Source organism: Magnolia sinica, chromosome 14, assembly GCF_029962835.1.
Source record: "Magnolia sinica isolate HGM2019 chromosome 14, MsV1, whole genome shotgun sequence".
Lineage (NCBI taxonomy): Eukaryota > Viridiplantae > Streptophyta > Magnoliopsida > Magnoliales > Magnoliaceae > Magnolia > Magnolia sinica.
This window is the reverse complement of record NC_080586.1, coordinates 17,562,266-17,634,354: the sequence shown is the minus strand read 5'-3', so window position 1 is coordinate 17,634,354 and position 72,089 is coordinate 17,562,266. Positions and strand designations below refer to the sequence as shown.

Here is a 72,089-nt window from a genome sequence, read left to right as displayed (position 1 = left end):
CGATTATATGTCACTACAAAGGGCTCGTCACCTTATTAGTGCGGGCCTAGTATGTACTCTTGTTGTTACGTAAGGCCTCGTCGCCTCTACGCGGTCTTAGAGTACGCTCGAGGTCAATACAAAGGGCTCGTCACCTTATCGGTGTAGGCTAACAGCTTGAATACGTGTCCCATACCACCGTATTCGGCTCACGAGGCTATGTTGCTCACTTTGGACACTACGGAGAGGCTCGTCACCCCTGCGTAGGCGACGGCTCGACCACGGTGTCCCATACCACCATGTCGGCTCATGAGTCTTAGCGGATCGAGGTACCAAGGTTAAAGGGCTTTCACCGGTGAGTTTGGTACCTTAGATTCAAGCGATGGCGTCCATACATGATGAACATACATTAGGTCAATCGGGTTGCTTGACGAGCTCGACTAGTACGAGCGCACCTTGAGTTGATCGACATGAAGGATGTAAGCACTCCGTGTGGCCTAACCACCGCCGACAACCAAAGTACGACTCGTGTTCATCGAATGCGTCTTGTGTGGTGAAAACAACCTCAGCCACCTAATCGAGATCTGTTGCCGATTACCTGGACTAAGTCATAGTCCCAATCACACTCAGTTGCAGTTTATATATCACATATGATATGCATAGCAGCATTACATAACAGTTCAACCATTTCAAGCATTTAAAATTTCATGAAACACATAGTACACATGTTATCTTACCTAGGCATTACTTCCATAAATCACATAGTAGGAAGATAGGTTACATAAAGAAAACTATAGTTATAGAGAAGGGGATTGAGAATCCTATCTCAACACTCTCATTTCAAACATTTAAATAAGCATTTTCTCATACATGCATTTTATCAAATACTTACGCTACACATATCACATACATAGATTAATTTACTTAAAACGTATATTATAGCAAATCCTTTCACATAGGAGTTGCAACACATAAAACGATCATGTATTACCAAACATCCATCATAACAGGTACTAATCATAATTCCATATTCATTCAGACATTTCAACAAACACTTAGTCTACACACTTCAACATACATGACGTATGTTGGTTATAACAGGTGTTAGGGCAAACCCTTTCACCACGGAGTTGTCACATATACAACAACCATATATCCACGACGGATAATCATGGCAAGCGTGAATCCAAATTCCATACTCATTCAATCATATCAACAAACACAAGAATACACTATATTCAACATAGTTCATATATATGTGTAAAGTGCGGAAAACATCGTGTCTAAGTATGTGATAGCTATTCAAGTCAGTCATAAATCATTAACCGACATTGAAAGCCTTGAAAACCATAACCTAAATATTTATAGTCCGCACCTTACGCCGGTAAACGCGGATTCGTTTTAGAAACTTAGCCTTTGTCAACGGCGGATGGCAACCTAACGTATGAAATAGGTTAGCTATTCCATTACTTATAATGTTTGAAACCCTATAACAGTTAGGGTTAGATTTTCTTACCTAATAATGGAATCGGAATCGCCGGAATAGCGATGTAGAAGCGGTAGTTAAACCCGAGGAGCAATGGGATAGAATCCCAGGAGGAATCTCCAACTCACTTTCTCACTTTCTCTCTCTTTCCTTTCCTTTTCCTCTACTCTCTTTCTTAGGGTTTTAAAATTTGTATGGAATATGAGAGAGAGAGTTTAAGGCCCTTACATAGGCCTAGAACTGATGGGAATGGGGCCAAGGTATACTTAGGTTATATCCAAAGGGCGTATGTTTCAGCCCGACAGAGCACTTCTGGTGGCCCCATTTCTGTGTGCGGTCGAACTTAAACTCCCTAACATTAGATCTAGGTCAGGCTCAGTTTTCGCTCCGATCGGATTTGCAGATCGGCCGTGGCGGACCAGTTTCAGTTCAACGGTCATGGTCACTCGATCAGGGCCACAAGAACATTATCATGTATGAGACATTTCCCTTGATCCAGGGTGTATTTGAGTCGATTCGAGGTCAATCCTTATATTTGGCCATGTGACACGACTCGATTACTTAAATTCGGATTTTACTTCTAAAGATATTCACGTTTCTCACACATTTTGTTAGGGCTCAAGTTGTGCATTTCTAAACGCAATTTAAACTTGATTTTTGAGGAGTTGTCAAGTCTAGAAGTCGGTCATAATCGTATAGTTTTGCGGTTATCGGACTTTCGACGTGCGTCCAGTCCGATACGGAGTTTCGGTGTGCTCACGAAGCAACCGAGTTTAGGGATAGATTCTAGATTTTAGGGTAATGTAGCGTCAATGATCTTGCATGTTTTGCAATCTTGGAGATCATATTTAAAGTAATTAGTGCTAATTTCACCAGATAAACTAGTTTAGCACTAGTTAATTCACTTTAATTTATAAAGGATTTGGTCTTGAGTGTTTCTGACTGAGGTAGTACTCGGGTCTTTGTGCGGATTTTTCGAGACGTTAGAATTCTTGTCGCTTTGTGCCATGGTTTTTTTCTGCAAGGGTTTTCCATGTTAAATCTTTGTTTCTCTTGTGATTGCTTATTGCTCTTGGATTGCTATCCTAGATCTAGATATATGTAATTATGCAGCATAAATCCCCAACATAGCCACCTCCTTCTAGCATCATGAATGGGTAATTTGCGTCCCACCTAGATGAAAGAAAAACACAAATATAAGCTTGATCAAGAGCTTCAGTGATTCTTAAAGAAGTTTTTAATGATGGTATACAATTCCAACTATTTATTGTAGTGTGGTCTGCCTAAGCTTTATATGGCTCTGGAAAAGCAAATGAACGACATAAATAAAGTATATACATTATGGTTGCCCCACAAAACCTGCCACCATTGTGACAGCTTACTGAATTAGGCCAGCAATGGGGCCCACCTTAATGTATCTGTTGTATATCCACACTACCATCTATTATTCAAGCTCTTTTTAGGGCATGAGCTCAAAAATGGAGCATATCAAAATACTAGGTGGACTACATTGTAGGAAACAATAGTGATTGAATGACCACCATTAAAATCTTCTCAAGGCCCATCGTCATGTTTATTTGATATCCGAATATATCAGCTTGATCCAAAACCTCTGCAACCCATAAAAAGCTTTAAAAACTCCATACATGATATAAAGTAAGTCAAATTAAAATGTCCAAAATATGATTCCCAATTTAGATATATCATTATCGAAAGATTAAACTTATTTGATTTTCTGACTCTCGCGATTGATAGACATTTATTGGACGGTTAAAATTAAAAATATTAAACAGTCCTGTAAATTAACAAGTGTCCAGGAGTCAGATGTTTGGATTGGCTTAAAGTCAAAGGTTTAGATTGTGTCCTGCCCCCCTGCAGGGAATCGATCCAAGCAGAGCTATGTGTGACTATGGCGATGTATGGTTTTTATCCACACCATTCACCCATTTTTCTACATCATTTTGAGGCATGATTAAAAAGAGAGAGAGAGAGTAGATCTAAGGTTCGATTGGTTGATAAAATTAGGATTGAACGTCCACAATAAAAAACATCTTGAGAGAAAAGTTTTGGATGCAAGATAAACATCACAATAGCCATCGCTATCATTGCTACATCTTGTGGTGTGGTCCATTGATCCTTGGAAAGCCTCGTATTTTTTGTCATAAATTGTAACGTCCTAGATTTTCCGCCATTTTGAATTTTCAAAAATTCTTTATATATATATATATATATATATATATATATATATATATATATATATATATATATAGCCTATGGAAGAATTCCAAACAAAATTAAAAACAAATCTCGTAAAATCGCAACTCTGTGAAAATCTGCCTGATTCGTTGTCATCGAAACTTATCCTTCGATGCCATCGAACACCTAAACAATCCAGAGACAATGCATGATTTTCCATAAATTCTCGATTGTATTGTGCTATATTCGATGGCATCGAACATTTCCTTCAACGTCATCGAATGCCCTGATAGTCTAGGGTCAGATCTTAATTAACAAACCAAAGTGTGCCAATTATCCGTTTAGCCTAAGAATCGATGGTGTTAAAGTGATTATAACCGAATTACCATTTTTGTTAATTACGAATAGGCCATACTATGGACTTAACAAATTCAGACCCTAACCATTGCACACAAAAAATCTCCCCACCCAATTCATTCCAGAAATGTCCCGTTTATCTAAACAAGCTGTAGATCGCTTGTTAGTGAGCCATTAGTTTTGAAACTATAGAATAATGTTTGTCTCACTTGGCTTGAAGCCCATCGTGGGTGACAAATGAAGAAAGTACCTAGAACTGTTCAACTTGGGCTAGAAGCCAAGTGCTTGAAATACGTGAATCTCCTATATTGAAATCTAAAAACTTAAGTGAAATAGACCTTCCACTATTTCACAAAGTTGTGACTTTTCGACCGTTAGATCGCAACAAAATTCGAGGCATGAGTTAAGGATATTTTCCTGCTCATATTCATATAACTATAGCCCCGATCGATCACCGATGACCGTCCATCATAAGTGGGGCCCCCATGGTTAATCGAAGTGTCCGATTGCCACCCGATTCTGACAAACCCTAGATCCTATAGTGGAGCACCTTTCCCCTGATGCGGATGAGCTAGTGGGCCCTTGAAAGGATACTATAAATCGAAATCAGCCCCCTTATGAGCAAGTATAATGGAAAAGAGGCCCCTAGGGCCATTTAGGCATAAAATCTAATACTATAAAGGCCCATAAATTCTCTCCCATACTCTCATACGAAAATTCAGTTGCAAAAGGGAGAGAGAGAGAGTGGAGAGTGGAGAAAAGAGAGATTTTGATGAAGCTTGTGCAAGAGATTTTCCCACCATCATTGGCCACAACGGAGCTCACGACAGCGCCATGCTATAAGGGACAACCCGGCGGTCGAAAAGAGGTAACTATCAGGTCCTCTTTATGATTTGAGCCTTATAGGCCGATTGCATTCGCCCCGTACAAGCAAGTTTCACTAGCGCGGGGCACCGGCACGCTACCCTACGGATCCCAACCTTTAGAGCGACACCAAAAATTGACAAATCGCTTTTAGGTATGAACCATTATCCCTAGGTTGCCATTTATCGAACCCTATGTCATGGTTAATGATTTGTATAATGAATAGATGATTTCATGTTAACCAGTGCATGCTCGTATGACTCTTCGCCTCCCATAAATTGTTAATCATGTGTAATGTAGCTTTAATGTTCAATTGGATGCTAGAATAAGTTGAAATTACAAAATTTGTTGCTCATACTTTACATTACTCACATGCTATGCACTAAATATACTTTACCTCACATGAATTGCTATGTTAGTTATAATGCAGCCTGCATGTTCGATAAAATGTCCAATAGATTATAAATTCCTGATTTGTTGCTTGTATCTGTTCCTATAGATGCATAGTTGATTTATTAGTGTTATTGGTTTATTGTGGCTATTTAGTTAATCATGTTGGTCGACAAATCATAAATTTACGAGGGCAACACTATCTGAGTTGGTCGCCCTAGACTAATCCGATTGATCCGGGCCGAACACGGATAACCAGCAGTTATCGGACTACATGGGATGCTTGCACCCAATGTCGGTTATGTTAAAGTTTGTCCGAGTCAACTGAATTAGCCTAACAACCGACCAACCGTGTGTGTTCATCATGTATGATCATGACTGCCTGAATCTGAAGCACTCCATACCTTTGAAAGACTTACTATTAACCGTTATTGATACGATCCCCAAGTCTATTAACCGTTAGTGATACGATCCCCAAGTCTCGGGAGCTGGGCATGGTAGTATGAGACACTGTGTTTGTGTCGTCGGCCTATACCATGGTGACGAGCCTCACTGTAGTGACCATCGAGCACAAGATGTGATAGATCCTTGTTCGAACGACCCCCGTCAAATTACCCTGCAGATGGTTCCGCGCTAGAGTACCGTTCGAACGACCTGGGCATGAATAAAATTGGGTGACGAGCCCTTTTTCTTGTGGTGATTTGGTTATGTGACAAGCTCACACCTTGGAACCGAGTGATCATACTCAATGTTTGGGTGACGACCCTGTCACGCCCCGAAATTTGTTGCCCGAGTTGGCCAGACCCGACTCCGAATTCCAGGTTATGATTAAAAATTTTAAACATTCTTAACCATAAATCTAATAAAAACTACATCACAATAAATCAAATATTCATCCAATACAATGTTTAAACTCACTTCTGATTTTTTTCACTCTACATTTTTTTTCTAACATTAAAATAATAATAAAAAGATCGCTACGACCAGACGGACAATTAGACCGTCGCTTTGCTTCGCACTTGACTAATCTTTAAACCCTGAAACATGGTTAATGTGGGGGTGAGCATAATAGCTCGTAGGATTCTACCCAACCCAAATATGAAATTTGTATAATTATACAAAATGTACAAATAATGAAATAATTTGTTTAAAGATTAAAACATGAATTAAATTATCAAATCTCAAAAAATGAGATGGATGCAATACTTGAATTGTAAAGATACTCTGTGGATGGCCACATTGCATTAACGCCCACACACTAGTACCTCGAGGTGAGGGACCTATTTATATGTTAGCTGGTCAGACTACTGCTCCAGTTATACCTCTAACGTATATCCGTGCACATAATTGTACTCATACATCATACACAAAGGAGACTCTAAAGGATCCAGTGAGTTATAGGGTCTTTCACCTAAGAGACACAATTGCCTTACTTGCTGGCTTTAGGGTCTTCCACCTAATGCAAGATATGGGGCGTCGGATTTACGATTGTATGTGTAGATATGTGAATGGTTTTATTCTTTTTTAAAATTATAAGTTTACCACCAAAATATACGGCTTATGGACCTCTAAAATTTATTAAATCACTTCTCAATGTAAGAAATACTCCATTAAATTTGACGAGATAAATGTGAGAATATTCACGGTGATTTTTATTTGATTTTTGGATGGCCCAATTGGTGGATCCAGGTATAATATGTGGTTGGATGATAATATGTGTGTGAAATAACCAAATGATTAAGAAGTTAATCCTTTATATAAGTTAATGTACGGTTACTTTCATATTTAGATAGGTGCAAGATGGATTTTTAGTTGATCAAATAGGTGGATCATCGGATAAACGGCTTAGATGATTAAACTATAATCCTAAAAATGGATGGATGAGTGGGTGGCCGCATACCCTATACGGTGTATTAATGATTGAATTTAGTGTATGTTTTACGGTTAAATTTGAGCTACTTAATGAATGAACGATTAATCTTAGGGGTATGAGTAAATAGAGTGTATATATACACATATATACATATATATACACTAAAACTATACAAATTATCAATCACAATAAATTAATCAATTACACATCACAACTAGCATATATTTATATAGAGCTGTACATGAGCAGAGTTAGCTCGGTAACTCGCTCGACTTGGCTCGAAAAAGCTCGACTCGACTCAGATCGAAACTCTATTTGAACCAAGTCGAGCCTTTTTTTGGGAGCTCAGAATATTTCGAGTCGAGTCCGTGCTGGACCTAGCTGGACTCGGCTCGACTCAGTATTGAGCTCCACTCGGCTCGGACTCGACTTGGATCGAGTTTTAAGTGAATATATAAGGGTTTTTTTTAAAAAAAAAAAACCCCTCATTCGCCCAACCCTACTCGCCCAACCCAGCAACCCTAACCCATTTCTCCCTCCCTTTCGCCCAAATTGGCTGTCTGTTCGCCTAATATGCTCGTCGTTCTCCACTACCTGACGACATTCTTTCTTCCAACGTCTGTCCGGATGATCTCCTCTTCCAAAGCAAGTCATCTCCTCCACTCTCTATTTTTTTCTAGCGAGTAGCGTCTATCTGAGTAGCGGAACACATCTAAAAACTCAGCTTGAACTCGACTCGGACTAGACTAATCTATTGGCCGAGCCAAGCACGAGTTGCTGTTTCAAGCTCGAAGGCTGAGCCAAGCTAAGCACGAGCTGGGCAAAGCTCGGCTCGGCTCAACTCGTGTGCACCTTTAATTTTATGTACACATGCATGCATAATGCATGAATAAATGGAAGGATTATGCATAAATGTTTAGATTAATACAAGTGTGCATGTATGCAGATGCATGCGTGCACACTAAAATCTTGGGTCTTTACAGACTCATACCGAGTTGATCCTTATACATTTGAGTATTATGCCTTATCTTTGGAATTATTGATTTGTGAGATAAATGAGTGATACCTAAATTTGGATCATGGATCGCAGGCTTAGAGCCGCTACGGGCGCCCTAGGCCAAGTGATCTGGATAATGCCATTGATTAAATGGAGGTGTTTCAGCTTCCCCAATATTGCTGGATGAACGGACTTAATTAAATACTCGGTTAACATGAACATTCATCGCATTGCATTAACATAGGTTGGCGACTCGACGGTCGAGGTTACATTTAGGGAGTGTTGGTCATATGCGAACGCATAGATGGAATCGCTTGAAGGAGTGTTGGATGGTGAGGGTATGTATCATATCATTATACTATGCATGTGCATTAATAGGAGAATCCGTAAATCGTATGCTTAGTCGCTTTTCATTAATTGCGCCTGTGAAATTGATAACTTGTTTAACTTAATGTTAATGGAACCACTAAGTTGATCACTCACTCCCACTCTGGGACGGTGTTTTAAAATACCAACCAAACCCTATCTTAAATGCAGACACCTTGAAGTCCAACGCGTTGGACGAGGCATCCATGGACTCAGAGGAGTCCTCGTATATCGAGTTGTTCAGTGGGCCGATGTAGGATGCCTGTGGGTCGTCAATGAGGTCTTAGAGTTGGCACGTTTATAAATTTTGGATTGTATATTTTGCTCAACGGTAGTCCCATACTCTGGATGGGCATGTTTTACTGATAGCTGATTTACTTGCATTAAAATTTCGTTTATTCCAGAGTACATCACATAATCTATTCTAATTCTATGAAATGCTCAAATGCCAGGTGAAACGAACTATGAAATCCTGCTTCTTCAAAGCATAAGTGACACTTAGGATATTGAGAGTTTAGTATTTACTCGGCCCTCGAAATCCGGGGCGTTACATAAATAAAATAATAAAAAATTGGATCATGATATAGATATATTCCATACATCACGATGGCCATACAAGAGGCCCCGCTTGGACTAATTTCAATCTGAATCAGTCCATGAGGGACTTTGTGGGGCCCACTGTGATGTATGGGTTTTATCTACACGGTTTTTCCATTTTTCTAGATCATTTAAAGATACTATCTAAAAAATGATGTAGATTAAGGCTCAAGTGGACCACACATTAAGGTTTAAGTACCTACTATTAAGATTTTCTTGGGAGCTACAAAAGGTTTAGATTCAGCTAACATTTGTGTTTTTCCTTCATTTAGGTTTTTATAGCTTTATGAAAAGATCATATGGTAATAAACGCAATGATGGGCCCTTAAAAGGTTTCCCAGGCCAGTGTCATTTAGTGGCATGAGCCTGCCTTATTTTTGGAAGAATATCCAAAATTGATTTGAAAATAATGAATTCACAGTATGAATAAAACACATACATCACGGTGAGCCCCACAAAAGCCCCTTCTCGGACCCATTTGGTCCAAGTGAGGTTGGACACAAACCGCCTCCCTTCTAATATGGTTGTCAATGGGCAGGCTGGGGTTGGTCTTGGCCGGATTTTGAACTCTTTTAGGCCTTTATGGGTTAGCATTATATATGGGTTTTATCCATGCTTTTCATATATTTTCTTTTTCCAGCTTATTTTATGATATGGGTAAGCGAGTGCTCAAGTTAACCACATGACAAGAGACAACACAATCAAATTCAAGGAGCTATCATGATATTTATTTGTCATCCAAGCTATTCATGCTAATAAGGTGATGCGGACTTGGATGGTGAGAAAATACAAATATCAGATTGACCGATAACTTTGGCAGCTCACAGTAAATTTTTAATGGTGGAAATTCAATCCTCACTGCGTGATCCATTTAAGCCTATCCTACACCACCTCCAAACATCTGAAAAGGGACATGAAGATCAGTGGATTTGATAAGTCTTCCTTGATGATCATAAGTCTTCCACCCAAGGAGAGATGCTGACTCTTCCATCTAGATTATTTCCTCTTCACCCCACAAATGGTTTGCAGCCTTATCAATACACAGGCAGTCATAGGTGCCGATATGGCCCATATGTGCTGGATCCAGCCGTCCCTCAATTAACCTCAATGACTATTAGCCGTTTCACTTCTCAGAAGGACCACAACATGCAAAAAAGGTTTGGAGGGCCGATAAATCATTTCAGCAGTCCATTTACATTGTGGCCCACCGAGAGTGAAATGGCCTATCTTTTCATCCAGATGATCCAATCACTGCAATCCACTTGATGAAAAGCTTGGATCCAACACACGTGGTCCATAAGTCCAGCATGTGCATGGACAGAGCTCTACACGCGTGTGGCCTTAACAACAATCTCAAAAAACAACGATAAAGCACACCCACCAAAAGCAGCCGTTTATGGTAGATATATCTCAGAATCACTATGGCTGCTCTCGCAGCATTCTAACCCTGCCAATTTCTCAGAATCGCTATGGAACTCTTAAAAATAACCAATGTTAAATCCCGAATCTAAATAAATTAATTTATGATTTAGATTTTAATAATTTTAATTTAATTAACTTAGTAATGTATTAATACAATCTGACTATTTTTTATTTTTTATTTTTTACTTCTTTCTAATTGATTATAGGAAAGATTTATTTTAAACATATTAATTGGATTTTTTTTTTTAATTTTAAGACTTGAATTTCTATTTTATTAAAGTTCATCCTGTTAAAGTCGGGTAACTAAAAAAATCTACGTAAATATCTAATTTCTAATATTTAAAATTTAATTTATCAAATATCAAAATTTTGAATTAATTAATTATTATTATCTTTTATTTATTTAGAATTTAAATTTAGCCAATCAAAATCAATTCTATAAATCCTAAAATTCATAACCTAATTAAATTATTAATAAACAAATGAGTTAATCAATGTTAATTTAAATTTAAATTTAGATTAGTTACTTGTACATTAGTATTCCCAAACTAAAATTGTACCCAATTTATATTTAATTACAATAAGTTATGTTAATTTATTAAATTTGAACTTTAGCTATTATTAAAATTCATCTTATATTATACATCTCATTATTTTAATTAGTATGAATTATTTTGGTATCTTATTTCTTTTTTAAAAAAATTGAAATTAATAACTGGAATCAACTTACAGATTAATGTCAAATGAATTAAATTAAAATGTAACTTAGATTCAAAAAAAGAATTTAAATTTAATTCTTACATAATTCAAATACTTTAAAATTATTTTATATTAAATTCAATAATTTAAAATTATAGTTTAGATTATTATTATTACTATTTTTACTCTAATCTTATTGATTTTTTTTTCAAATATTTCATGAATAAAAATACCAACAATAAACAATAATTTCCTACAAAATTCAATTAATAAGCAATTAACTATAATGAAAAAAATTAAATAACAACAATTATAAAATTTTCATATTAAAGATAGATCACCCACCTTGACGAGATCCTACAACGTTTTTTTTTTTCTTTCTCATTTTTATTTATTCTTTTTATTTTCTGTTTCTATTTTTTTTCATGTTGTACTCAACCTACACCTGCGACCCTATTTATAACAAATGGGCCCCACATTACCCACATGTTTAAAATGACCAAAATACATATTAAATGCACACATTTTAAAAGCACTTACATGCATACTTAAATGTCATTTCTCATAACAAAATATATTTCTTAATGGACTCATGTGTGTGTATGATGTATAGATTGCAGTGTTCAATAACGTATATATATGGCAGTGTATACATAGGTGTACACATAAAATCACTGATGTATAATGGTCGATTGATCAGATGGATGGTTGATGCATCAAATAGATGGATAGATTTTGAAGTTTTATAGACAGTGATGGTTTTAACGGTTGTATGCTTTTGATATAAGTTATTGAATGAATGGTCAACTCATCTTGTAACTTGGACATTTTATAATAGTTAGATTGTTATGTATGATAGACGGTCTAAATTATTGATCACCGATCTTGATTATGTGCCTTGTACTTTTAGAAATCCACACACCCACGTGACTAATGCATGCATGTGTTTCATTTATATAAAAATATATTTATAACTTACATTTTAATTAAAAATGAATCGTTGAATGCATGCTCTTAATATCTATTTATGTTACATGCATGCAAACAGGTGAGTTATATCATAAATGGACGGTTGTGATATATTGAAAATAAGATTTAAGTGGACCACGTGGTACCTCAATGAGCAGAGAGGTCGATGTACGGTTAATTTTATGAATGGGTTACTCGTTTGTAAAATATGGGGCGTCGGATTTATGATTATATGTGTGGATACGTGGATGGTTTTCTTTTCTTTTAAAATTATGAGTTTACCACTAAAATATATGACTTATGAACCTCTACAACTTATTAAATCATTTCCCAATATAAGAAATACTCCATTAAATTTGACGAGATAAATGTGAGAATATTCACGGTGATTTTTGTTTAATTTTTGGGTGGTCATATTGGCGGATCCATGTATAATGTACGGTTGAATGATAAGATAAATATAAAATAACCAAATGATTAAGAAGTTAATCCTTTATACAAGTTAATGTATGATTACTTTCATATTTAGATAGGTGCAAGATGGATTTTTAGTTGATCAGGTAGGTGAATCATTGGATAAACGGCTTAGATGATTAAACTATAATCCTGAAAATGGATAGATGAGTGGGTGGCCGTATATCCTATACGGTGCATGAATGATTGGATTTAGTGTATGTTTCACGGTTAGATTTGAGCTACTTAATGAATGAATGGTTGATCTTAGGGGTATGAGTAAATAGAGTGTATGTATACACATACATATATATACACTAAAACCATACAAATTATCAATCATAATAAATTAATCAATCACACATATCATAACTTTACATATTTTATGTATGCATGAATGCATGAATAAATGGAAGGATTATGCCTAAATGTTTAGATTAATACAAGTGTGCATGTCTGCAGATGCATGCATGCACACCAAAATCTCGAGTCTTTACAGACCCATACCATGTTGATCCTCATACATTTGGGTATCACGTCTTACCTTTGGAATTATTGATTTATGAGATAAATGAGTAATACATAAATTTGGATCATGGATCGCAGGATCAGAACTGTTACGACCGCCCTAGGCCAAGTGATCTAGATAATGTCATTGATTAAATGGAGGTGTTTCAGATTCTCCAATATTGCTAGATGAACGGACTTAATTAAATACTCAGCTAACATGAATATTCATAGCATGCATTAGCATAAGTCAACGACTTAGCAGTCGAGGTCACATTGAGGGAGTGTTAGTCATACATGAACGTATAAATGGAGTCGCTTGAGGGAGTATTGGATGACGATGACATGCATCATACCATAATACCATTTATGTGTATTAATAAGAGTATTTAGAAATTGTATGCTTAATTGCTTTTCATTAATTGCGCCTGTGGAATTGATAACTTATTTAACTTGATATTAATGGAACCATTGAGTTGATCGCTCACTCCCATTCTGGTACTGTGTTTTAAAATACCAACTAGACCCTATCTTAGATGTAAATACCCTGAAGTCCGACACGTTGGACTAGGCATCCATAGACTCAGAGGAGGAGTCCTTGTACATCCAGTTGCTCAGTGGGCCGATGTAGGACGCTTGTGGGTCGTCGATGAGGTCTTAGAGTTGGCACGTTTATAAATTTTGGAGTGTTTATTTTGCTTAGCAGTAGTCCCGTACTCTGGATGGGCATGTTTTACTGATAGTTGATTTAATTGCATTAAAATTTTGTTTATTCCATGGTACATCACATGGTTTATTTTAATTCAATGAATTGCTCAAATGCTGGGTGAAACAAACTATAAAATCTCGTTTCCGCAAAGCATAAGTGACAATTGGGATATTGGGAGTCGAGTATTTACTCAGCCCCCGAAATCCAGGGCATTACATAAATAAATAATGAAAAATTCGATCATGATATAGATAAATTCCATACATCACGATGGCCATACGAGAGGCCTCACTTGGACTGATTTCAGTTCGAATTAGTCCATGAGGGGCTTTGTGGGGCCCATTGTGATGTATGGGTTTTATCTACACAGTTTCTCCATTTTTCTAGATCATTTCAAGACATGATCTAAAAAATAACGCCGATTAAGGCTCAAGTGAACCACACAGTAAGGATTAAGTACCTACTATTAAGATCTTCTTGGGAGCCACAAAAGGTTTAGATTCAACTAACATTTGTGTTTTTCCTTCATCTAGGTTCTTATAACTTTATAAAAAGATAGAGGGTAATAAACACAATGGTGGGCCCTTGGAAGGTTTCACAGGCCGGTGTCATTCGGTGGCATGATCCACCAAAGCCTGCCTTAATTTTGGAAGAATATCCAAAAATGATTTGAAAGAAATGAATTCATAGTATGAATAAAACACATACATCACGGTAAGCCCTATAAAAGCCCTTTCATGGACCTATTTGGTCCAAGTGGGGTAGGACACAAACCGCTTCCCTTCTAATAGAGTTGTCAATGGACGGGCTAGGGTTGGTCTTGGTCGGATTTTGAACTCTTTCGGCCCTTTATGGGCCAACATTATATATGGGTTTTATACATGCTTTTCTTATATATTTTTTTTCCAGCTTATTTTATGGTATGGGTAAGCTAGTGCTCAAATTAACTACATGACAGGAGACAACATAATAAAATTCAAGGAACTATCATGATATTTATTTGCCATCCAAGCTATTCATGCTAATAAGGTGATGTGAGCTTGGATGGTGCGAAAATACAAATATCAGATTGATTCATAACTTTGGCGGCTCACAATAAATTTTTAATGGTGGAAATTCAATCCTCACCGCATGGTCCATTTAAGCCTTGGATCTACCTCATTTTTTGGGTTCCTATCCTAAAATAATTTAGAAAAATAACGCAAATTAAGGCTCAAGTAGACCACCCAGTAGGGATTAAGTACCCACTATTAAGATCTTCTTAGGAGCCACAAAAGGTTTAGATTCTGCTAACATTTGTGTTTTTCCTTCATCTAGGTTTTTATAGCTTTATGAAAAGATGTAATAAATGCAATGGTGGGCCCTTGGAGGGTTTCACAGGCCGGTGTCATTTAGTGGCATGATCCACTAAAGCCTGCCTTATTTTTAGAAGAATATCCAAAAATGATTTCAAAAAAAACAATTCACAGTATGAATAAAACACATACATCACGGTGAGCCCTACAAAAGCCCCTTCTTGGACCCATTTGGTCCAAGTGGGGTAGGACACAAACTACTTACCATGACTAGAAGTGGGCATGTTGGACCCGATCCGGTGGGTCCGACCCGATCTAACTCGACTCGGTATCGTTCCGAACAGAACCGACGGCTTAGATCGGCCTGGTCGATTCTATAAATCTATATCCGATCTTTTTTCGGGTTAGGTTTGGATAGTGGTGTATCCGGACAGAACCGATCCGAAAACCCGGACCGAAAGGGTCCGAACCGACCCGACCCGACTCGACCCGGGATATAAACATCTCTTTATTTTCGCAAAATTCTCTCTCTGTAAAGATTTACCGCCCACGCATATTTCGAAAAACAAAAGTTTTGCCGCCTGGCCTTTTCATTCGGCGCCAAAAAACCCAACTCTCTCTTTATATCTGTTTATCTGTCTATATATACGTCTCTCCCTTTCTGTTGAAGAAGAAGGCTAGCTGGATGTCTTCTGGTAGATCAAATCCGTCATTTTCTGCCGTTGGGTTCAGAGGCTTGAAATGGTGTGTAGCTGTGTACAGGAGAGAGAGTCGCAGCAGCGTTGATTGAAGAAGGGAAGCGGACAGTGTACTGCGTAACTCAGCACCCTAAGCTTACTGAGTAAATTCTGTGGGGTCCACCATGATTTATGTATTTTATCCACACCATTCATCTATTTTATCAGATAATTTTAAGGCTTGACCAAAACAATGAAGCATATATAGACCTCAAATGGGCCACACCACAGGAAACTGTGTGAATTGAATATTTACCGTTGAAAATTTCTTGGGGGCCACGGAAGTGTTGGATCAATCTTGTATTTGTTTTTTTCCCTTCATCCGTGCCTGTGTGATCGTATGAACAGGTTTGATGAGAAATAAACATCACCGTGGCCCTAAAAAGGTTTCAACGGTGGAAATCATTATTCCAACTTTTTCCTTTGATATGGTCCATTTGATCTTTGGGTATGATTAAATTTTGGTCTCAACTATTAAAATAAGATGGAAAAACGGATGGATGGCGTGGATAGATCATATACATTCACGGTGGGCCCGCCAAAGTTTACTCAGTACGCAATCCGAATCGTTGAAGGATGGTTGGCGGAAGGAGGTGCTTACAGGCTATCGTCTTGTCAGTCAGACCCAAACTGACGGAAGCGGATCGGGTGGTATACGAAGCAGATTAGCTGGTGTAACGTCAGTGAGATTTGTGGGTCTGATCACGAGGTATGTGTTATATCCAAACCGTCCATTCATTTGGCAATATCTTATTAATGCTTGAGGAAAAAAAGAAAGTCAGATCTAACTATTAAGTGGACCACACTACGGACGACAGTGGGGATTGAACGTCCACCATTGAAGCTCTTTTTGGGTTAACAGAAGTTTTGAATCAATATAATTTTCTTTTCCTCTTCATTCAGGTCTTTGTGACCTTATGGACAGATTGGATGGAAAAGAAACGTTATGTGGATCTACATATTGTTTAATGGTGAAAATCATTATCTCCGCTGCTTTGTAATGGTGTGGTCCAAATGATCTTTGGACATAAATTTTTTTTTGGATAATACTCTAAAATGATCTCTACAAATAGATGAACGATGTAGATATAAAAATACATCACTGTGGGGCCCATAAAACTTTGATCTCCTTTGAACCGTTCGTACAACTCGGAGCTCGAGGAGCGTCAGTGCTCGTCCTCACACGCCACGTACCTAGAGCAGGTACGTATAGCTGGTTTAGCTACATAGCCTATATTAGGCTATATTTCTTGGACGCTCTCATCATTCTGAGTAAACTCAGTTGGGCCCACCGCAAATGCATGTAGTTCATCCACGCCGTCCATTCGTTTTGCCGGATCATTTTATGGGTTCAACCCAAAATTGATGCATATACAAAACTTAGGTGGACCATACCACTGAAAAAGGTGGAAGTATTGATTTCAACCGTTGAAAATTTTCTAAGCCCTCAGTGATGTTTATTTGTCATCCAACCTATTCATAAGATCAGAACACATGGATGAAGGGAAAACACAAATATCAGCTTGATCTAAACCCTCTGTTGTCACCAAGAATTTTTCAACGGTAGATGTTCAATTCACACTGTTTCCGGTGGTGTGGTCCTTCTGAAGTTTGGATGTACTCCATTTTTGGGATAATGCTCTAAAATTATGTTTCAAAAGAGATGGACGGAGTTGATAAAATGCATGAATGCCACTGGGGCCCACGGAGTTTACTCAGTACGCTTACCATACTCCGCTGCCCTTCGTACAAAGCTTCTTCGAGAAGCTGATTTCGCGATGGGATATTGTATCCATTGAGTAAACTATGTGGGGGCCATCTTAATTTTTTTGATTTATCCACACCGTCCATCAGTTTTTTCCGATCATTTGAGGGATTGATGCTAAATTTTAAGTATATCTAATAATCAAGTAGATCTCACCATAAGAAACAGTGAGAATAATGATTTCCACACCATTGACAAAAATGAACGGTCTGAACTTTGCCCAACTCGCTCCGACTCGGTTTTCCTGACCGAGTCGAACTCGGATCGGTTCAGGTCAGCAGGATTTAGGATCGGATTGGGTCTGAGGACCTGGACTCGGTCCCGGATCTGACCGAGTTCGGGTCAGGCGATGTAGAACTCGGACCTGGTCGAGTTGGGTCCAAGTGGGGTAGGACACAAACTACTTCCCTTCTAATAGGGCTGTCAATGGGCGTGCTGGGGTTGGTCTTGGCCGGATGGGCCTTCATGGGCCAGCATTATGTATGGGTTTTTTCCGATGCTTTTCATATATTTCTTTTTTCCAGCTTATTTTATGATATGGGTAAAGGAGTGCTCAAATTAACTACATGACAGGAGACAACATGATAAAATTCGAGGAGATATCATGATACTTATTTGCCATCCAAGCTATTCATGCCGCTAATAAGGTGATGTGAACTTGGATGGTGCAAAAATACAAACATCAGATTGATCCATAACTTTGGCAGCTCATAATAAATTTTTAATGGTGGAAATTCAATCCTCACTGCGTGGTCCATTTAAGCCTAGGATCTGCCTCATTTTTTGGGTTCCTATCCTATAATAATTTGGAAAGAATGGACGGACGGCCTGCACAAAAACCATACCTCACGGTGGGCCCACGGAGCCCTGCCCAGACAAATTATTAGGGAGGCAGGGGCGTCCACCAAATTTGCCAAACACGCGTGTAGAGCCCTATCAATACACAGGCAGTCATAGGTGCCGATATGGTCCATATGTGCTGGATCCGATCCGTCCCTCAATTAACCTCAATGACTATTAGCCGTTTCACTTCTGAGAAGGACCACACCGTACAAAAAAAAGGTCTGGAGGGCCTATAAATCATTTCAGCAGTCCATTTACATCATGGCCCACCGAGAGTGAAATGGCCTATCTTTTCATCCAGATGATCCAATCACCGCAGTCCACCTAATAAAAAGATCGGATCCAGCACATGTGGTCCATAAGCCCAGCATGTGCATGGACAGAGCTCTACACGCGTGTGGCCTTACCAACAATCTCGAAAAACAAGGACAAAACACACCCACCAAAAGCAGCTGTTTACGGTGGATATATCATATATCTCAGAATCGCTATGGCTGCTCTCGCAGCATTCCAACCCCGCCAATTTCTCTGCTCTCACCACCACCCAAGAACATGGATTCCCGCCAAAACCCATTTGAAATCTCAAAATCCTCGTCGCATTTTCTTCATTTCTTCTTCATCCTCAACACCATCATCAGAAACAAACACCGAAACTGCGGAATCATGCGTCAATTTGGGACTCTCCCTCTTCTCCAAAGGACGGGTAATCGCGCTCTTTCTTTGGTGTACGGTTTTCATTTCTCCGCTGAATTTTCCATCCAAGCCATGTATTATGGATTGGGTGTCCTTTATTTCGTTATTTGTTCTAATTTTGATCCGGTTTCTCAAAAAGGAAAAAGAAAAAAGAAAAAGAAAAAAAAAGAAACCTACATTTCTGCGAAACGGGCTGATTGGAATTAATGAAATCTTCACATTGTTAAGTCATTGCAAAATAACGGATGGGCAATTCGTCTTGTTTGGATGTATTGTTGAATTTAATTGCGATAATTTGTTCAACGTGGAGGAAATGACCAAATTGTTGTGGCCTCCCCTTAGTTTTCACACTTAGGAAGTGGCACTCTGACCATGGTTTTAAGACTTGGCGACTGGGTCGAACTTGTTCCTTGCTGAGTTGAGTCGTGGCTCGGCCAAGTCATGGGGTGACTTGCTTGAGTTGGGCTGAATCACCACATATTTTCAGTGCTTGCTCGTGGTGCCGAACTGGATAGGACTCGATGAGTTGCGTCCGATTCAAACGAGTCATCAATCCTTACCTCAATCTGTGGTTGCAGTCCTTCCAACTTGAAGAGATTGAGATTTTGGAGCATAGCTGCTCATTTGAAAACTTGGGCTTTGGAGTATGCTCACATTTTGCCTAGGAATGTGCTAGATCGGGACATGTGGGCCTTGCATACTGAAAGATGGCCCGGATGAGTGTGCCTGCAGGATTCAATGGTCTACGCGATCTTGGGACCTTCCAATTACGATCAATTTCTTGGATTGTATAAGAGATGGGCCAGATGGATAGATTGGATATTGAACTCTCTTTCTCCCTATTTTCTCTTTGGACTCAGAACTACTCATCTTATGAGGATCTCATCCCTATTTGAAGGGGTGGAGGAGTTTGGATGAGGCTGGGAGTTATCCTGTTTAATGTTGTCGAATAGCATATGCGATCGTGTGCGATTGCATATGCGTGTGCACAATTTTGAATTCATTTCTAAATTCAAAATTTAGAATTAAACTAAAACATATGAGAGAAATTGGAAAGAGGACTTGCGTGGGACAACAACTCAACTTTTGGGTGTCATTTAGCTCTCACACTTTCAGTTCTTAAGTGCAGTAAGTCTTATGAAAAGGGAACATACATATGCCTTACCAAACTTGAAGGAATTCTCTTGCAAGACAACAAGGAAGGACTGAGTTTGTGTCTGGGCTGCCCATGTGTATCCCGAGCTTGCATGCTTCTGAATGAAATGACAACACCCCCCACACCCCACAACAGGGCCTAAGGAAGTTAGTTGCAACTTGCAACTTGCTTATTTTCACTCTAGTGGTGATTCAATTAATTATTTCATTCAAAATTCAAACACGGCCTTAATATGTGTCTTAGGAAATGGGCAATTTATTTACTTTAGCATTTATTTGATTCTACACTCGAATTCTTCTAAAATTAATGCTTCACGAAATGCCATGGGGAATTTACTTCCAATATCCAACATTCAATACATTCCTTATGGAATGGGTAGCTGTTACTTTCTCTATTCAAAACCTTTATTTCTTCGAAGCCAATGCTTCACAAATTACCATTCTGATATTTTTATTCACTTTAATGTGTAATATATTTTTTTATCAACATTTTAATCATGTCAACATTTTGATCATGCCCATGTATTGGGTGGCCATTACTGTTTCCAATTTGTTATAGTTTCAATCCATTCTCTTTATAGAAAAGGCTTCACAAAACTGGTGGTTACAAATATTATAGTGTTTTGATTTGAACATTTACCATGTGAAGTGCAAGTTTGATCTCCAACATTTGATCCAAGCATTGAGAAATGGGTAGCTATTATTTTACCACTTATTTGATTTTATGTGTCACGAGTGGGAAGAAAGCTCCTTCTCAACAATCAAAAGAAGGAGATGGTTGGCTGAAGGAAGGTAAATCCTTTAAGGATGCAATTGGTGGCATCCCTAGCAAAGGGAAAGAAGAAGAGGAAGATCTGGAGAAGAAAGAGGATGAGGAAAACATACAACAAAAGGAATGGGTATGGAAAGAGATACAAAAGGATGGATCGATAGTGCAAGTTCATCCGATGGTCGTGTAGAAGGCATGGGAGTTCTTGAAATGGAGTTTCTCAATCTCCATTAGGCCTAGAGCGTTGAAGAGGGGGGATAGGAGAATGGTTTTTGTAGAATTGCAGTGTGGAAGAAGATGATAGCGTGGTAAAGCTTTTGACCGATTCAAAGGTGTGGGTCTCGCCGCGTCCACAGGTGAATATGGACTTCCTTATGGCTTGCTATTTGTTCAAAGACGATATAATCCGAGAGGTGTCGAGATGGGAGGATTAATTTGTGTGGTTGGGAAGAATCCCGGTTTCAGATTTGGGAACTCCCTTTGGAGTTTTGGATATGTGAAGTATTTAAGGTAGTGGGTTCTTGTCTAGGAAAGGTGGTGGGGATTAATCCATTGCTTTAAGGCTACAAGATGCTACGTTTTGCTCGTATCTGCGTAAAACAGAAGAAGCAAGGTCTAGTGCCACAAAACAATCGTAGTAGTTGTCGGAGAAGATCGGGCCTCGATTAGAGTAGTGAAGGAGTTGAAAATCAGTCCCGGGAAGGTGCATGTGGAAATTAACCACGATCAACCGTACTATGGAAGGAAGGGAAGCTTTCTCAATGTGTCACCAATGGTGGACCCAATTGCAGAGGATGACGAATCACAAGATGGGTGCTTCGATGGAACATTTACCTAAAGTAGGAGTCGTGGAAGGCGCTAATTGGCCAGGAGGAGGTTGGCGGGGTGAAATCAAATGTAGAGGCGACATATATACAGGAGGTCGGTGATGGCGGGAGAGAGGGGTCAATAGTAGGGGGTATGTGTTGAAATAAGAAGAGAGAGAGGGTGTCTCGAAATGTAGATGATGTTAGCATCATTAGTGATCTTTATGCGAAATGCAGTAGGGGTTGGTGATGAATGTGGGAAAGAGAGCGCGTGTGGCGATACGGTTTTTGAAGATAGAGGAGAGCTTCTTGCACATGTTGAGGACAACTCACGTGTGGAGACTTTATTTCTTTCTTCACGTGTGAAGGAAATAGAAATCCTTCACACGTGTGCAGAGGCCTCTCAATTAAATACAATTTCCGTAATTAGATTTCAAATGGAAATTCCGTAGTAGGTGGGGCTAGCGAAGATGCAAGATGCATGCTAGAAGACAACGGAGGAGTCGATGCAATACCTTTTGCAAGCTCGATCAAGGTCTATCACCAGATCCTCTACCCCTTTGGTCGATCACATCCTCGGGGTGTGGTCTACACCATCTATCCATGGGCCTATGCCCTCAGACTCTTTTCGAGACTGTTGGTTGTACTTGTGGTCTAGACCGGCCTGTCGAAGTACGGGGAGTGAGACTAGCTTCATCTACATTAATTACATTTATATCTTCATATGCATCTTGTTCCAGATATTCTTCCGGACGTAGGGTACTATCGCATCTCTTTTTTGATTGTTTTTTCATATACTCTATGATCTCCATTCGGATTTGTGGAGTAATTTTGTCACATGCTTTTGCATTTGACCCCGGTAAATGTGCAAGGTGTTGCTTGTGCCTTGCAATGCCACCGGAACTCACATACCTACATAAATCACATATTATGTGAGTTTTTTCCGTAATACTACGGTAGTGCCCATACTTCCAACCTGGGTCATTCGACTTGGGTTTCAAAGAGGAAGATTGGGAAGAAGACATTATGATGGTGGTGTGTGTAAACTAAAGTAAATGGAAAGTAAATTAAAAAGTAATTAGAAATTAGAAAAAAAACTAAAAAGTAAACTAAAGTAAAGTAAGAGACTAAGATCTAAGAGTAAAGAGACTAGAGAGAGAGAGAGAGAGAGAGAGAGAGAGAGAGTTACACACACACTTACACACTCTACACTAGTAGTGGACTAGTAGTAGTCTAGTAGAAAAGGAGATAGAGGGAGAGAGAGAGAGTTGAGTTACACTTGTAGAAAGGGGGAAGAAGAGGGAAAAGAAAATGAGAAAGAGAGAGAGAGAGAGAGAGAGAGAGAGAGAGAGAGAGAGAGAGAGAGATTGACACAAACAAAATTAAAATTACAAATTTAAAAGAGGTTCCAACTTCCAAATTCTTCAATCTTCACTTCTTGTCTAAGTTGTCTTCTCTTCACCTTTGCCCCTTGACTCGAGTATTGATCTTGAATTCTTGTTGTACTTGTAAGTTGTAGGTAACTTCAAACTTGTAAGTTGTAAGTTGTAACTTATAACAAAGTAACAAACAAACTAAAAAAAATAAAAATGATAAAAGTTGTTAGAACTTATAAAACTTAGAACTTGGATATTATGAAACTCTAAGAGAAAATGAGATAGAAAGAGAGGTAGAGAGAGAGAGTGGTGTCTGTTCCCTTGATTGACTTAGAAAGTAGAAAGAGAGTTCAATTCAATGGATGAAGAGCTTGGTTGTCTTGTAGATGTAGTAATGTCTCTTGAATCTTGATTCTTGAATGTGGATGTATGTTTCCTTCCTTGATTGAAACTTCAATCTCAATCTTGATTCTTGATTCTTGAAAGTTGAAAAAAATATGGAATATGGATGGAGAAGAGTGTGGATGTTTAGAACTTGGATATTATGAAACTCTAAGAGAAAATGAGATAGAAACAGAGGTAGAAAGAGAGAGTGGTGTATGTTCCCTTGATTGACTTAGAAAGTAGAAAGAGAGTTCAATTCAATGGATGAAGAGCTTGGTTGTCTTGTAGATGTAGTAATGTCTCTTGAATCTTGATTCTTGAATGTGGATGTATGTTTCCTTCCTTGATTGAAACTTCAATCTTAATCTTGATTCTTGATTCTTGAAAGTTGAAAGAAATATGGAATATGGATGGAGAAGAGTGAATGTCGAGTGCTTAGAAATATGTAAGAGAGAATGTAAAAGAGCAAAATAGAGAATAGAGAGAGAGAGTTTGAGCTTTGAATGCATTTAGGAGTGCTTAGAATCCTTTTTTATAGAGGAAAAAAAATCAGGATTTAAAAAAAAAAAGGGTCAGAAAATGGTCAGAAATATGGCCGTTGGCCAATATGCGATTGCATATGCTGTATGCGATCGCATATGCTGGCACATGTGGCATATGCGATCGCTTATGTGCAGTGATCACATATGCCACTGTCGCATATGCGATCCCACCACATATATGTGCATATGCGATCGCATATGCAAATGTGCGATCGCACATGACAACACTGATCCCGTTTCATCCAATCTCGCCCTATCCCAATCTTATCTACAGACTACAAGTGAATTCAATTTTGAATTCATTTCTAAATTCAAAATTTAGAATTAAACTAAAACATATGAGAGAAATTGGAAAGAGGACTTGCGTGGGACAACAACTCAACTTTTGGGTGTCATTTAGCTCTCACACTTTCAGTTCGTAAGTGCAGTAAGTCTTATGAAAAGGGAACATACATATGCCTTACCAAACTTGAAGGAATTCTCTTGCAAGACAACAAGGAAGGACTGAGTTTGTGTCTGGGCTGCCCATGTGTATCCCGAGCTTGCATGCTTCTGAATTAAATAACCCCCCCCCCCCCCCCCCACAACAGGGCCTAAGGAAGTTAGTTGCAACTTGCAACTTGCTTATTTTCACTCTAGTGGTGATTCAATTAATTATTTCATTCAAAATTCAAACACGGCCTTAATATGTGTCTTAGGAAATGGGCAATTTATTTACTTTAGCATTTATTTGATTCTACACTCGAATTCTTCTGAAATCAATGCTTCACGAAATGCCATGGGGAATTTACTTCCAATATCCAACATTCAATACATTCCTTATGGAATGGGTAGCTGTTACTTTCTCTATTCAAAACCTTTTATTTCTTCGAAGCCAATGCTTCACAAATTACCATTCTGATATTTTTATTCACTTTAATGTGTAATATATTTTTTTATCAACATTTTAATCATGTCAACATTTTGATCATGCCCATGTATTGGGTGGCCATTACTGTTTCCAATTTGTTATAGTTTCAATCCATTCTCTTTATAGAAAAGGCTTCACAAAACTGGTGGTTACAAATATTATAGTGTTTTGATTTGAACATTTACCATGTAAAGTGCAAGTTTGATCTCCAACATTTGATCCAAGCATTGAGAAATGGGTAGCTATTATTTTACCACTTATTTGATTTTATGTGTCACAAATGGGATGAAAGCTCCTTCTCAACAATCAAAAGAAGGAGATGGTTGGCTGAAGGAAGGTAAATCCTTTAAGGATGCAATTGGTGGCATCCCTAGCCAAGGGAAAGAAGAAGAGGAAGATCTGGAGAAGAAAGAGGATGAGGAAAACATACAACAAAAGGAATGGGTATGGAAAGAGATACAAAAGGATGGATCGATAGTGCAAGTTCATCCGATGGTCGTGTAGAAGGCATGGGAGTTCTTGAAATGGAGTTTCTCAATCTCCATTAGGCCTAGAGCGTTGAAGAGGGGGGATAGGAGAATGGTTTTTGTAGAATTGCAGTGTGGAAGAAGATGATAGCGTGGTAAAGCTTTTGACCGATTCAAAGGTGTGGGTCTCGCCGTGTCCACAGGAGAATATGGACTTCCTTATGGCTTGCAATTTGTTCAAAGACGATATAATCCGACAGGTGTCGAGATGGGAGGATTGATTTGCGTGTGGTTGGCAAGAATCCCGGTTTCAGATTTGGGAACTCCCTTTGGAGTTTTGGATATGTGAAGTATTTAAGGTAGTGGGTTCTTGTCTTGGAAAGGTGGTGGGGATTAATCCATTGCTTTAAGGCTACAAGAGGCTACGTTTTGCTCGTATCTGCGTAAAACAGAAGAAGCAAGGTCTAGTGCCACAAAACAATCGTAGTAGTTGTTGGAGAAGATCGGGCCTTGATTAGAGTAGTGAAGGAGTTGAAAATCAGTCCCGGGAAGGTGCATGTGGAAATTAACCACGATCAACCGTACTATGGAAGGAAGGGAAGCTTTCTCAATGTGTCACCAATGGTGGACCCAATTGCAGAGGATGACGAATCACAAGATGGGTGCTTTGATGGAACATTTACCTAAAGTAGGAGTCGTGGAAGGCGCTGATTGGCCAGGAGGAGGTTGGCGGGGTGAAATCAAATGTAGAGGCAACATACATACAGGAGGTCGGTGATGGCGGGAGAGAGGGGTCAATAGTAGGGGGTACGTGCTGAAATAAGAAGAGAGAGGGTGTCTCAAAATGTAGATGATGTTAGCATCATTAATGATCTTTATGCGAAATGCAGTAGGGGTTGGTGATGAATGTGGGAAAGAGAGCGCGTGTGGCGATACGGTTTTTGAAGATAGAGGAGAGCTTCTTGCACATGTTGAGGACAACTCACGTGTGGAGACTTTATTTCTTTCTTCACGTGTGAAGGAAATAGAAATCCTTCACACGTGTGCAAAGGCCTCTCAATTAAATACAATTTCCGTAATTAGATTTCAAATGGAAATTCCGTAGTAGGTGGGGCTAGCGAAGATGCAAGATGCATGCTAGAAGACAACGGAGGAGTCGATGCAATACCTTTTGCAAGCTCGATCAAGGTCTATCACCAGAAGGAAGTTTTGCAAGTTTATGAATTAGCAGAAACATGTGAGAAAGTTGTAGTCTTATATCAGGGGGAAGTAGTAAGTCAAGCCTTTGTAGGACTGCTTTAGGTTCAAGGAATAGGAGAAAATGTGACATCAAAGATGTCGGAAGAGTGGAGAATGCAGTAGAACACCATCCAAGAAGTTGTGGTAATGTTGGAATATGAAGAACCAAAAGCTGGGAGTCAAAACGGTCTAAGGTTAGTTCCAATTAATTCTAAGATGGTGATTAATGGGTAGGGTGGGAAAATTTTAATGGCCCGTGGGATGATTTGGGTTAAAGATGCATTGGGACGTTTGGGTTGTCTTCTGGGGGTTTCTTTTGGGCCTAAGGAAGAGGATTATATGGCACTATTTCAAATTATTGAGGAAAGGGGGCGACAAATATTGAAGGAGATGCAGAACAATCAGACGTAGAAACATTTTACAGGTAACGGAATTGAAGAGATTGTCATTGGAAATTAACTATGAGGCTCGAGCATCTCCAACAAGGTATTCCATTATGGTAACGGTGGCCGTAACGGCCACCATCGTTACCTTTACGATATGAGGTGTAACGGTTATTACCTGGGCTGTAACGATTGTTACGGTCTCTTTCTCTTTTTAATTGAAAAAAAATCCCAAAAAGTTGTATCGACCCTGTAATGGACCATTTCGGAGTTGTTTCGACCATTGCGGGGGGTGTAACGGGCTATTACGAGGGCTGTAACAGCTTTTACGGGTCTATTTTTTTTTGGTAACAACCATTATAACCTTTATGACCTTGTAATGTGTAACGGTTACCACCATCAACGTTGTCATGTGCGATCGCACATTTGCATTTGCGCACACATGTGCACAGATCGCATACGCAATCATTGCACATATGCGATCACATATCCACATGTGTGATGATATGCGATCGCATATGCGATGTATGCGATCACATAGTTGCCAACGGTCAGAAATCTGACCGTTGGAATTTTTTAATTATTATTTTTTTTAATCGTGATTTTTTCTCTATAAAAAGGGATTTTAAGCACTCCTACATGTACTCAAAGCTCAAACTCTTTCTATCTCTATTTTGCTCTCTTATACTCTCTCTTACACAATTCTAAGCTCCAAACTCCACTCCTCCATCCATATTTATTTCAAGATTAAAGTTTCAATCAAGGGACAAGTACATACATCTACAAGGATTCAAGAATCAAGATTCAAGAGACGTTACAAGACAACCAAGCTCTCCATCATCCATTGAACTGAACTCTCTTTCTAGATTCCAAACTAGGAAGGAAAAGCCTGGTTTCTTTGATCCTATCTGCTTAGATGAGTTGGATGTAGATAATAAGTGGCTCGTAGAGATGGATGACCCGGTATTTGCTGGAGAGGACCTGACATGGGCGCAAGTTGAAGATGTCGTATATGGATCGACACCTGGTAAAGTTACCACTCGAAGGCGAATGACAGGGGGGAGCCAGGGGGCGAGTAGTAGCCGTGAACCTATTGAAGAGATGGAAGAAAGAGATGGTGATAATGATCAGGTTGAAGATCCACCATTAGATGTTGATGAAGTATTAGTACATACAGATGATGAATAAGCGGAAGAAGAAGAAGTGTTTGTGAAAGAAGGAGATGACTCGGATGATGATGATGGTGGTGATTTGCCACAATGGCAAATAGATCAATGTATATAGTATATGATTAGATGAATAATAAATAAATAACTTCTTCATTTTGTTTACTAAGTGTGTTGATGTTGATTGTTGATGTAGTGTTGAATGTTGAATGTTGATATTTCATATTTGTTAAATGTTAAGTTAACTATATTGTAGAATGTAGAATTGTTGATGAATGATGACTTAATATTTAATTCATTATGTAATTGGTTTTATTTTACTTAAATTAAATGTATTGCAAGGGCCAATGACATATAATAATTTATTCATTTTTTTCTTAATTTATCCTTATTTTTCTGATTAAATTTTTTTTTTTTGAAAAATGTAAAATAAAAATAAAAATGTACGACCGCATATGCGATTGCACATGCGATTGTGCAATCGCATATGCGCACAGTACGATTGCATATGCGATTTAACAACATTGACCACCATTACCTTTACCTCATGGCCTTTACGGGCCCGTAACAGCCTTTACGGCACGCCGTGATCTCCAAAGAGTGATGAAAGGGTGAGAAGGGGCATAAAATGTAATTCATGAAGATAATAAGTTGGAATGTAAGATGGTTGGGGTGTCCACACAAAAAGGGACAAATCAGGAGTTTATGTAAAAGATGCAAAGTAAAGTTGGTGGCTTTTCAGGAGATAAAGATGTACTCCATATATTAATAGCTAGTGGATTTGACCTTGAGGGGTAAAGCAAAAAAATGGGTGGCCTTTGATGCAAAGGGAACATCAGGGGGTATTAACCTGACTCGGCCAGAATAGTTCTAGGAGGAATTGGATGAGTGTCGTCAAAAGTGGCAGTTACTAGGATGTGTGTGGGGATTTCAATACCGTCAGATTTGTGTTTGAAAAATCCAATGGGGGTCACCTCACTCGAACTATGAAGGATTTCTCAAACTAGATTGTGAAAAATGATATGGTGGACTTTCCTATGGGAGAAGTAAAATTCATGTGGACAAATGGCCAAAAAAAGATAGCGAAGTCAAAGTTGGACTGATTATTTATTTCTTTAGAATGGGGAGAGAAATTCCTGTTTGTGCATCAAAGTGGTCTTCTAAGATAGGTGTTTGATCATTGCCCAATAGTTTTAGAGGTGGAAGAGGAAAATTGGGGTTTGTGCCCTTTCAACTTCGAATTGGCATGGTTTAAAGTTCTGGTACAAGCTATGCAGGTTTCAAGGATTTGATACAAAATTGGTGGTCATCACTTGTGGTACAATCTATGCAGGTTGCTCTTTATTTCAAAGCTCCAAGGTCTAAAACAGGAAATTGTTGAGTGGAGGAAAGAGGTACTAGGCAGTCGAGAGGTGGAGATATTTGCACTGTTACAAGAAATTCAAGCCATAGAGACCAAAGAGGAGGAGGAATTGTCGGAAAAGGAAATGGCATGGCGAGAGGTTTATAATGCTAAATATATTCAATGTCAAGGGAGGATGAAATAAAATGGAGATAGAGATCTAAAGCAAATTGGCTCAAGGAAGGGAACGAAAACATTACCATGCAAAATTAAGGGTAGAAGTGGAGGGAGTGAGGGTTGAGGGAAAAAGGAAAGGTGCGTGCAGCTATAGGGGAATTTTATAGGAATCTCGGTCGAAGATTGGTCTAGACCGAAATTAGACAATCTTTTCTTTGATATGATTCCAAGTGTGGGGGCTTTTTCTTTGGAAAAGCCATTTTTGGTAGAGGAAATTAAGTGCCCAGTTGACGAATTAGAGAAGGATAGGGCTCCTGGTACGGATGGTTTCCCCGTACTTTAAAAAAAAAAGGAATTTTGGAAAATGATAAAAGATGACTTGATTGCCACTAACAACAATTTTCATGACTAATGTAAAATATTGATTGAGTTGGGTTCTATGTTTATTGCTTCAATCCCAAAAAAAGGAGCGGAAAGTTTGTGGGATTTTAGACCGATCAATTTGCTTGGAAGTTTGTATAAATATAAGCGAAGATATTGGCTACAAGATTTTGGGAAGTTTTGTTTGGAGTGATCTCAAAATCACAAAGGGGCTTTTGTGATAGGACGACAAATAGTGGACAATACAATGATTGCACATGAAGTTATTGATTCACGTCACGTCACAAAGCAAAGAAATAAATGATTGTTTGTAATCTGAATATAGAAAAGGCATATGATTGGGTTGGGATTTCCTCGATTATATGTTAGATTGTTTGGGGTATGGTAAAAACTGGAGAGGTTGGATGCAGACCTATGTCAAGTTGGCTAAATTTTGAGTTTTGGTAGATGGATCTCCGAAATATTACTTTTTAGCATTAAGGGGTTTGAGACAAGGGGGTCCACTATCTCTATATCTATTCGTAGTAGTAATGGAGGCACTAAGTAGAATGATACATGAAAGTAGATCTTATAGAAGTTTTTTTAAGGTGGATTAGTCAACATTTCAAGTGTCACTTTTACATTAAGTGGATAATACGATTCTATTATGTGATGTAGATGCAAAAAAGGTGGATAATTTAAGGAAGATTGTTGCATGTTTCAAGGCAATATCCACTCTAAGGGTAAATATAAGTAAATGAGAATTGTTGGGGGTGGGTTCATTTATCTAAAGAAGAGGTGTATGAATATGAAAAAATCTTTGGCTGTCGGTTGGGCTCTTTTCCTTCGACCCTATTTAGGCCTTCCATTATGCATAGGGAAATTGGCTAAATACTTGTGGGATAAAGTGGTGAAAAGGTTTGAAAGGAAACTATTGAGCTGGAAAAGAAGGCAGTTGTCCTTAGGGGGAAGTTTGACGTTGATAAAGGTGGCTATGTCTAATCTTCTGGTTTATTTTGTGTCTTTGGGGGATGGAGGGAGAATTCGTTTTTGGGAAGATGTTTGGATGGGAGATGAATCACTTTAAGAACTTTTTCCTAGGTTTACTAGAATATCGTCGGATTCAAATATTTTGGTTGCTCATTGTTACTCATCATTAGGGAATGAGGTGATTTGAACCCCTTCATGTGAACGAATCTGTTGGAAATTGGAGTATGAAGAAGAAGAGATGCTCAAATTATTGGAATTGCTTCAAAAGATAATGTCATTGGCATGGGAGCAGGGGTCTATGGTGTGGATTAGAGAAAAATACTGCAAATTCTTGGTCAAATTGTTTTATAACTTCATTTCTGGGTCTTCATCGGATAGTCAAATTAGCCATACAGCTTTGATTTGTCATTATAGGGCTCCTAAAGTGGTAACTCTAACATGGCTAGTGGACAGAAATAAGGTGCTCATGGTAGATAATCTTTGCAAGAGAAGGATGGTGATACTGAACGTATGTTTGATGTGCATGCAAAATGAGGAGACGGTTGGTCATCTTTTTCTTCATTGCTCTTTTACTAAACAAGTATGGGACAAGGTTTTTCGAAGTGTTGGAAGATTGTTGCATGTTTCAAGGCAATATCCACTCTAAGGGTAAATGTAAGTAAATGAGAATTGTTGGGGGTTCATTTATCTAAAGAAGAGGTGTATGAATATGTAAAAATCTTTGGTTGTCGGTCGGGCTCTTTTCCTTCGACCCTATTTAGGCCTTCCATTATGCATAGGGAAATTGGCTAAATACTTGTGGGATAAAGTGGTGAAAAGGTTTGAAAGGAAACTATTGAGCTGGAAAAGAAGGCAGTTGTCCTTAGGGGGAAGTTTGACATTGATAAAGGTGGCTATGTCTAATCTTCTGGTTTATTTTGTGTCTTTGGGGGATGGAGAGAGAATTCATTTTTGGGAAGATGTTTGGATGGGAGATAAATCACTTTAAGAACTTTTTCCTAGGTTTACTAGAATATCGTCGGATTCAAATTTTTGGTTGCTCATTGTTACTCATCATTAGGGAATGAGGTGATTTGAACCCCTTCATGTGAACGAATCTGATGGAAATTGGAGTATGAAGAAGAAGAGATGCTCAAATTATTGGAATTGCTTCAAAAGATAATGTCATTGGCATGGGAGCGGGGGTCTATGGTGTGGATTAGAGAAAAATACTGCAAATTCTTGGTCAAATTGTTTTATAACTTCATTTCTGGGTCTTCATCGGATAGTCAAATTAGCCATACAGCTTTGATTTGTCATTATAGGGCTCCTAAAGTGGTAACTCTAACATGGCTAGTGGACAGAAATAAGGTGCTCATGGTAGATAATCTTTGCAAGAGAAGGATGGTGATACTGAACGTATGTTTGATGTGCATGCAAAATGAGGAGACGGTTGGTCATCTTTTTCTTCATTGCTCTTTTACTAAACAAGTATGGGACAAGGTTTTTCGAAGTGTTCAGAATATCCTGGGTCATGTCAGGATCCATTGAAAGCTTTTTTAGGGCATGTCATGAGGGAGGTATAGGGAAGAAAGGGAAGGCAAAATGGAAAATATCATTATTGGCTGGAATTTGGACTCTGTGAGAGCAAAGGAACAATAGATGTTTTTGGAATCATAGCAGCTGGGTGGTGGATGCATTCAATAGGGTTAAATCGAAAGTAATGGAATGGGTGAATGCTTTTAAAGCTGTAGGATAGTTTCTTCATTTTCATCTTTTTAATGTATATTGTATTCTTTCAGGCTTTGGCCTCTTATCTAATAAAATCGCTGCGCTTCAAAAAAAAGAAAAAAAAAGAACAAAAAAGGAAAAAGAAAAAGAAAAAGAAGGGAAGTGTTTTATCCTTCATGAAATCACAAGTATAAATCTGAAATCCAACATTTTCTTCAATCTTTCAGAAAAAAAGGTGGATACAGTTGTTGCTATTAGATATTTTCATTCTTTCCACAAGTTGTTATCTTGATTTTCAACATCTAACTGATGTGTCATGAGGTGGGTAGCCATAATTTTTATCATTTGTTTGATTTTACAGAATTCAATGGCTAATGTACTAATTCATTGCAATTATTACTTTAATAGTAACAAAATGGCAATTTTATTTCCAAAATTTAATACTTCCTTTGAAATGGGTAGGCTCAATGGTAGATTGTGAATTTGAACATTCAGGTCTTGGGTTTGCACTCAGCTTATCTTTAAAAAAACAAGAAAGAAAGAAAGAAAGAAAGGGGTAGGCACTCTTTTTACCATTTGCTGGATTTTCTGAACCCTAAAACAAATGATACTTTCATCATTTGTTTTGCCCAAATCTCGATATTAACAAAATGGGTGGTTAAAGTTACTATCATTTTAATCATATTCATGGAGCCAAGTATAAATCCGATCGAACATTTAATCCATGTGCAATAACATTGACAGCCGTTTTTAACTATTTGTTTGCTTTTTCAATCCAATTTCATCAAATTAATCCTTCATGAAGTCGATGGTTATGATTCTCTCCATTCTTCTTATTCATTAGGAGAACTGTAGTTTTAACGTCCAATATCAATCCATTTTCCATCAAGTGTGCAGCCATGTCTTTTCTTTATTCTTCCTTGATTTTTCAATCCAATTTCTTCTGAAATGGATGCTTCACGAAATGGGTGTTTCTGATCATACATTGCTTGCATTGATTTTGATTGCATGAAGCATTATTTAGGTTTCAAACATCAAGCGTCTTTTGCTCTCTTGAATCCTCGTTTTTGGAATCATCTATGATACATAATGTAACTGCAACACTGCAACTGTTCTTCTACTGTGACGATTTCATGGCAAAATCGATCGAGATTTCACTTGGGTCTTTGAAGTAGCATCGAATGATGGTGCTTGAAACTATTGATTATCGATGGGCATATTTATCCTGTTTTTGATATTCTTCAGCCATTGCACATCCGAGGAGTTTGAATTGATAAGTTAGAGAAAACATTGTTTGCTTGATTAGTTCATTTTGTTACTGTTTTCCCAAATCAGATGCATGATTGAATCAAGTAGAGTGTGGAATTGGATAGGAGTGTCCCAAGCAAATTGACGTGGTCTTCTGTAGATTATTCGAGAACATAGAAACATGACAAGTCAGAAAGGAGGGAGGCAGCTAACATGTTAACATATTCTCTTACAAAGGCTTTGCTATTTTTATGTTGGTAGTTGCTTTTGAAGGATTGGGCAAGTTTTCTTTATTTCTTTCTTCTTTTTTTTTTTCCTGGGGTAGCTACGTTTAGAGGCATTTTCTAGTAAGAGGATTAACATCTTTGCAAGATTTATCCTGGCTTTTCAAAGAGAACTCTTTTATCATTTCTCTACCATTGGAAGTGAGAACAAGCTAAATCTCCCACTAGCTCAAGAGATAACAATCTCAAACCAACTTACAAGGTGATTTTAAAAGGCTTCAGTGATTCTATCAACTGTGAAATAACATAAAAAATCATAGATGAGGGTTTGTTCCATAGGAGGTTATGAGTGTAGATCATCTACTGCAAAGGTGCAAACATTACACTTTTTTTTTTTCCTTTTGCTTTTGTAATATTTAGCTGGCAATTGCACTATTCTATTTTTTTTTTTTTCTTGTCTTTTGACAGGCAAGCCTTAATATTAAAAACTTTTATGAACTGCACCAGTTTTAGATGTTCCTACCACAATACATTTTTCATCCTACTACCAAACACATCCCAAGCATATTTGAAACAGATCAATAAATGATTGATGGATAAAACAAATCATTGCCATTTATTAGAAATGAACTATTCGCAATTTTTGTTTTGAATCTCATCACCTTTTTCTGTTTGTAGTTCTCTACAAATTACATAAAACGGGTCTACCCTTTTTCTGGTGGGAGAAGATTTAATTCAAAAGAAGAAAAAGAAACTACTGAGATCTTCACTTCAATTTAATGAAGTTGAAATTCTTCTGAGGAACTTTCATGCCAAGATTTTTCAATCCCCTGATGAACACATATCCAATACTCATAACTACTAGTAATTAGCTTAGATGATGGGTGTGCTCATCTTGTGTGTTGGTGAAGTGACAGGTAAAAGATGCTCTTTCTCAGTTCGAAACTGCACTTGCTTTAGATCCAAACCCAGTTGAAGCCCAAGCTGCACTATATAACAAAGCTTGCTGCCATGCATACAGGTAGGCATCTCAGCTTTCTGCTTTATTGCTTTTTTTTTTTTTTTTTTTTTGCCATAAGAAATTGCACCTATTTTACCCACCTTTCTTCCTTGGGTTTCAAACAATTGAGTTTTCTCACTTGGGTTTCAAACTATTGATTTTACTCACTTGGGTTTCACGCTATTGATTTTGAAGTTTTCACTTTTGTGATGCCGCCAATCTTTAACTCCAAATTATAATTGTTAAGAAAGTGTGGCTTGATTCTTAAACTTGGGTGTTTATGAAGATTTGCCTACTTTGGTAGGGCAAACTTTACCCTAATATGTTCACCATGCCAATATGGTACTTTTCATGAACTTGGGCATCCTTTTGAGAAACTCTAGGGTTAGGTTTAAAGATGTCATATCCTCCTTGTATGGTGAGGTGGCCTGCAGACAAACATGGAGAGATCTGGTGGAGAATTTCTGGCAACTAAATAATTAGAAAGAAACAAAATGAAAGTGAAATTGCACTAAAAACTGCATATAAATTACATGAGGAAATTTCTACCTCTAACCACTAGCTAGGAACTTGTTAGAACCCATGTTATATGGATTCTTGTGAATGCAACAATTAGTATTGTTCTGTTAGACGAACACAAAAGTTTAGACACCTTACATGGAATCCTCTCACCAGACACTTCTTAAGAAGATTCTTTGTATTAGAGAAGGCCAAGAATAAAATTCTACTTTGAATTTACATAAATTACCCTTATTTTTCTTACAGAATCACTCTTTAGAAAGGAAAATCACCTTTATAAAAGATGAAATTACTCCTCTCTCTCTTCAACTGTAGTGATCACCACCACCATAGCCCTGTCCCAACTCTTTGAGATAGGCTCTCTCTCAGTTTAATAAAATATTTAAAACTTTGAATGTTTTATTGATAAAATTTAAATGTTTGCCACATGCCAGATGCTTGTTGTTGTCTTCCTTTATTCATCTATTTATTTTTAGAATAGCTAATAAGCCTACTCCTCCATTCAAAAAGGAAATAATCAATAAAATTTAATATTGTTACCTTGTTTCTCTCAACCACTGAATTTTAAAAGGGAGGAATAACATGATACTCCAACAGAGAGCCATTGAGAAAGATGATACTCATACAAAAGTATAGAAGATCAAATGAATGTACATCTGGGATATATACCTCCAGGATGGCGCGATTGTAGATAAGAAGTAAGCCTTGGCATCATATAATTGATTGAAAAATTCAAACTTCTGAACGAGCAATTACCCCATGCTTTACTGGAATGGGAACTCTGTTATCTTATTTATTTTCATTTATAAATATATGAGTAAATAAATATATGCCGAATCAATCCCTATTTGTCAGTATGGCTGCCAACGAGTTGGGTACCTGGGCTAACCGGGTTAGGGTCTTGCTGAGTCCAGGTTCTTTTGGGTTCCCGTCTTGTTCTTGAAGGGCTGGACCTGGATCCGGTCGTTTTCGGGTACCCATGAGGTCTTTAGCCCTAGGTTTTGAGTTGGGTTCGGGGACAAAAAGAACATTTACATGGTTGAGCCCACTCGATGAATGTATTGTATCACACACATGTGCCACTTTGACACATGCATGTTGTGTAAACAGACTCTCTTAGATGTGTGTTGCTTAGGAAACCTTTTTTTTTTTTTTTGTTTGCTAGTATAATCGATGTACGCACACATATATAAATTACTTAATTTTACTATTAAAACTAACTGGATGTGACCCAGCCCGACTTTAACTGGGTCCTTCACATGGACCTGACCTGGTCTTGACTACACCTGGTTTTTAATTGCATCCAAAAGGTGATATACCCGAAGCCAATGCAATTTATTAATGGGTCCAACAAGTGGGACCCAAACCCATTAGAATCATGTTGAGTCCAGGTACCCATTGACAGCCCTCTTTGTCAGGGATTGTCGAATCTCACAATCCTACTGTTCAGGGTTCAGTGAATCCGATCCTCTATACCTGTCTCTGATCTTGATGCCCGTATCCATGCCCATGTAACCTAGGTAACACTAGAATCAAATGCTCTGGTCAGATCTACAGCTATTAACCATAGTGGAGGTTGTTTCCTTCTTCAGCAGTTTATCGATCGGTCTGGTAGTCCAACATTTGGGGTTAAATTTGATCTATTTTTTATGGCTTCTATGTTCTGAGCCTGTGAAATGTAACTTCCATCTTTCTTCTATTTTGGAGGTGGCTCGAAATATTGACATACAAGACCATATTTTTAAGAGAAAAAAGAAAAGGACACTCATCAACATCAAGACTGACCTTGTCAAGTCAACTTCAGAAAACATAGAATAATGCACAACATCATTTCATGTTTGGTTTTAAGCAAAACTTCGGCAGCCTATGGATACCCACAACATAAATGGCTTCAGAGTTCCCAAAAATGGCCTGCAAAGTTACATTGGGAAACTGTCTACTTCTTTCCACAAGCTGAACACAGATAACCTGTGTAAAAGTTCACTGCAAAAAAAGGACCACCTTTATTTTAGTTAGTAAACCTGAAACCCACAAAAAGAATTGTGCACAGCCATATTTTAACTGTTGTTTCCTTGCAACCATTCTTGTTTCTCCGCTGTGAATTGTTAAACTCAGTACCTGTCTTTTCTGTTTCTTCTTCTTCTTCTTTTAAATTTTTTCAAATTGAATTCTAGCAACTAAGATAAAAGTTTCTGCAGTCCCTCATTCTTTTCTGCCCTTGAAGATCCTCATGAATTTTTATTAAAATTTATTAATATCAGAAGTTCCTTTTCTGGCTTATTTTACACCCCATATTTGACTTATTGTAGATGTCGAGGCACAAATTTTATTTGTGCTTGCTTCCATTCATTGTGACTAAGTCCTGAGTTCTGTGGGCTGATTGCTTATGCTTGCTTTTTTTCCTTCTAGTTTTATTAAGAATTCTTTTGGTGGTTCTTTGCTCCATCAGAAAGCTAGGCTGAAAGAATGAGGAAAGGTTGATTCTTAAACCTAATTACCTTTCTTTTGTCTTAAACCTGAATTACCAAAATATTTTTACATAAATCTCCATTTCCACTAGTGCATGAAGCACATGAATAAACTTAATCATGCACACTCTTCTTGCCACTACAACATACGATTCTGGAATGGTCATGAGATTCAACATGACTTTCAATCGCACCGTATTCTTATGTTCTCTTTTCATCTGTCTTGTATGAGAAATGCCTCATACTTAGCTTCCTCATTTCAAATAAAGGGCCGGAACGAGCAACCAATTTTATTTTTTTTCTTGAGGTTGATTGGTTCTGTATGAATGCCAAATGCGGACTTTTCCTGAGAACCAATCTGAATGGAATATTTAAACTGTTAAAGACATGTGATGCTTGAAATTTTATTTTTTTAAGCAGAGGAGAAGCAAAAAAGGCTGCAGAAGCATTGCGGACTGCATTACGAGAATATAATCTCAAATTTGGCACTATTCTTAATGATCCAGACTTGGCTTCCTTCAGAGCTTCACCAGAATTCAAGGAGTTGCAAGAAGAGGTTTATAGCTTCACTTCTTCCATTTACCCTGTAGATTTCATTTTTAATGTGCTGTGTAGCATGGAAGGATACAGAATTCATTTATTTGGTCCGGCCCTCTTCAAGCAGTGGGCAACGCAGTTCTTGTCTCTTAGCACTGTGAGGTTCGATATACTATTAGGCAGTGTTTTGGTTTTACGGCCCAATTATGGTGAGCGGGTCTTTCTGAGCTTACAGTTGGCGCTTAAGGTGGCAAAGAAATGGAGCCCATGGTAAGCATACTAATGTTTTCTGGCATTTGGTGCCCCAAATCACAAGCGAGGGAAGAAGGGAATGCAGGAAACGCATATCATCATCATTGTCATCATCTAAGCCTTATCGCAACTAGTTGGGGTTGGCTACATGTATCCTTCTCCACTTTCCACTTGATCAAGGACCATATCCACAGCTAAACCATAGATCATCTAATTTTTCCTGACTACCTCCATCCGCATCCTTTTGTGCCTTCCCCTTGCCCTTTTAGAGCCTTCAACTTGAACCAACTCACTCCTTATAACTGGTAGAGTTCCTGGTTATTTATTTATCCCTCCTTTGTTAAAATTTTGGGTCTTAAGTAATTTTATGTATTGAATTCCTCCTTTTTATTGCCTGCTGAATCTCAAATTTAAGCTTCATATCTTGTTACTCACAGGGTTTTGGCTTTCACAGGCAAGGTTGGGTGGTGAAGACATTGGATACAGTTTCAGGAGAGATCTAAAGCTCATTAGTGAAGTCCAAGCACCATTTCGTGGTGTTAGGAGATTCTTTTATGTGGCGTTTTCTGCAGCAGCAGGGATTTCAACGTTCTTTACTGTACCTAGACTAATACGTTCGATTACAGGTGGTGAAGGTGCTCCTGATATCTGGGAGACTGCTGGAAATGCTGCCATCAACATTGGAGGTAAATCGGATATATGCTATAGAGTGGTCTTTTTGCAATGTTTTCTATCTACACACTAATCAAATAGATGATGGAATAAAAATTAAATGATGTTAACCATCTATTTTTGGTTCGTTTAGAAAGTTGAGATACATATTTAGAGATACTGTAGGGTCCTATATATTTAGAGAGACTATAGGGTCATGTGCATCAGCAAATGTACAGTTTCATCAGATTCCCCAAGTGTGGGGCCTTGCTTTTGTGGATGGAGGATGCCTCCAGAATTACCAAAATTGGAAGCCAACAATTTGATATTTTTTATTGTTTTTGATTGAATGTGGACTGTTGCTGGATTTTCTCTTTAACCATTTATTTGTATGCCATTGATTAGAGGGTTAGTGTCTTCCGATCTGGAAGATTTTCCTAGGCATTTCCCATAAACATCTTGGATCATCAAATGATGGGTGTCACATGTCTGACCCTACAATTTCTCATGCACTGTTGAGGTTAAGTACTTGGTGTTACTGAACAACCCTTGTGCCCTTTCTGTACAATATAGCAGCAACAGAGGATACCTGATTTAAATGTTTTATGGATTATTATTTTGCCTCCATCTCTGGAATTAAGCATATCTTCCCATCAATGCTACTTGCTAGTTTAGAGTCATATACACAGATTCAAAATTCACTTTCTTCAATTAGAGCACTCATTGATGTGTAGTAAAATTTAATTATCTAATTGACTAAGCTTTTGAATCAGCAATCTACAGGTATTATTGTTCTTGTTGCGTTATTTTTCTGGGACAACAAGAAAGAGGAGGAACAACTTGCACAGATATCTAGGGATGAAACTTTGTCACGGTTGCCTTTGCGTCTTTCGACCAATCGGATTGTTGAACTAGTGCAGCTGCGGGACACTGCTAGGCCAGTTAGTACCATGGTTTCTTCCCTTTTATATCTCGGTTTGTGCAGAGGAATTAAGTGATACACATGCATTTTCCAAGTGGCATACATCTACCACAATCCAAACTGGTCAAATCTCAAACCCCACTGTCGGTGGGTCATAATGCAAAGTCACGCTGAACCGATGATCATAACCGTCTCATTGGTGGTCATCAAATAGATGGTTAAAATGAAAATGGTCATGGTCCAAATTCGACAAACAAATGTCCCTTAAACCAAAGTTAGGATTTTTCAACCAATCTGATTTTGGAGCTTCTTCCTATCTACATGGGGCCCATGATTTGGACAGTTTGGATTGATGTACATGCATGCACATATGCGTGACTGTGTGCATGCATGTGGATTCTCATCCTCTACCACTACCAGCATATCAAATAACTCTTATCACATTATGGCTTGGAGGTATTCTTGCCTTCCCCTCATACTTGAGGAAATTCCAAGTAATTGCTATTGGCAGTTATCGCAGTTATCTTAGCCAATTTGTACCACTGTTTCTCTTTTGCTCAGATGTTTTTTTTTTTGAAAGGTAACATGTGTTCAAACCCATGACCTCAATGTTAAAACACACACTGTCTGCCGCTGAGTCATAGGTTGGAACGGCGTTATTTCTTTCGTGAATTTAGGCATCTTATCTTCTTTTTAATGCATAGCATGCTTCTCATTGATGTTATCAGGTTATTTTGGCGGGGAGCAAAGAGTCCATTTCTGCAGCTATGCAAAAGGCTGAAAGGTTCCGTACCGAACTCCTTAAACGAGGTGTTCTTCTCATCCCTGTAATCTGGGGTGAAGGTAGAAAGCCGCCTATTGAGGAGAGGAAAGGCTTTGGTGCCCCTGCGAAGGCAGCTGCATCTCTTCCTTCTATTGGGGTAAGATGTGGAGATTTCACACATCTACTTTGATTACTAAAGTCATCTTGTTGGTTGCTAACTAAATATCACCATTGAACTTCATCATGTCTACTGATAATAGTTAGTGACATGACAAGCATCTTGACGTCATGACTAGGGCATGTCACTGACAAATCATGTTAACTTAGTCTGGGGTTGTAATTGGGTCAGGCATTGGTCCGACTAAGCAAAACTGACTTGAGGGCTTGTTTGGATGCAACTTCCAAGCAATGTTTTTGGTCAACTCGCTGAAAACCAATTGGATTGGTTTTCGACAGGTGGGCTTCTTAGTGCCTATTTCATCTGGTGGTTTTGAAAACAATGATTTCAGATGGGTTCTCAAATGTGCTGCAAAACCATCACTTCCATGTGAAATGAGGGTTTCATCTACGAAGATTGCCCCAAGTCCCTGGTTTGAGATGCAGGATCAATATATGAGGTATTGGATACATATCTAATTGGACTCGAGTATTCTATTTAGTTTGTTAGGATTTTTCAAATGCATTGAAAATTAAAAGTTTTCATTTTCAAAATCCAGATTTTAATGAATTAACCCTAAGGATCCCCATCTATATATTACCAAGTTTCTACATAAAAACACAAAAATTCTACAACTAGAATGATCTCTTGATTGATGCAATGAAACGGATGAATAATTGATGCCTCCTTTAATGGTCTCTCCCCGATCGATCCTAGATGGAGATGGATGAGAGTCAACATGCCAACCTAGAGCAGGGCTAAGCAAGCATAGACTGTCCAAGGGTGGACCCCAGGGATGGGCTTTTTGGTGCCCTTACCCTGAAGTTTAACTTGGAAAGTGGCAAGATGCCTCAATGATAGGCATTTAGGTGCACTCTCCTAGATTTTTACTTTAAAGTTGGGTAAAATGTCTTGGACTCTGCTTTGTCAAAGACATGGAATCAGGAGCATAGAAAGTTGCACATGTGGCACATGGGGAGCTTGAAGATAGACATTGGTGCATGCAACACATGAGGCTCATGTGCATAATGGCACATGTGGGTGGTTGAAGATTGATGGTGGCAGTGGCACATGTAGCACTTGTGGAGTGTTTGAAGATGGATGATGGCACATGCTGCACAAGTGGCACAGATGGCACATGTGTACAGAATATCTTCCAACAGGCACTGATACAGGAAGGCAACCTTTTCACCCTTTTTTCTGGACATGCTGTCCTAGAAAAGTCTATCATTAGGAACAAGCAATCCTCATTTGCCTTGGTTCCCATGCATAAATGGGGAGAAAAAACTAAGGACAGGCTGTTTGCCCCAGAGAAGACTGTCCAGAACAGAACTTTACTTGCAACCAAATGGCCCCTAAGTTTAGAACTGGAGAATCACATGAGATGGTTGGGCAATGTTCTCAGAAAACCAAGATGGCTCCAATAAGGAAACTTTGATTAGGGTTGAGGGCTTGAAAGGAGGATTAGAGGAAGACGTAAAAGGACTTGTTATCAAGGTGATGAGAAGCAGGCTTTCTCACTTACCATAGACAGGGCCCTAGGAATTTTTCGTGAAACAGGATTTGTGAGATATGATGATGATTACAGGGTCCACATTTCAACATTTATGATATATAATTTTCATATGATATATCAAATATCTAGTTATATATTCCTTAAATATTTTACATGCGCATGCTATATGGACTTGATGGAATCTAAACAAAATATTGTTTTGTAGTATTACAAAATAAATTTGACAAAATCAAACAAAGTTTGGAGTAGTGCCATGTCTTGTCTAAACAAGCTCTGCTCAGGTCATGACCTTCGGTTCTTTTTTGTCACTCTTCATTAAATCCTACAATTCTTTTACCAGCCTCAGCCTATTCAAATGATTTGCTTTCATTAGGATACAAATTGGCCTTTTCTCCATGATGTGTGAAATCTATATTGCAGATCCGACACATTGATTTGGGCATGAAACGCTTATCTCATATATCTACCTTTTAGTGTTTTTTTTTGCCAATATCTTGAAGCAGAATTTGGCAGAAAACTCACTAAGAATGCTAAAGATCTTCACTCATTCATCATTTTACAACATAATAATGAAATTGTTATCCTGCCATCTGAATGCTGCATAAGAAATCTTGCAACATTCCATTGAAATGGAGTACTCAGCATAGAAGCAGCATGATGAACCACCATCCTGAAAGCTTTAAGCTACCCTTAGTCCAACCAATTGCAATATTGTTTTTATCTAAGTGTCTAATACTTATCCTTTGCCTGCATCTGTTCTTTTATTTTGGTTTTCTGACAGTCTTACTCAAATGGCATTGCCTATTCCCTTCTTTCATTGCATGCTTGTTTTCCTCACTTCCACCATGTCAACCTGGCAAATCTACTCGACTGTATTATTATTTTTTGTTTCTTTATATATAATATGGATATACTAATGTAAACTACAAGAAGGGATTCTCCTTAGATGAACAAAAGAACTCAACTCTTCCTATGCCTTTGTTTTCATAGAGCCACTTCTTGTTGCATTCATGCGAGCAGCTTTTTTCAACATTTAATTATTCTATAAGCTCTTACATATCAGAATCCATGAATGCCCACGAGTTGACATGCCATTACTTGTGATTGTATTGTTATCATGCTTGAGACATTGAAAAGTTATGTTCATTTGTTGACACTCTCTGTAATGGCATCTTGGTAGGAAGATTTTGAGAAGCGAACTCAGTCCATAACTGCAAAGTCACGCTTGAAAGCAGAGATGCGGTTTAAGGCCGAGATTGTATCGCCTAATGAATGGGAAAGGTCATGTGCTGTTTTACCTCAGCCACATGCATTTTTAGATGGTTACTATATTTGTCTCTGTTATGATCCTTCACTGCCTCAATATGTATGTTTCTCTGTTGTCTTTTATTGTTTATTATTATAAGAGGTTTGCTAGGGAGGCTTGCAAGCCTCTTCCAAGATGAAGCCGTGCTCAGCTCTAGTACTTCCATCATACATGTGACACACTCCCAGGCACGGTTTAAAACTCTGATGAGGTCCCATGCAAGTCGTCCCAGTCGACTTTGACTCGGATGGACCCGATTCGGTTCAATGCGACCGGCCACCCTGACAAGTCACCCCTGCCTGGCGAGTCCCGACTTGACTCGAGATCAGACAAGTTGGTCTGAGTCACCAAATCTTTTAACCATGCTTCTAAGGAGGTAGGAACCATTGATCGGTAGTTACCATGTGATGGGATTAAATCTTGGAAATCACAACCATCGGACTATCTTAGCTGTTGCATTAGCAGCAAGACAACAGACACTTGAAAGAAAGTCAAACAATAAAGTGAGCTATAGTTCATATTCAATGAGTGAAAATTACACTGATTCCTATGACTGGAATTGTTAAATCATCGTGATTTTGTCCATTAAGTCAATGGTTCCAGTTGCCCTGGACATGTGTGATGTTTATGGTGGAACTTCTGGAACAAGACATAAGCAAAGGGTGCTACTAGCATCAAATAGGTTCTGAAAAATAGGCAAGGTTTATTTTTTGTTATGATTCACATCTCTTTTTTTGCCTCATGCTCTAGATTACATCATAGAATTTCATAGGTTCTGATTTTTCCTCATCTTTCAGATGGATACGTGATCAACAAAAGTCTGAAGGCGTTACTCCAGGTGAGGATGTGTACATAATATTGCGCCTTGATGGCCGTGCTCGAAGATCAGGAAAGGTAATCCACAAAATAGAGTTCATCGAAATGCTTAGCTGCTTTAGTAAAATCAAATGTTAAAGCATCACATCAGGTACATGGGAAAGTTAATTTTTAAAATGAATCATGCTCTTGTTGCGTGCTTTGCAGAAGTATAGTTTCTTTGATCCATTCCACTGATATTCATGAGTCATGACAGAATTTTCGAATACTTCATTCTAAGAAGGCATCCACAAAACACACGATCAAATATGGTTTGTCCAACTCAAGACCTCATAGTGTTGATTATCAAAAGTAGACTACAAACTGAATTGCACTTTCATTAAAAATCCTAAAAATCCAATCGATTCTGAAGGTAGCTTGCTTACCAAGCCACCTGAATGTTGCCAGAAACAAGCGACGAGGAAGCGAGGCTGTCCTCACCCCCCCCAACTCGAAGTTAAATCGATATCAAGTTCAACCTTCTAAAAGGACCCAAATAAAACAGAACCAGAACATCTCCTTCCCAAAATGACCCAACATAGCCAAACACCCAAAAATCAGGGTCCTTACTCTTTCTCAGGTGGTAGGCTCTTAGGAGTTTCAACGCCCAGTCAAGGGTTCGAGTACCCATAGGTGGTGAAATTCCACTAGCGTGAGTGTGTGTGCGTGTGCAAAATATATATATATATATATATATATATATATATATAAATCGAACTTTAAATTTTAGCTCATGATTCCAAGAGATCAATAATGTCGGGGAATCCTAGGCGACAAGGGAACATACTCTTGACCAGGGGCATTCTAATGCAACACACAAACTGTGAGATGTTGTGTTTTATATTGTCAACACACTCGGATACCTCGAGCAGTAGAAACGATAAATATACAAATGCGAAAGCAAGTAAAGGAGAGAGGGAGGGAGTAATAGAGATGGCTTTGTAACATGGGCTTATGCAAGTAATAGAATGAGGGAGGGAGGGAGATGTCTTTACGACCTCAGTTTATACAAATAATAGAACAGATGGCACCAAGACTGGAAGCTATAGAGTTCTCTGGTAAAGAGTACATATAATAGAACAAATGATACCAAGACTGGAAGCTATGCACGTAGAGTTCTCTTGTAAAGAGAGTAGTGTAGAATAGTCTAGAAGAGTTCTAGAGTATTTCTGGCCATTGGATGATCACCACATGGCACCATCCTAGCCATCCATGTAAAGTAGTTAGAAGATTCTTAGTCTATTTAAGGAGGTGGTCTTCATTTGAAACACACCTCAGAAAGTTATAAGCTTTGGCGCTCTTAAATAACAAAACAATTCTTTACTTCTATTCATATCTTGTGTGCTCTCTTCTATACCAAGTGGCTTAGCTACATTTGCATGGTTGGTTGATTCATCCACGAAGGAGTTGTGAGTTGAGTACCACATGGTCTACTATGCTTGAAGAAGCCCTCAAGCTGTGAAACTCTGCTGTGGCAACCTCTCTCTCTCTCTCTCTCTCTCTCTCTCTCTTCTGTTTAACAAATTTTCAATGACAGAGAAAAAAAAAAGAGAAAAAAAGTTCCATTTCCATTTCATCGTTTTCTTGTTCTATCACCGATACCCATTTCTCTCATACAGGGCATGCCTGACTGGCAACAAATTGTAAAGGAACTGCCTCCAATGGAGGCACTGCTCAGCAAGCTGGAGAGGTAAGCTATTTACCTCAAAGAATGACGTTGATTGAAGAAAAGGCACTAAGAAATGCTTTCGAGATCGTTGTGTTATGTTCATATTCCTTTGAAAATGGTAAGGAGGGTAGCATTTCTTCATTAGAATGCTTTGTTTTTCTCCTGTTATATCAATTTTAAGAAAGAGAGTGTTGAAGTGTGAGAGGATTACATAAAGTTCTTGTGCATTTTCTCCTCATTTGGCCCAAAAGAGAGCGGACCTTTAATATTATTCTTTTAGAATGATAATTCTGGTGTTTGACAATCTTGTTTTGAATTGCGGTTAGTGGGAACTTACAACAACACAACACCAACACCAACAGAAAACCGCCGCCACCATCACCACCACCAACATCAATAGCAACAACAACACGATGTTTGCTTTGCCTAATTTATGAATTAGGAAGTTGCGGTATTTGGGAAGCCTCTAGTTGGCGACTTCATCAAGTCGGTAACTAGAAAACCATTCTTCGAAAACCAGGAATCTGCACTTGGCTCAGTCGACCAATGAGTCAACACTCCTAAGAGTGGACATGGTGGCTCGGCCTAGTTTTGTCGAGTTGACCAAGTCTAATATATTTTTAGCAAAATTTTAAGAGTGGGAGTATCATTTAAGTGGAATAGATTGTCTGACTCATGAGACAACCCAACTCATTGCTAGCCCTAAGCATAAGGCTTCTAATGATTGAAATGTTCAACCTAAGTAACATAACGTGTGCTATAACCAGTGTGGTACTAAAAGATATGCAATAAAACAAAATGGTGGTAAAATTATACATGAAAACAACATGATAGAGCAACATATGTTTTTCTAGATAAGAAATCTGACTGTTAGGATGTAAGTAAACTGTTGTCTACTGTGAACATGAATGAAGTTGGGAGATGATTCCACAGGAGGTGGTGTATAGTGTGCTATGAAGATTGAAACTTGGTACGAAATAATGGGGAAAACAAAATCCCATGAGAATATAATATGCCGCTATATGGATAATAGCAACAAAACAGGGTTGGCTATATATCATTTTTTAGCCCAAAATACATGGAAATCTTTGGCTGAAATTTTATTTTCTCATGTAGAAAAAATGACATATGCATAGGAATGCTCGTTAGTTTGTAAAATGTGCATCATTTGAGTCAAATAACTTCTGAAGTGAAGATATGGCAGGAAGAGTGGTACTTGGTGTCTGTTGAATAATGCATACAACAAATTGCTATTATCCACAGAAAAGTTGATACCTTACAACTCATAAAAAATCTATCAAAAGCTAATTCCGTAATCTTTGTGCTTCCATTTACCAACTCTGTTCGTTGGGGAGTATGGTATTCCATTGTCAGGTAGGCACAAGAAGGATCAATTTCAATTTACATTGAACAACCCCAGTTATGATGCAAACTGAAAAAATCCTTCTTGTGCTCTTGTTCATAGGCAACTAGGCTCGAACCAGATACCTTCTTTGTTGATTTATTGGTTGTGAAAGAAAGCTCCATATTACTAGGTTATTGCAGAATTTTAAAAATAAACACAGAAATGAACACTAAATACCTAGGTATTTGCAAGTTAATTTTTAGGTAATTTTGTAAATTGCAAATTTTGTATTGAATCTAAATTTTATGTTCGAATTCTTTTTACCTCCGATATAACTTTGAATGTTGTGAGAAAGAAGGGTTGTGGGCTTGGAGCAAAGAAGTTAATGATTTGGAAAAAAATAAGCATAAATTTTAACTCAAGATATTAATGGATAAATAATTGATATTAAAAAGGAAATATTAGAAAGACAACTAAGAAAAAAAAAAAAAAACTCATGGACCCACGATCTAGCTAATTGAAAAAATGTTGCTCTTACTTCTAGAAATTCTGCACATTGACTTAGGTGAGTTTTCGCGACTCAGTGGATCTGCCAAGTCAATGCAAAAGTCAAAAACCCAGCTGATATTGACCAAGTTGATGCAAAACTAAAAAACCTAGCTGATATTCATTTAGGATAGCATCCATTGACTTAGTTTTCTAGACAATTAAAAAAAAAAAGAGAAAAGAAAGAGAAAAAAGAAAAATATTGGTTGAATCCCTAGTCAACTTACCTAGTTCTATAACAATGAGTGAAACACTTGTTGTCATCATTATCATCATCTAAGCCTTATCCGAATTAATTGGGGTTAGCTACATGAATCATGTTCCAAAATTTCATATTTTTCAAATTCATGATGGAAGTTATGGCATAAATTTGAAGTTGGCCGCCAACCTGATGTAATTCTTCTTTATCCGGGCTTAGGACCAGCTATGAGATCACAAAACTCTCACAGGCGCCATGTAATGGACTATTACATGGGTTGATTACTATTTAGGTTGATTATCATCCAGTGCTATTTAATAGTTTGTTACACAGGTTGATTACAATAGACAAGTGCCCCATGTATTGGTCGATTTTTTTTCTTTGCAAAAAAAAATCTAAAAATATATTATCCAGAAAATTCCAAATAATTTAAATATGTATTCAATTTACGTTTTGAACATGTTTATGGTGGCGTAACAGTCCACTGTTTAGTGTGAGTACTGTATCGTGTTGTCTAATAAATTTATGAACTTGATAACCTGGGATTGGCTGCAAAACTCTTATATTTAATTTTCTATCCATCTAACATAAATGTTAAATATATTAGAATGAATGTAGTATCAAAATATCTCACGTTGAAAATTTTAAGAAAAAAATGAAATTGAATTCGGATGAATAATGTCATTGATTTATGAGGCCATTTGAATGCCCCAAATAGTGTCAAAATTCATGTAATTTATGGTATTTGTCGCACTAATGCATATCCCTAAGCATTTGCATCATATTATATATATATATATATATCGAATGAATAGTCTCGTCAACTTGGGGGGTCACTCAAGTGCCCCCAAATTCATGCAAGCTAATGACACCCATTCCGCCAATTCATATTCCTATATATATATATATATATATATATATATATATATATATATATCTCGAATGAATAGTCTCGTCAACTTGGAGGCCCACTCAAGTGCCCCCAAATTCATGCAAGCTATGACACCCATTCCACCAATGCATATTCCTATATATATATATATATATATATATATATATATATATATATATATATATATATATATATATATATATCGAATGAATAGTCTCGTCAACTTGGGGGGCCACTCAAGTGCCCCCAAATTCATGCAAGCTATGACACCCATTCCACCAATGCATATTCCTAACAATTTAACATCATTTCACCTGATAAATTTTAAGAAAAATTTAAAATTAAATTTGGATGAAATAGTGTTACTGATTTGAGGGACCACTCAATGCTCGGAACAACCTCAAATTCATGCAATTTATTAGCACTTGTTCCATTGATATAATTGGCCTCAAATTGATCGATATTTATTAGAAAGTAAAGAATGAAAAATATTCAATGATCCTATTTTAAAAAAACAAGCGTCTGGAAATCAATGGTTAAAATAATTCAATCAATTTGATTTTAGACTGACTTAGCAATAATGGATCTCATAATTTAATTGGTTACTTTTGAATTAGTTAATCTATGCCAAGCGTACAATTTTTTTAGGGGGTGGGTTAGGTGAGATAGGGGTAATATCTTTGTGGTTGAGGCCCTGATCATGGGGCCCACCTTGATGAATGTGGTAAATATCCATCCATCCATCCGTTTTACCAGCTCATTATAGGGCATGATTAAAAATAAAAAATCATTTTAGGCCATTATTTTTTTTTAAAAATGAAGCAGATACAATTCTCAGGTGGATCACTCTGCAGGAAAAAGTGGTCATTGAAACGTCCACCATTAAAAACTTCGTGAGGTCCAACGTAATGTTTACTTGCCATCCAACCTGTTGATAAGGTCACACAGATCTGGATGGACTCCGATTTGGTAGTACTAGTCAGTGCTGAAAAAGCTGTGAGTCCCACCATGATGTATGTGTTTTATCCACCCAATTTGCGAGCTTATATTAGGGCATGAGCCCAAAATGATCAGGTGAAGTTGGGTAAACCGGTGGAACCCTTCCTTGTAACACAAGAGGCTGGCTGGACCTGGCTCAATTGAGGGAAAGGGCTCCTTTCTTAGAGCATGACTGGTTGATTGAAGCTCGGCCCTGATTTTACTCGCACGTGCAACATTGTGACCAGAGAAGGTCCCTCCCTTAGAAGATAAACAAGGGGTGAATTAGATTGTGGTTGACTAATATAGAGAGTCGGGTTCCTGCCTTGGTAGTAGACTGGCTGAGTGTAGGGACCCCCTAACCTGACCAGGGCATGATTGAGGAAGGCTGGCTTGGGTGTCCTTGGAGCTGTACACGAACCGAGTTAGCTCGGTTAACTCACTCGAATTGACTCGAAAAAGCTTGATTCGAAATTGAGTTCGAGCCGAGTCGAGTTAATATTTAGAGCTTGAAATTTTTTTGAGCCGAGTTTGACCTTGTCCGAGCTCGAATCGACTCGGATCGAACTTCAACTTGAATCGAACTGGTTCGGTGACTCGATTGTTTTGATATTGATGTTGCTCACCAAGTGTTTGATGAAATGACTCAATGGAGTGTCGGTTGATGGTGAGGAAGGTAACTTGGTTGTTTGACATTGATATTGCTCACCAAGTGTTTGATGAAATGACTCAATGGAGTGTCGGTTGGTGGTGAGGAAGGTAACTTGGTTGTTTTGACATTGATATTGCTCACCAAGTGTCTGATGAGATGACTCAACAAAGTGTTGGCCGGTGGCGAGGAAGGTATGGATATGAAACAAATACCCTTGCATCTTGATTTTAATGCTGCGCACCGTGTGTTTGATGAAATACTTGTAAACTGGTGCTGCTCTTTGACATACTTATGAGAAACTGAAGGCACACTTCATGTGTTTGAGAAAATGCCGCATAGGCTTGAACTCGGCTCGAACCAGCCCGAGCTGCTGCCTGAACCGAGTCAAGCTGGCTAGTCAGGCTCGAGGACCAAGCCGAGCCAAGTTTGAGCTGAGGTGTGCTCGACTCGGTTCAACTCGTGTACAGCTCTAGGTGCCCTCGCTTGGTGAACATTGCAGGGAGTATGGCTAAAAACCAAAGGTGGGGGATTATATCTACTGCTACGAAACTTATGAAAGACTCTCTAGAAAGCCGGTGGCATTCATATAATGGAGCTGGTGCAAATGCAACATGACTAAAGTAATACAGTAGGACAATCCAGTGGACCGACTATCCATTTTAGTTTCAAGCGTCAAATTTTTAAGCTTTGGTGGGCCAACGTGTTCACTCGTATAAACAGAAGCGGATTAGCTGTTACCACCCTCACTGTGGGGTCCGCCTTGATGATGTGTTGCATATCCACCCGTCGTCTGTTTCTCCGGTCCAATTTAGGACGTGGCCCCATTAATTAAGCAGATCGAAAAACAGACGAACGGCCTGGATATACAAAATAAAAAATAAAAAATAAAAAATCAAGGTGGGCCCCACACGGTTGGGGAAACAGCCACGAAAGGTGAGAGGCGGATTTCCTGCTAAAGCCATTAGCAGGACGTTCTTGCGCAATGATGCTGGTGGGGGCACAGAGATGTTTGTGAGAAATTCACCCCTTCATCCGTTTTGAGTGCTCATTTTAGGAAATCTGACAAAACTCAAGTGGTTCACACGAGAGGGAAAGGAAAGAAATTCTTACCGTTGAAACCTTCGTGGGCTCTATTCTGATGTTAATATGCCATCCAAACGGTGAAAATAACAAAGAAAAATAAAATTGTCTTGAAACGAATTTTATAGCCCCAAGATGTTTCAACGATTCAAACTAAATCCCCACTATTTACTCTCGTGTGACCCACTTAAGTTTTGGATCCATTTCATTTTTCGTCTGATGTCCTAAGATAGATCTCAAAGCGGATGAACGGGTGGATTTCTAGCATACGTCTCTGTAACTAGGTGCGAAAGGCTTTCGCAGGAAATCGGTATCCACGCGGTGGGCTGGTAAGTGTGAATGCATGAAAAGTTGATATTTTCGTGCTGCGTTGGGTCACGAGATTCCTTGCGTCTGATATCTTTTGGAAAAAGTAGCCGCCCACTTGGCATGTGATACCTCTTCTATCACATCATACAGGAGTAAGCAGCCTCCTTGCCCTGCCTGGACCAGGGGCTCCAAGGGGCCACCGTGATGTATGTCTTTTTAAAAAAAATCCACGCTGTCCATTTATTTTTCCAAATCCATTTAGGGCCTGTTTGGCCGGCGGATTGGAAGGGTTAAATCCCAGGATTGGCCGGGCGTGCCAAATAGACCACGGGATATAGCAATCCCATGGATCTTAAGACAATCCACTGACAACACCATCATTACCTTTCAATCCCATTCACGTTCAAATTTGCCTAGGATGTGTTTGATTCGAAGGATTGAAAGGGATGAGAATATTTAATCCCGGGATTGGCCGGGCATGCTAAACAGACTCGATATAGCAATCCCGTTCGAGGGATTGAATGGTATTAGGGTGGATGGCATGGATTTCAAGGTAATGATGGTGTTGTCAGTGGATTGTCTTAAGATCCATGGGATTGCTATATCGAGTCTGTTTGGCACGCCCAGCCAATCCCGGGATTAAACCTTCCCATCCCTTCCAATCCCTCAAACCAAACACATCCCAGGCAAATTTGAATGGATTAGGGTGGATTAGATGGGATTTAAAAGTAATGAAGATTGCTATATCCCAGGGTCAGATCACCTAGTCTTTTTGGCACGCTCAGCCAATCTTAGGATTTAACTTCCAATCCCTTCTAATACCATCCAATCCCTTCCAATCCGCCCTGCCAAACGGGCCCTTAGGGAATGAGCCCAAAAAATACGGCAGATTCAAGGCTCATCTGTACCATACCACACGAAGCAGTGATGATTATGAAGCCCACCGTGAAACCTTCCCAGGGCCCACTGTAATCTACGCTTTTTTATCCATGCTGTCTATTCATTTTTCAGATCATTTTAGTGTTGGAGCTAAAAAAAATAAGGCAGATCCAACAATCAACTGGACCACGCCACAGGAATCATATGTGATATGACACCCACCGTTGAAACTTTCCTATGGCCCACCATGATGTTTATTTGCCATCCAACCTGTTCATAAGGTCACGTAGACCTGGATGAAGGGAAATCACAAATATCAGCTTGATCAAAACTTCTACGGATCCCAAAAAGTTTTTAATGGTGAGCATTCAATCCCCACTGTGTGGTCCACTTGAGCCACGGATCTGCTTCATTTTGAGCTTTTACCTTAAAACGATATGACAAAATGGATTGTCAGTGTGGATAAAACCCATACATTATAGTGGACCCCATGGAGCCCCTATCTCCACCGAGTCCATCCTGGCAGGCAAGGGCCGGGATGGGATGTATACGATTTCCTGATAAAAGGAGTGCTTAGCCCAATAACCGTTGGTCTGTTGAGTCATGCTGCGGGTGGACCATGATCCAAACTCTTTCGTATTGTTCGAAAGCAACCTACACTATATTCTTAGCAATCTGCACCATTGGCAGACCAATAGTCCTGCTCACCAGGCTTCATGACCCAATTGTCCAGACGCGGTTTGGCTAGTGACGCTGCCACTAGACAGGTGGTCAGTGGTTGGTGCTATGTGGGCCCACCATTATTTACGTGTTTTATCCATACCGTCCATTCATTTTTACACATCCTTGTAATAACTTATCCGAAAAGTGAGGCAGAAAAAAAAATCTCAGGTGGACCACATCATGGGAAAATAGTAGTGATTGAACATCTACCATTAAAAACCTCCTAGGGTCTACTGTATTGTTTATTTGACATCTAACCTGTAGATTACGTCATACATATTTGGATGAAGGCAAAAAAACAAAAAAACAAATATCAACTTATCTAAAACTTTTGTAGTCCCAACAAGTTTTTAATGGTGAGATTTCAATCAGCACATTTGAGATTTTGATTTTGAACTATCTCAGTTTTGAGTTCATACCATAAAATTATCTGGAAAAAATGGATGGAAGGCATGGATGAGACACATACATCATATTGGGGTCCACATAGCACCGACAACTGGAAACGGATTGGCTACTGCCCGTGCCACTAGCCCGGTGGCTGATAGTCGGTACTCTGTGGGACCCACCATGATGTATGTGTTTCGTCCATGCCGTTCATTCATTTTTAAAGATCATTTTAGGATGTAATCCAAAATTGAGATGGATATAAATCTCAGGTGGACCACACCACAGTAAAACAATAGTGATTGGATATCCACCATTAAAATCCTCCTAAGGCTAACTCTACTGTTTATTTGACATCCAATCTGTTGATTAGGTCGTACAGACCTAGATGAAAGCAAAAAAAATAAAAATACAAAGATCATCTTGATCCAAAAATTTTATGGGCCCAAAACGTTTTTAATGGTCGACGTTCATCAAACACTGTTTCCTATAATGTGGTACACTTGAGATTTGGATAAGCTTATTTCGTGTCTAACATCCTAAAATGATCTATAAAAATAGATGGACGGCATGGATGAAACACATACATCACGGTGTGTCCCACAGAGCACCGACCACAGGAGTAGCCAATCCGTTTCCCAATTGTCCAAGCTAAAAACCCTAGCATTCTTTGACTCACACCCCACTTGTAAGCCTTCCAGAACTCTCTCACACATAAAATTCCTCTCTTCTTCCAATTGCCAAACGAAGAAAGAAAGAGGGCAAAAAAATGGCTGAATCGTTGGCCTCGTTGGCGTTAGAGAAATTGGATAGAATTCTTGGAGATGAGGTAGCTTCGTTGGTCGGTGTCACCGACGAGATCGAAAGGCTTTCCAGAACAGTCACCTTCATCCAAGCTGTGGCCGAAATTCAGCGATCGAAAGATGAAGCGGTGAAGATCTGGTTGGAGAAGCTGAGAGGCTTGGCTTTCGATGCAGACGATATACTAGATGAGTGGATGATGGAAGCTCTCAAATCACATGCACCTAATGAAGCTGATGGGTCCTGTTTCAGTAAGAATAAGGTAAGAAGTTTCCTCTCGCCTGTTACTTGCTTCAATCATGTCGTGTTACGCCAGAAAATTGGGTATAGGATAAAGGAGGCACGGGAAAGATTAGCTTATATTGCTGAAGAGAGGAGTCAGTTGGGTCTTAGTGAAGTTAGGCGGGGCGAGATCAGAGAGGGAAAGACAGGCTTCTTACTCGACCGATCGTCAATTGTCGGCAGAGAAGAAGATAAAAATGAAGTCCTAAACTTGTTGCTGAGGGAGATTAGTGGAGAGCTAAATGAGGTGCCCTTCGTCATTTCTACCGTTGGTATGGGAGGCTTCGGAAAGACCAATCTTGCTCAGATCGCCTACAATGAGAAAGTCAAGGGGCCTGAGTCTAAGGGTGGAAAATTAGATTTGGATTATTTGCAACTTCGCCTCCATGAAACATTGCAAGTGAAGCGATTCTTGCTTGTGCTTGATGATATTTGGGGTGAAGATGGTGAGAAGTGGGACAAATTGAAACTTTCATTCCTAGCTGGTGTAGTAGAGAGTTGAATCACTATTACCACTCGTAGGGAAATGGTAAGGAAGTGTGGAGGGGTGCCTCTTGCAGCAAAGACAATAGGGAGTGCCATGTGCTTGAAGCCAATGGGAGGTAGTATTGGGAAGTGAGATATGGAGCTCAGGTGATGTCTTAAGAGGCATTTTACCAGCTTTGTTGCTAAGCTACCATGACTTGCCTCCAGCTCCGAAGCACTGCTTTGCATATTTCTTCATCTTCCTGAGAGATTGGTGGATAGAGAAGAATGTGATAGTGAAGTTATGGGTGGCACAAGGTTTCATCTGCTCCTACAGAGGTAGAGATATTGAGGAAATTGGTGGGCTGTATTTTGATGATTTACTAAGATGCTCGTTACTCCAAGATGTAGAACTCGATGATGACAAGAACGTACTCGGTTGCAAGATGCACGATGACAAGAAAGATTGGTGGATAGAGAAGAATGTGATAGTGAAGCTATGGGTGGCACAAGGTTTCATCCGCTCCGACAGAAGTAGAGATATTGAGGAAATTGGTGGGCTGTATTTTGATGATTTACTAAGATGCTTGTTACTCCAAGATGTAGAACTCGATGATGACAAGAACATACTCGGTTGCAAGATGCACGATGACAAGAAAGATTGGTGGATAGAGAAGAATGTGATAGTGAAGCTATGGGTGGCACAAGGTTTCATCCGCTCCGACAGAAGTAGAGATATTGAGGAAATTGGTGGGCTGTATTTTGATGATTTACTAAGATGCTTGTTACTCCAAGATGTATAACTCGATGATGACAAGAACATACTCGGTTGCAAGATGCACGATGACAAGAAAGATTGGTGGATAGAGAAGAATGTGATAGTAAAGCTATGGGTGGCACAAGGTTTCATCCGCTTCGACAGAAGTAGAGATATTGAGGAAATTGGTGGGCTGTATTTTGATGATTTACTAAGACGCTCGTTACTCCAAGATGTAGAACTCAATGATGACAAGAACATACTCGGTTGCAAGATGCATGATTTAGTTCATAATCTTGCACAATCTGTTGCAGGAAGTGACTGTTCATTGGTGGAGATTGGAAAGCAAGCCTCGTTGAACCTAAGCAATCTCCGTCATTCTTTTTTTGTTGTCGATGATGAAGCTGATGAAGTGGCTTCCATTTGGGCCATCTTGTATAAGGCCCACAAGCTGCGGATGTTGCTACTCGTTGCAAGAATCTTTAAGGTGCCACATGATTCATTTCATCATTCGAGACGCCTCGCAATACCATTAAGGAATTGCCTCAATCGGACAGTTGAAACACCTGATATATCTTGATTTATCTTACACAGACAGAGAAGTTGCTAGAGGGGATGGGTAATTGCTGAAGTTTACAGACCTTGAGACTCGATGACTGTTCTAACCTAACAAAACTGCCCGAGGGTATGAAGAAAATGGTTAGCCTGGGACATCTAGAATTTAAAGGCACAATGCTGATGTACTTACCACAAGGTATGGGGAGACTAACTGGCCTTCGGACGTTAACAAAGTTCATTGTGGGGGGTGGCGATGAAGGATGTAAATGCGGAGAACTGAAACACTTCAATCATCTTCAAGGAAGACTTCAAATTACTGGCTTGGAAAGTGTCAAGTGTAGAGACGAAGCTAGCGAGGCAGAACTGTATAAGAAGCAGCACATTCATGCTCTATCCTTGCAGTATGACTACAGACGTGGCGAACCATCGGATGATGAGGTGAAGACAATGGAGGATGTGCTCCGGAGCCTCGGGCCTAGGCTCAGCCCAGCATAACAACCGTCAAAGATCCTGGACGGTGTAGTGGTGAACTGGTGGGCCTTTCTTGAAGCATTAACAGTTATGATGAAGCGAGACCATAGGTGAAAAGTGTGATGGGCAACTAGTCTAGACAAAGTAGTATCTACCGTGGATGGAGGGTGCCCCAGAAATCTTTTGTACTAAAATGAGTGCGTTGTAAGTACGAGGCACTTAGGTCCCACCTGATGAGTGGACCTGCCTATTAATTCTTTGGACAGAGTTATTAGCTAAAATATTTTTGTGCTTATTGCATTAGTATACATCCAAACCTTTCTTTTATAGATTTGGGGTTATCTTCCAATGACATGAGCCATTAGATTATAATTAACGCAAGGGCATTTTCACACTAGGTCTTGCCTTAAATGAGCAATGCTAAAATATCTTAGATTATAATTAATGTAGGGGCATTTTCACATTGGGTCTTACCTTAAATGAGCAATGCTAAAATATCTTATATTATAATTAATGTAGGGGCATTTTCACATTGGGTCTTGCCTTAAATGAGCAATGCTAAAATATCTTAGATTATAATTAATGCAGGGGCATTTTCACGTCGGGCTCTAGTGGGGTGGCTTGTAGGATGTGGGGCACATTTGGGGTGAGCGGCCCGTGTGAGGCGGATGGCTCGTGTGAAATAGAACCCATGTGAAGTGGGACTTATGAGGGAGATTCGGCCGAGGTCTTAATCTATGGGATGTGGAGCCTGAATTATGAGATAAAGAGATTAATTTGCTATGTTCTATCAATTCGAGCTTTAAGAGCTAGTGGTTATCCTGCATCAAATTGATATTAGAGTGGGAGGTCTCATGTGAGGCGGGCCCCACTTGTGTGAGACAGGTGACTCGTGTGAAGAGGAACCCATGTGAAGTGAAGCCCACGAGGGAGGTTTGGTCGAGGTCCTAACCCATGGGATGTGAGGCATGGGTTATGAGATAAATGAATTAATTTGCCATGATCTATCAGTTTGAGTTTTTAGAACAAGTGGTTAATTGTCCTGCATCAATAATGTTTCAATCTCTTGATTCTCTTGGCTCTATTCATTTATAATAATTGGAAATAAAATCAGGCCCATTCACTCATCGATGAACCATGTTCATCATTCAGATTCTCAGGTGTTCCTATAACATGCCTAGATGCCTGAAGCCAATATTTATTTGAACGGTTAAGATTGTCCCATGAGGCCACTGATTTACATCCGTGGTTTGGATATTTTTGGACATCCAAACATCCTGAATTCAATGTGCATAGATGCACATGTACACTGTTTATATATATATATATATATATATATATATATATATATATATATATATATATATATATATATATATATATATATATATATATATATATATATGTATGTTCATTTTTATTTATTTATTTATTTTTTTTAAAAGAGAAATGGTGGGAATTCCACCATCAATATATTAGATGAACAAATGTACAGCCATTCGGGCATGCCCAGAATATCAAAAAGGAAAAACGGGCCTAGTCTATTGTATGAGGGAGATGACAGAGAGGAGGATGAGAAGCAGAATCCGCATCGTGGGCTAGAAGCTGAAAGACCGGGACAACAGAAGCACAGGCCAGCTGCGCCAAGGATAGCCAGCAACAACAGGAGAGCAGCATTCCCATGGGGGCTAGAAGCCTAATGGGGAACAAGAACATCAGTGGATGTGGCGGCAGCAGCACCAGCGGGGGCAGGGGACTGGCTGATGAAGGAAACTGAGCGTGACAGGACAGGGATCCTTTAACTGATTCCTTTCTTGGGCCTGCAGTGTCGAATCTGGCCCACCCCAGCTTTGTCAAGGATCATGGAACCTCTAACAGGCCTTGGGAGATCAGCGATGTTAAGAAAGAGTTTGTTTGGGGCGCTGTTGCTCGCAATGTGGGCTAGGCCATCCACCACAAAGTTGCCTTCCCTCAGGATATGACTGAAACTGAGATTGAGAGATTGGGAGAGATGGTGGATAGATTCTAGAACGTACCAAAGTCTCCAACTGCAGGAATTTGAGTGACTAGTAACGGCGTCAAAAAGGGTGCGGGAATCAGTTTCAACAATGATCGAGGATAGTCTCATATCCTTGCAAAGTGTGAGCCCATCGATCATTGCTCTGGCTTCTGCAACCATGTTGGTGACGTGGCCATAGCTGTTTTGAAAGGCAAAAATCAGATTCCTAGCTTCATTGCGGTAAACACGTCCGCCACCTCCAGCCCCTGGGTTACCCCATGATGAGCTGTCTACATTTAGTTTCTTCCAGTGCCCAGTTGGTCTGGTCCATCTAACAATCGTGGCCTTTTCGATTGAAAAGAATGTGAGGGGCGTCTTTAGTGGAGTCTTTAGTGACTGTTCTTTTCCAGACCGAGATGTCCACATTTAAGAGCTAAGTTTCGATCTCCACTAACCAGTTGGAAACTCTGCTGATGATGGTGTCTGCTGAGAACTGTTTGTTCTCCAGACGTGTATGTTCATGAATCCAATAATATTTCAGTTTTCATTCCTGTACTTTCAAACATTATTTCAGTCGTTGATTTGATGGTGTGGCCAACTTGATGAATTGATCGGCTGGACTTTGCATTGGCAATCTTTGCAATGGAATACACTTTTTACATGGGGTTACAGTTTTGAATGAAATAGATATCCTAAAAACTTTTTCCTAGCTTTATTTTGTTTTTATAAATTGTGGCCTATATAATAAATGGACCACCTTTTACACTAACTTTTATATGCAAAGCATAAGAGACTTTTATATTAAGAACATCAATTAAAGTGGAATGCTAGAATTAGAGAGGACTCTACACTTCATAGAGGATTCCATGGTAGAATTAGAGAGGAGTAGATGATTCCTTATTGTTATTTTAACATCTTATAAACTAACACGCTGTATAGGATCAACTCATGTGTGCCAAGCAACATCATAACCCAATCCAAGGTGATCCAGGGCCCCTGCAAGACCATCTGAACCATAAAAAATTGGCCAAAAATAACTACTATTTGCTAGTAGAAATTGGATTTCTACCAGTACATTTCAATCAATTGTGGGCCACCGAGGGACACTGGGACTCTAATAGAGCAAACCTGTGTATAAAATTGAGAATTGTTGGGTAGCAAGAATCTAATTTTTGTTACCCTAGCAACAGTTAACTAATTTTGTAGAAAGTTGCTTGCGGATCCTTAGCCTAGGTGCATTAATATTTGGGCAACTTGAGCACCATTAGAAATCTCATTTCCTCTGTGACTTCGATGACTTTTCCCTTTATTTCTAATGAAATTAAAAGTTCTACCACCTCTTAGTCAATGAATGAGTACCACATGTCCAACAACCAATCAAATCTTGCCACGTGGTGTTTTTTTGTTCCTTAACTTTTCATTATTTGCAAAAAAGCCTTTAGCTTACCTATAAGTATCTCCCCACCTTCTCATTTCACACATCTACAATTGATCATTCTCTATCGGGGGAGAGGGAGAGGGAAGAAGTGGGGGTGTGTTCCTCTCCAAGTCGTTCCTTTCATTTAAACTGTTAAGCTTAGTCAATACATCCCTTTAAGCTATCGCAACAGTTCAACTTGTTCGAAGTAGGGTCGGGATTTGAGATCCACAATTATCTTATGTAAAGAAGAATACCGTAGCTCTTATTTCTCCTCTTAAATCTCTCACGTGTACAGGTGATTTTCTTACCATCCATTTACTTATTGCACAACTCACTTCTCATGAAACCTAGGATCAACCTACTTTGTATATTTCTTTGAATGATTGCCTCCTTAGGTATGGTTGTTGCGAGCAAATTGTCTCCACGATCATAAATGTAGTTGAGCTTTTATTTGTGCATTTCCATTTTTTAAAATAATCATCATGTTACAGCTTGAGCTTTTAAAGCAACTTGTTATTTGACATGGTATCAGACGGAAGGTCTTGTGTTCAAATCTCGGGAGCAGCAAATATGCCTCAGTAATATATTATCCCACAGGGGCCCTGAAAATTAGTTCCGGCTTCACATACTAACATGAAGTCGGCGGGTGAGGGTGAGGTTGTGCACTTATCCACAATGCGTAGGGCAACTACGTCACCCATTTCACCCTTAGGGTGTGGTATCTAAAGTTTTATCATTTCGTTGTACACAATCTTTGTTAAAGATGGGCATTTGTAAACACCACAACCAGTAATGAGATAATCGATTGTATCCAATCAGAAGGATTACTTTTTATATGGAAATCTTGAACCGCATACTTTTGTTTAACTTCGTTTAAGTCAATATAAGCCCATCCCAAAACTCCCAACTCAAATTCGACTGAAGCCTTATCCGAGTCATCCAAACCCCAAACCAAAGTCAAATTGGTTATCTAGTGGTAGCAAAAATTCAATTTCCATTAACACATTTTTTCCTCCAAAGCTGCAAGGAGTTCTCGCAATCAACGACCAATTAGTAAGATGTCAAGGTTTGCTCAAAGATCACTGGTAGAAATTGAATATCTACTTTTAACGATGACCTACTTATGACACAATTCCCTCAGTTATTTTTTTCCTTAAATTTCATAGTATTCTCCTTTCATAAAAAATCATTGGAAGAAAGTGTATATTACCCTTAAAACTTTATCTAAATTACCAAGTCAACTGCCCCAACCAACTAATGTAAAGATGCCATGTGTTGAAGAGTTTCCAAAAGCAAATCACAACAAGCATATAGTATTTTATCCTCACTTAGCCACTACTGAGCAAAATGCCATTACTTCTAACGACAAATGCCCCCTTCTTTCCATTGCACACCCCCAAAACAATATAACAACATAACTAAGAAACTTTAAAGACTATGTGAGGACATCCTAGAAAAAAAGGACAAAATATTTCTCTCTATAAGACTACCCTCCCACAAGTTCAGGGTGAGAGGTTTTGAAGATTAGGTGAAGACATCCTAGAGAAAAAGGGTGAAATGTTCCCGTTTCCAAGACTACCCTCTCATAGGTTCTTTGTGAGAACGTCTTAGAGTAGGGCACGGATTGAAGAGTTCGAATCAACTTCTCTAATCAAAAGTGCTAATGTTCTTCCTTCCTCGCTCACATCTCTAATTAAAGCTTGTTTTCTTGCGGTCGAAGATTTCCTAGAGCTGGATATCTAAAAGCTCCGATCTTCTCTCTTAAAGGAGTATCAAAGCTCTTTTCTCTCCATTCACATTTTAAGCCATTAGTTAATTTGAGCAGTTCATTTACTACTTTACTTTTACATTGCTTTTACTTACTATATTGTTACATTTTTCCTTCTCATACACTCATTTTGGTAGTATGTCTTTATCTCTTGTGTTGTCCATTTAATTATTTTTAAGAAATAAAGATCCCAACCATCCCAAATCCCATAACGAAGAGACAATCCATTTATACTGGTGAGGAAGGGTGACTCACACCTTCTCTATAATTGAGACCATTAGAATATGTAGGCATAGAACATATAAAGTCATTCGAATCCAAACCATTCATCTTGACCCATGGTTCATTATATTTCTACGGTTTCTAGCATATGCCTCCAGGTCCCGAAATTTTGACTAGTGGCAACTCCATACAACTCCCCTTTTTCTTCTCTCGTGCCACACGCATCCCTGCTTCCAGTGCACTCTTTGTTTGTTCTACATATCTCATCCATAATAAGTAGGGGTGTACGCGAGTTGAACCGAGTCGAGCTTGGCATAGCTCGACTCGGCTCAACCACTAGCTGACCCCAGCTCGAACTCAGCTCGGCTTAGTTCGGTTAGCAGCTCAGGCTAGTTCGAGCCAAGATCGAGCCTCTGTGGCATTTTCTCAAACACATAGAGTCCACCTTCAATTTCTCACGGAATGTAAAGCAGCTGCATCAGTTTACAAGTATTTCATCAAACACTCAACAGGCAACATAAAAATCAAGATACAACTGTATTTGTTTCATATCCATATGTTCCTCACCACCGGCCCGACACTTCGTTGAGTCATTTCATCAAACACTTGCTGAGCAACAACAATATTAAAATAACCGAGTCACCGAACTGGTTCGATCCGAGACGAGTCGAGCTCGGGCAAGCTCAAACTCGGCTCGAAATTTTTTTTAGCTAAAAAAACCAGCTCGACTCGGCCTGAACTTAGTTTCAAACCGATTCTAATTGAGCTTTTTCGAGTCGAGTCAAGCGAGCTAACCGAGATAACTCGGTTCGTGTACACCACATGCCCCTACAAATGCTCCCAAAAATATATAAAAGCAAGCAAATACTTGCGGAGGAAGAGTCTATTTATGGTAGAGGCGTAGACCTGGCACCTCTTTCTGTGATCCAGGATATGTACATCAGACAGGGACCACCGTGAATATGACCCAGCTCAAAGTGGTCCACATATTAAGTGGGTCATACGTTTGTTAGGCAGTCAAAACCATCCATACATGACTTGAAAACAAAAGGATGGATATAGAAAATAAGGCCAAATTAAGGATGGATCAGATCATCTGATCAATGTGATTTTTGTACGGTAGCTCATGAAATGTGTTCTCAACTTAATGGACAGTTCAAAAATTAATTAATTTGACTGGTCAAGGAACTAATGCAACTAGGAGAACTACAACTTATAATGCTCTAAGAGCACTTGAGGATTTCTCATTTATAAATTAAAAAAAGGAATGAAAATATTGATATTTAACATCACTAAAGTAAATAATAGAGGATTTCTCATTTATAAATTAAAAAAATGAATGAAAATATTGATATTTAACATCACTGAAGTAAATAATAGGGAATTATACAAAAACAAGCTACTTAATGTAGAAATTACATGCCAGTATCTCTTTCGAAAAGGTTTTCAATGAGCTACTTCATCATCAGAGTACTTCCTGTTACATTTCTCATCGAGCTCGTGTCGGCAGTGTAAGCAAAGTGGTCGGCTAGCTCAGGTGGGCCCTAGTGTGATGCTCATTTGAAATCTTCCTCAACTGGCCCCAACGTGATGTTTACTTGAAATCCGCCTCGACTAGGTGCATCGCCCTCTTTAGACCTGCTCCAAAATTCAACTTCATCCTTGGTAGCCACACAATTGAAAACAGTGAACATGAAAACGCTCGTCCCCCAAATTTGGCATATAATGGTTAGAGTGGATTTCATATAATTATTATTGTAGGCCTGTAGAAATCAAGGTTGAAAACTCTTCCAACCATTTCCTTTGTACTTTCCACCTGAATCACGGATCAGCCTAATTTGAACCTAGATTTAACATGGGATTACACATATAATGGTCCGAGTGGATTTCACATGCACATAATGATAGGCCCTGTTAAAAATCAAGGGCATGTGTCCCTCAGCCCATTATTTCTTTTTTAAAAACAGAGATTTTATTAATGTACTAAAAAAAGGGAATTTTAAAGGACACACACCCTTAAATTTTTATGAGGACCACTCTAATGTGTACATGATATCCACTCCACATTAAATGTGTAATCCCATGTCAGGCTCAGGGAAAAAAAAATTAAAGAATAATCACTAAATAAGAGATTATAGAAAGATGTTCATCTTACTAGGCTTGACGTCTATTGTGGGACATCGAGCCAAGGTCGTGTCTCGAATCACTCAACTTGGACTCGCAAGGCCAGTGCATTAGATGTGTGAATATTTCTGAAATTAATTAAGAATTTAAGTTAATTGTTTGTATTCGGTCTTTTTCGAATCGTTAGATCGAGACTGAATTTAGGGTAACAACATAAGTTAATACCCTACACCTATTCGTATAGGCATGGCCCCGATCGACGATCAATGATCGTCAAACTGACTTCGAATTATACTCATCAATCAACGCATTCAAATGGTGTGCCGATCGTATCCATCCGTAGATCATCACCAGGGCCAATTATCATATGATGTATATCAACCCATACACCCTTTATTAGACCCCAATAATTAAAAACACCATCCCATAGGGTCAATACACTAAAACCTTCGCCATTGGGACCAATTATACCACTTCTGGCACTATAAAATGCCCTCATTTGGGCACCCCCTCTTTCCCTATACGAATTTGCCTTAGCCAAATGAGAGAATGAGAGAATGAGAAAGAGGAAGAGAAGAAGAGTGAGAGGAGTGGGGAAGTTTTGGTGCGTCCTTTCATCGATTCCCTCCAATCATAGCACTAGCCTCGATCGTTTTCCTCCGCCGAATTCGCCTCACTTACGATTGGGAGGTAAGAAACGAACTCTACTTCACAACCTATGTTTTCTATAATGAATTGCATAAATCTCACATAGTTCTTAGTGTTTGTATAGGAATAGGTGATTTCTCCTAAAAATAGGTTATTTCTCCTAAAAATCATAAACCTAAGTGAGATTATGTCGCATGAAACCCTCTAAGGTGCGGACCATTACTCCTAAGTTACCTTTTAACTACCCTTAAGAGTCTTAATTAATGATTACTTATTATGAAAGGCTCAATTTGTGATAACATGTCTATATTTTGATTTTAATTATAAATCTTATTATTACTTGCTTATCGATGTTTATATGTTTGATAAAATGCATGAATGAATAAGTTGCTAAATTTAGAGTTTATGCATGATCTCATTAGGATTGGTTAACAATTATCTACTCCTTAGTTGATGATTAAAACTTCTTATTATTGAGGGTCAAATATTGCATATTATCCCCCATTTATTTCTTGGTTTTACAGACATAATATGGCTTAATGGTATATTTTACATGTGTGAATTTAAGATTTTGGATTGAAAAGAATGTTAAAAGTATGGATTTAGTGCTCAAAAGTCACCAAGGCAGAGAACGGACCTGTGGAGACCAAGATTGAAGATTTTAAGGCTTCAATATCCAAGAAAACCAAGTGGAGAAGGAAGGAAGTTGAAAGAACAAACACAAAAATCACAAAGACTGTGCCATCGAGAACTTTCGATGACATTGAAGATTCGTTCGATGACATCGAACATTGGTTGATGACATTGAATTTATGAAGGAAAATCAAGTTGGTTGCTGGACATATTGGGTGTTTTTCTCGATCAATCGAAGACATGTTCGATGACTTAAAAGAAGGTGCTCGATGGCATCGAAGACCTCTCGATGACATCGAATTTATTGAAAAAATTGAAGCAACTCGCTGGACTGTTTTGGATTCTTTTGTGATGACTCGAAGACCTGTTCAATGGATCGAAGCTTCGCTCAATGACATCGAAAGATGGTTCGATGACACAGAGACTTACGCAGTGCAAAAGAAGAAAAGGCGTGACTTCCGGATTCAAACCCCTTCGATGACATTGAATCGATTACGCAATCTGCGTAAATTAGATTCGATTTTGCGCTTTTGCGGAACTTTGCTTATAAATAGGGGTTTCTATGCACTTTTTATGATATCTAGGGTTTGGAGGAGCATAGCAAAAAGGGTGGAGCCGCTTCCCAAGAGTTCTTCTTCCCTTCTCCTTAGTTTTTAATACTTTCTTCTAGGGTTTTAGTTCCAATCATGTCTATGGTTGGCTAGATCCCTTAGCTAGGGCTAAGGGGTGAAGCTTGTAGCGTGGTTGAGAGATTTTTCTTATTTGATTCTTGTTATTGTTGAACTCCTTTGATTCTAGTTTAATATTTAAGGAATACTTTTAGTTTTTAAAGATTTGTTATGACTTAAATGACAAAAGATCTGCAATAGCTTGAAGTATCTTCTTTTTCTGTTTGGAGTTTATGAAAATGGGAAATCCTGTTGTTCTCCATCATCCCTTGGGCATGGCTGAGTGATGGAATCCCTTCTATTCTTTACAATTCTCCCATGTTGGTTGTTAGATCGGTATCCTGTTGTCTACCAAAGTCTCCTAAGCATGGTTAGGTGACACTTCCAATTTTCACAACTTTCATCCATTAAGAATCAGGTCAATGAAGGTTTAGATATGAGTTTGTTCAATATCTTTCAATTGGATAGGATAGGACTCCAATTCCAATTGAGTGCCTTGAATCGAATAAGGAAACATCCTAATAGTTACAAGTGGATCCTTGGAAACCCTAGGTTCCCACCTTTAAATTTCTTAAAATTTTCATTAAATCTCTCACAATTACTCTCTACACTCCTAGATTTAGATTAGATCTTCTCCTAGTTTTAATTCTAATTACTTCCAGAATAGACACACAAGATTAGTCCTCGTGGATTCGACCTCGGTCTCACTGAGATTATTGCTACATCGTGACCCTGCACTTGGGGTTGTGAACAAGTTTTTGGCGCCGTTGCTGGGGATTAACGGTTGCGTTTTTCTGAGATTAATTAATTTTGGTAGTAGGTTAAGATTATGAATTATTTACTTTCTATTTTTAGGATTAGGGTTTTTCTTAATTTTTTTAGAAACTAACTTAGCTTTCTAATTCCAGGTTTAGAAACTTTTCTAATTTGATTTTAGAAACTAACTTTTTCTCTTTTTAGAAACTTTCTATTTTCTATTTTTAGAGACTTTCCTTTTTCATTTTTAGAAAGTAGGGCTTTTTTTATTTCCTTTTTACAAACTAACTCATCTTTCTATTTTTATTTTTAGAAACTTTCTAATTTTAGAATTTATGTTTTTAGAAACTAATTTCTTTTGTTTTATTTTGCAGGATCTTAAATTAGAAACTTCTAATTTGGTAACTTCTTTCTTTCTTTTTCCAGAATTCTTATTTCCTTCTTTCCTTTTTAGGTTTAGGTTAGAATTTGAAATTGAGGGTTGCGAGTGTTTCATGCTTAAGTGGGTCCGTGACAACACTCGATGTCTTTTGAGTCAAAGAGGATTAGTTGAGGGGTTATCTATCTATCACATGATTAGACACCACTCGAGATCGTCAGAGTTAATTGAAGTGATGATTGTCAATTAACCGGGAAGACAACCTCAACCTCGGGTTGAGGAAGTTCAAGATGAGAATGAGGTGCATCAAGCACCCCGCCTCGTACTTCACGAGATTTTTTACAACCGGCGAGGGTAAGCATACCTTCCTGTATGTTTTTTTTTAGAAAATACAGAAAACATGGATATCAAGCCAGGAGTGATCCAACTCCTTCCAAAGTTCTTTGGACTTGAATATGAAAGTTCATACTTACACTTGCAAGAATTTGATGAGGTTATAGCCACTTTATACTTTCCTAACATGTTTGAAGACACGGTCAGGCTAAAACTCTTTCCTTTCTCCTTGAAAGAGAAAGTTAAGACGTGGTTACACTTACTACGTCCGCGATCTATTGGCACATGGAATGACATGATGAATGAGTTCATAAAAAAATTCTTTCTATACCATAAGATGAACACCATCAGGAAGTCGATCATGAACTTCGCCCAAAAGGAAAGTGAAACATTCTTCCAATGTTGGGAATGGTTCAAGGATCTCGTCAGTTCATGCCCATAACATGGTTTTGAAACATGACGCATAACAATTTTTTTTCATGATCGACTGACATCTTCCATACGCCAATTCGTCAAGACAATGTGCCTTGGGGAGTTCATGAACAAAAATGTCAATGAGGTGTGGGATTGCTTTGACAAACTCGCTGAAACCACACAATCATGGGACATCTCCCCAAAATCGAGCACCACCTCTAGGCCTACTAAATCAAAGGAGGGGGGTGGAATATACCTTATGAAAAAGGATGATGATATCAATGCTAAAGTGACTAATCTCATAAGAAAATTCGAGGCCATGGAACTAAAGAAGGATAAAGCTAAGGAAATTATTTGCGGTATTTATGCTTGCAATGTTCACACAACTGAAAATTGTCCAACAATACTTGCTTTTCAAGAGGCACTGAATGAGCAATTTAATGCTGTGAATAGTTACCAAAGACCTTTCAATGGACCTACCTCCAATACATATAATCGTAGTTAGAGAAATTATCCAAACTTCTGTTGGATCAATGGACAAACTGTTACTCCTCAAGGATTCCTTAATCAAATTCCAAATTAAGGAAAACCTTAAGAGGATCCGGTTCTAAAACATATTCAAGACCAAGAGCTTAATCAAAATTCGGCACAAGCATTCCAGGATATCATATCATCATTAGGAATGCTTGCGTCATCTATTTAAAGGATAGAGTCACACTTAACAATTGGCGAGAAAGGGATTCTTCTCGCTTAACCTCTCCCTAATCCTAAACCACAATACAGAATAAGTGATCCAAGCTCTTCAAATCAGATGGAGCAAGCTAAATTTATCACCACTCTTAGGAGTGGGAAGACCATTGACAAAACCATTCCGGTTAAGGCTGAAAAGCCTGAGGACCTAGAAGAGGACAACAATGATAGATCTAGCCATGCCCCAGAAGAGTTAGAATCGAAACCTCAAAGGAAGCGAATTGCCCCATTTCCCCAACGGTTGAGAGCACCACAACCTCTCTCTAATTCTCTAGACATTCTATAGGTGTTGAAACAAGTGAAGGTCAATATTCCTTTACTGGATGTCGTAAAACAAATTCCTTCATACATCAAATTTTTGAAAGACCTATGCATGACCAAAAGATGGCGAAATATTCAAAAGAAGATCTTTTTAAGTGAAAAAGCGAGTGCCATCCTGAAGCAATATGTGCCACAAAAGTATAAAGATCTCGGTGGCCCAACTATCCCTTGTGTAATTGGGAAGTGCCAGATTGAGCATGCACTTCTTGACTTAGGAGCGAACGTAAATCTGATTCCTTACTCGGTCTATGAATAACTAGGTTTGGGTGAATTGAAACCCACACGAACCACATTACAACTTGCTGATCGCTCGGTGTGTGTACCGAGAGGGATAATTGAAGATGTGTGGGTCCAGGTTGACAAATTCTACTATCTGGTAGATTTTATCGCCTTGGATGCTCAACCCATCGTGGACATGAGCACTCAAATTTCTGTCATTCTTGGTTGCCCATTCCTTTCCACTTCAAACGTAATCATTAATTGCAGAAATGGAGTCATGAGTTTGTCTTTTGGAAATATGACATTGGAATTGACTATCTTTTTTAATACGGGCAAATAGGTAGAGGATGATGATGATTTCCATGACATTAACATGAATGACCCTTTCGTGGAAGATAGAACACTTTTGACCTTATCCTCTGACCCTTTAGAGACGTGCTTGGCCCACTCCCATGGTTTTGATGATGATATGATTTGGGAGACGGGAGCCATGCTTGATACCATGCCGGTACTTGAAGTTAACCGGTGGAGGCCGCAATTTGAAAAATTACCCCAAACTAATGTAGTTCCTTTACCGTCTAACCTCAAGGCACCGAAGCTTAACCTAAAATCTTTGCCCTCTGATTTGAAATAAGTCTATTTAGGTCAAGATGAGACATACCCTGTGGTGATTTCTTCCCACCTTGAGCAAGAATAGGAGAATATGCTCATCTCTACTCTTATTGAGCACAAAGGAGCCCTTGAATGGTTGATTGCGGACCTCAAGGGAATTGACCTTTCAATTTTTACTCACCGCATTTATCTAGAGGATAATGCGAAGACCTCTAGGCAACCACAACGTAGACTAAATCCAAACATGAAGGAAGTTATTAAGGCCGAGGTTCTTAAGCTATTAGATGTGGGTATAATATACTCTATATCCGATAGCCAATGGGTGAGTCCAACTCAGGTGGTTCCCAAGAAGTCCGGAATCACCATCGTAGCCAATGCCAATAATGAACTCATGCCAACTAGAGTTACTACTAGTTGGAGAATGTGCATTGATTACAGG

The 72,089-nt window shown here is 38.8% G+C and overlaps 2 protein-coding genes across 4 annotated transcripts; one reads left to right on the top strand and one right to left on the bottom strand.

Annotated features, from left to right (window-relative positions):
* Window positions 1–18,951: 18,951 nt before the first annotated feature.
* Window positions 18,952–47,364, top strand: LOC131224805 (protein LOW PSII ACCUMULATION 1, chloroplastic). Of its 3 annotated transcripts, XM_058220206.1 has the most exons (9): window positions 18,952–19,207; window positions 35,363–35,466; window positions 38,853–38,988; window positions 39,676–39,907; window positions 40,656–40,813; window positions 41,523–41,714; window positions 44,411–44,511; window positions 45,334–45,430; window positions 47,011–47,364. In XM_058220206.1, the coding sequence occupies exons 1-9, from the start codon at window positions 18,995–18,997 to the stop codon at window positions 47,083–47,085; spliced, it is 1,308 nt and encodes a 435-aa protein (XP_058076189.1). In that variant the 5' UTR covers window positions 18,952–18,994; the 3' UTR covers window positions 47,086–47,364. The 3 variants fall into 3 exon arrangements, 1 of the variants encoding a protein (XP_058076189.1); XR_009161185.1 differs by lacking the exon at window positions 44,411–44,511; XR_009161184.1 differs by lacking the exon at window positions 47,011–47,364 and having other exon boundaries at window positions 44,415–44,511.
* A 12,818-nt stretch (window positions 47,365–60,182) lies between these two features.
* On the bottom strand, window positions 60,183–60,809 carry LOC131224903 (uncharacterized). Its single transcript, XM_058220346.1, has one exon. The coding sequence runs from the start codon at window positions 60,807–60,809 to the stop codon at window positions 60,183–60,185; it is 627 nt and encodes a 208-aa protein (XP_058076329.1).
* Window positions 60,810–72,089: the final 11,280 nt, after the last annotated feature.

Excerpts from the sequence above, each read along its gene's own strand:
- LOC131224805 (XM_058220206.1), top strand. The coding sequence starts at position 18,995 with ATGGCTGCTCTCGCAGCATTCCAACCCCGCCAATTTCTCTGCTCTCAC. Across the intron at positions 39,908-40,655 it reads TGCTGCCATCAACATTGGAG|GTATTATTGTTCTTGTTGCG; the intron begins GTAAATCGGATA and ends AGCAATCTACAG. Across the intron at positions 45,431-47,010 it reads GTGCTCGAAGATCAGGAAAG|GGCATGCCTGACTGGCAACA; the intron begins GTAATCCACAAA and ends TCTCTCATACAG.
- LOC131224903 (XM_058220346.1), bottom strand. The coding sequence starts at position 60,809 with ATGTGGACATCTCGGTCTGGAAAAGAACAGTCACTAAAGACTCCACTA.